Below are 72,089 nucleotides of genomic sequence, written 5' to 3' on the forward strand. Positions count from 1 at the left end.
AGGAAGGAAGGGAGGAAGGAAGGAAGAGGAAAGAAAAAAAAAAAGAAAAGAAAAGAAAAAGAAAGAAAGAAAAAAGATAGATAGATTGATCTGGGTTTGTGTGCTGGCTGTATCCTATACAGGAGCTGGGTGATCTGGTCAATTTACTTACTTCCTCTGAGCTGTGGTTTCTCTATCTGTGAGATGTGACAATACTCCCTATTCATAAATTTGTTGTGTGAATTAAATGAGATAATTTATGTAATTCTGAAAAAGAGTAAATGCTCAATAAATGACAGCAAGTATTATTAGCTAACAATATTGAAGGAAAACTAAGGTAATTTAAAAGAATCAATAGTCACCATAATGATAAAACAGTTTCTCCCAGTCTCAGAGGCTAAAGTAAGCATTATGAAGTAACAAATCTCAACCAATCCTTGACTGAATTTTTCTAGTAAATGTGGGAAATGAAGATATTTTTTGCTGATGGTTACAGGGAAAGTCATATTTTAGATACCAGCTTTATGGAGCAAATTTATTCTGCCAAGAAAGAAAAAGATCCCAACTCATATTCTACCCAGAAAGAATTTTCACTCAACTGATTAAAAGTGAAGATAAAAGAACTGCTTGTGGATATTACCAAACTCTTATCAAAAATGTCAGTAAGTACTTGATTGAGAGTCCCATATCTCATGGCACATAAAAAGAGAGCAGTAGAACACATGGCACCCTGGATTGCCAAATCAGTCAGACAAAAGCTGCAAGTGTGAGTCTGCCCTAGGGTTCTGCTGATATGTTGCAACTGCCTACAGGCACAGCTTTTTGAGTTCCATGGTTAAGGCCACCAAGACCTTTGACATCAACTACCCAGTAGGTGTGTGATTGTTTCTTAGGATGGCTTTTGCTGCAAGAAAGAGAGTAATATCAATGTCATGGAGGAATGCTCATCTTTCTGTTTTCTTTTTCTTCCTTTCTTTTTTTTTTTTTTTTTTTTAAGATTTTATTTATTGATTTGACAGAGATCTCAAGTAGGCAGAGAGGCAGGCAGAGACAGGAAGGGAAGCAGGCTCCCGGCTGAGCAGAGAGCCCGATGCCATGCTGGGCTCAATCCCAGGACTCTGGGATCATGACCTGGGGTGAAGGCAGAGGCTTTAACACACTGAGCCATCCAGGCACCCTCATCTTTCTGTTTTCTATAACAGGAAAGTATTTATTCAACTCACCTATAAATCATTACAATGAAATGGGCCTATGATATAGTTTTTATTCCTACCTGTATTCTCAGTATGATGGAATAAAGCATTATCGTGATAATAATAAAAGAATAAACGTTTCTTAGACTTGTAAACAGATTATGGAGGAAAGTTGACATTTTTCAAAACACTGATCAATCTGCAATTTAGGAGTGGGTGAGAACAGATCACGCCTTGATTCCATACCCGTATGGTTCATTAGAATAAATAGTTACATAATTTTATTTCCTATCTTGAATTTAGGACAGAAAATAAAAAATCCTATGGGGTGCCTGAGTGACTCCGTCAGTTAAGCGACTGCGTTTGGCTCAGGTCATGATCTCAGAGTCCTGGGTTTGAGCCCCATATTGGGCTTCCTGTTCAGTGGGGAGTCTCATTCTCCCTCTCCCTCTGCCCCACCCCTGCTTGTATTCTCTCTCTCAAATAAATGAATGAAATTAAAAAAAAAAAATTCTAATACCCAGGGACTTTTCTGGGGGTTTTCTTCAGATGAAAGTAGTTGATTAGATCATCAGAGCTCTGGTGTCTAATTTAGTAACCACCAGCCATAGGTGGCTATCTACATGAAAAGTAATTAAAATGAGTTAGAAATTTTTAAAAATTACAGTGTCAGTTCCTCTGCCACACTAGCCATATTTCAAGCGTTCAAGAGCTACTCTGTGTCTAGTGGCTGCCATATTGAACAGTAGAGCTATGGAATATTCCCATCATTGCAGGAAGTTTTACTGTACAGTACTGCTCTAGAATGATTAAAATTACTTGTTGTAAATTTGGGATGGTGCCTAGAACTTTACAAAATACCAAGATCATTCTACGTTGGTAGAGTTGAAAGAAGTCATTTGTCCAGCTATCAGTGGAAATGTATTCTTTTGTAATTCCTCTTGCAGATGTCATGCCACAAATGATTTTGTCCTGATGGCCGAGAATAGTTTCTCATTCCAAAATAATGCTATGTTACCGGTGTCTCTATGAAGAATAGGCTTTATTGTTTTTCAATCTATATAACACTTCTATGAGATAGGTATTGTGTTCAAAAGGCAGGTGTGAAGCTAAGAGTAATTCATTGACTTTTCCCAAATGATTTGGCTGGAAGGGGAAAATAAGAATCCAAGCCCCATGCTTAGCCACTTTAGATTCTTGAGACAGATTCTCACACTTAGTAGCTGTGTGACCTTGAGCAAACAACTTAACTTCTTCATGCTTCAGTTTCTTCATCTGGAAAGGGAGAGTGATAATAACGATAGCCAGCTCCAAGGGCTATGGAAATCGGTAGGAATATATGAAGTATTTGTCACAGTGCCTGGCTAACAATAAATGTTAGCCATTATTATCGAATGCAGTGTTTTTAAAAAAAGAGATTAAGAAAAAGCTTTTAACAGTTTGAGTTGCTAATTATTTATAATAGGTTGAAAAACTCTTTTTAATGGTATCTATTTTTCAAGCTCTCCAACAAAGAGATTGGATGGCCAGGATTTCCTTCATGTCCACCCTGAAAAGTTGGGCTGGCTTCAGCCAATATACTGAGGTATCGCAAAAATGGGACTCCTCTCTGAAAAGCTTGAGCATAATAGCAGAAAATCCTCAGAGCTCAGGAGTTTACCCAAAACCTAGACAGAGTCTATTCTCATTTAACCTTCTTTTTGGAGAATGCAAGAAAGGGACACAGGATTGGGAACTTTGGGTAGAAAGAATATTGTCAGGGGTGCCTGGGTGGCTCAGTCAGTTAAGTGTCTGCCTTTGGCTCAGGTCATGATCCCAGAGTCCTGGGATCAAGCCCCACGTCAGGCTTTCTGCTTAGCGGAGAGTCTGCTTGTCGCTCTGCCTCTCTATCTGCTTGTGCTCTCTCACTGCTTCTCTCAGAGTAACAAAATCTTGAAAAAAGAAAGAATGAGGGAAAGAAGGTTGTCAGATAAAGGGCCCCGTGAGCGCTGTGGTCAAATGCAAAGCTTACTTACGGTATTAATTTTGCAGTTCTGAATCTCAGAAGGTTCTAGAACAGCTTTTCTCATTGGCTCCTGAGGGGTAGGATTCCAAATTCATAAACATAGGGAACCTGATGGGTTTGGGTGGCAATAGTTTTCATGAACTGGGGCAGAAAAACAGAAGAGAGCTGAGCACCCCTTTACCACTCGGGGCAGGATTCTGTACCTGCCTAGAAGATCGAAACACACATACACACACAAAGGCAATAGCCATAGCCCAAGCCTCAGAGAAGAGGGAATAAATCCAGTTCCAACAGCAGGAAAACTGCCTCCCCCCAAATCCAAAACACACCCACCAAAATAAATATCTGGGCCTCCTCCTTTTCTTCTCCTTAGAAGTACTGTAGCTGTGACCTTCTGGAGTCAATTATATGGTTCAACTCTTAGAGGAATTCTAGGGGTGGGGGATGGCAGGGGGATGTCAGGCTCAGCAGAAATGGAATAGCCTCTTGCAGTAGACTGATGGAGGAGAGGGAGAATTTCACAAGTGGAACTCTTTCGGGAAATCTAAAGCAGCATTTCATTTTCAGGTAGGGCTAGTCCTCATCATGCTGTCCCTTCTGCAGACCTAGGTGTTTGCAGGCGAGAGGACAGGAAGACAGGATCAAAAGAACTGGCTGTTAGCAGAGAAACCGTTTGTTCTTAAACAGCCTCATTTAATTTAAGTCAGGATTTAGGAACACAAACCAAGTTGTATTTTCTCTTTACTGCCTTTCCAGTTTTCTCTAAAACTCCTATCATTTTTTCAAAGTGAGATTATTTCTACTTTCTCTCTAAACTGACCTGTATTTTGTTTATAAAACCGCGATAAGCTTCTAAATGCTTGCTGTGTGCCAGGCACTGTGCACACCACTTAAGCATGATTTCGTTTCATCCTCACAGTCCTTGAGCAGGATTACTAGCAAGTGGCGGCAGCAGGATTACAATCACACGGTGCTCCACTCCTTCAGCAGGTGTTGCATTGGTATACTATCCTGTGCGGTGTCTAGTGGGTAATCCTAGCAAAGAGCTCACCCGCCACCCCACCCCTGATGACTAGCCACGCTGAGGCCCTCTGCTATGAAGAATAGAGCAGTTTGCTTTTGAGGTTTTTCTTTTGAACTCTTTGTCAGCATGGAGTCACTCTCTATCATTTTCCGTTCAAACAGGACTCACACTCTCTGGGGACACACACACACACACACACACACACACACACTTCGATCTTGGTCTCCACCTAAAATTTCTTGATAGGTTACAGCTGCGTCTACACACATGCCTGCAGAAGGATGAATGGGGGGTGGGAATCCCATTTTCTATTGTCTTTATTTTTTCCTTGCATTCGATTGCAGCCTATATCATTTCAGATTTTCTTAAACTTGGGATTATTAAAAGAAATTATAGGAGTCAAGAGAAAATCATTTTAAGCTGTACGCTAAATAAAACTTTTCCCATAGTCTAGACCAGAGGTTGGAGAACTTTTTCTGTAAATGGCCATATAGTAAATAGTTTATTTAGGCTTTGAACAGTTTGGCTCTTTTGCAACAACTCAACCTTGCTGTTACAGGGAAAACAGCCATAAATATTATGCAAACAAACAGACTTGGCTGTGTTCCAATAAAACTTTTTTTTTTACAAAAATAAGGTTTGGGGGCGGTTTGGCCTGCGAGCTTAAATTTGCTCATCCCTGGTCTAGTGCAGTACCCCAAGAGAGACACAATGCAAACCACAAGTGTGATTTTAAAGTTTAGTAGTCACATTTTTAAAAAGTTAAACAGGTGCAATTGATTTTAATCATCCATTTTATTCAACCCAGTAGAGCCCAAACATTATCATTTCAATATGTAATTAGCATTCAAAAATATTAATGAAGTATTTTCAATTCTTTGTGTTGTCTTTGGACTCCGATGTGTATTTTCACGCTTACAGTGCATCTGAATTCAGCCGAGCCTCATTTTGGTGCTCAATAGCTCTGTGCAAGTAGTAGCCGCGGCACTGGGTGAGACAGCTCTAGACTCTGGAGGTATCTCTAGTTCCTCACCTGGTTTCCCTTTTCTTGGGTTTATCTATCTGCATAGTCTTAGTCTTTCTTTTTCCACACAGCCTGATGCAGCATCCTTAATCCTTTCCCCGAGTTTCACTTATCTACTAGAGAGTAGCATTCAGGCATGGCCTCGGGGCTGCCCGTGGTAACCTTTGTCACCAAGTCCCACAGAGCTGAGCGTCTGTGTGTGGGGTGGGGTTGATGTCTGTCTTATTTGGTTTGTTTAGGCTGCTACAACAAAAATACCACATACTGTGTGGCTTAAACAACAAACATTCATTTCTCTCAGTTCTGGAGACTGAGAAGTCCAAGTGAGGGTGCCACCAGATTCAGTGCCTGATAAGGACTAGCTTCCTGGTTCTTGTTTCTGTGTCCTCACGTGGCAGAGCGGGTGAAGGATTTCTCTGGAGTCTTCAGGAGGGTATTAATCTCATTCATGAGAGCTCCACCCTCATGACCTAATCACCTCCCAAAGGCCCCACCTCCAAATGCCATCGTGATAGGGGTTAGGTTTCAACACACAAATTTCACAGGGACACAAACATTCAGCCTAGAGTGGTATTCCCAGAGAGTCACCCAGCAACCCGAGTTCCGAGTTCCAAAGGACAGCCAGAATGCGTGTGCACACTCCAAATCTGTTACCTTGTGAGGTTTCCCATCAGAATAGAATTCTAGATCCTCCTCTTCACTCTTTAGCTCAGTTATCCAGATAGTAACAGATCTGGAGTCTCTCTGTCTCTCCTCTCTTCCTCTGTATCTCTCTCTTGCTCTGTCTTGTTCTTACTGTATCTCTTACTATGTCTCATCTTGTACAGAAGGCTAAGGAATTTAGTCTAGCAGGGCAGCCAGGAACCTAGAAAGGAAAGGAGAATGAATTTTAGTGGGTAAATACTAGTCTCTACCAAGGGATATTTTCCTTCCCATGCTGATTGGCCTGTGAGTGTGGGGAACATTCTTCTAATTTCAACTTCATTATCTTAATGATTTTAACAGTCCTGTGGGATCAAAAATTGTTATTTCCATCTTAAAGATGAGAGAATTAAGGCATTAGCTTACACAACTTTCATAGATTATTGTTCCTTGTTATAGTATATTCTTCCTTTTATTATGTTTATTTGGGATAGATCCCCAACTAGATCATAACATCATGTTCCCAACATTACAAAACTAGACATAGCAATTGCTTAATAAAGTTTTGCTAATTGAGTAAGTAAATTTTTTTTTAAAGATTTTATTTATTTATTTGACAGAGAGAAATTACAAGTACACTGAGAGGCAGGCAGAGAGAGAGAGAAGGAAGCAGGCTCCCTGCTGAGCAGAGAGCCTGATGCGGGACTTGATCCCAGGACCCTGAGATCATGACCTGAGCCGAAGGCAGGGGCTTAACCCACTGAGCCACCCAGGCGCCCCTTGAGTAAGTAAATTAATGGTGAGTGTATATTTATGTGCTTATGCTAGAAACTAATAGAAGTAGACTTTTTTGCTACACAGGTTAATTATTTTGATAAGAACTAATATTTTAAAATTCAGATATTCAAGAAAACTACTTAGGAGTATCAAGCATGGCTGTTAACATCCTCTACAATGCTGAGTCATGGAATCATGTTTATTTAATTATCCCATCAACCCAACATTAAAAAAAACCTACTCAAGTGAACTTTTTAATGGTTCAGATGATTTATACACATAAAAGCCAGTTGATTAAAAGGTAAAGCCTGTTGTGGTTAAGGTTGATCTTTAGAACAAGAAAAGAGGAAGAAAACTAATACTTATCGAGTAAATTTTGTGATTGGTCCTTTATATAATCTTCACAAAACCCTATTAGGTAAAAAAGATATAAGCGTTCCATATATGCAAAAGAGGAGGAAAAATTTTTGTCAGGGAGGAAAAACTTTTCCTCTGCTCTCTTGGGTTCAGCACATGGTGGCCTGTGACTTAAACTAACAAAAGACAGATTAGCAGGTGAAAATGCAGACAATTTTTATTAATATTTACATGCACAGGAGTTTATGGCACAACTCCAAGAAGCAGTTATACTTGAGAACTTCTATACCCTTCTTAACTAAGGAAAGAGAATTTGTCATTAAGGGATGACAGATTGTGGGGAAATATGTAGGAAAAATAATGGGAGATAAGGGCTATTTTAGTAAGGCCTGTTTATGCAAACTCATCTTGGTCTTGGCCCCTCATCTTTGGTGATAGGAGCCATTCTTCTCTCATTAGGTACAGGAGGGGCACCTTCCTCAAAGGGAAATTTATATCCTGGATTTTAGGTAAGGAGGGAAGGGCAGAGAACGCTTCCTGCATCTTTCAATTGGCTTTCAATTGCCTTTGGCTCAAAATAATCCTTATGTCAAAGTGCAGTATTTGGGGGTAGATTGCTCTGATGCCCTTCAAGATTCACAAAGATTAAATTACTTGTCCAGGTTTACTCAGTGTGTGGAGGACTCTGGGATTTAAATCTATATCTGCCTGCCTCTACAGCTTCTGCTTTGCAAATGTAAACATTCCAGAAAACAGTCGCTTTTCCTATTCCTATTTTTTCCTATTCTGGTTAATATTATTTCCTATTCTGCTTAATATTGTTGAAGTAATAACTTTATCCCCAGTAACTACTATATATTTTAACACAGCATGCTGCTGGTTCAAGGTATTTTTATGAGATACCTTATTTGATCCTCTAGGTTGGTAGAAAGGCAGGACTTGCTGAACTGGTTTTACAGATGAAGACTCTAAGTTTATAAAGAATGTGGTGACTTGACCATGGCCAAGCAATTAGTTGGTAACATTGTTGCAACCATATCTGAGGTCTACTAAGTCCACACTGTGCCTTTTTGGGCTATTTCCTTATTGTCTCTTCCCTAACTGCCCACTCAATGAATTTAAATGGGATTATTCCTTTTAACCACAGACCTCCAAGGCATAGCCTCCCATATGAAGATTGCTGTTCTGAAATCACAGGGTCTGGGTCTGAGTCCAGGTTTAGTCACTTGCTAGCTGTGTGAGGATAATAGGAGATGCTTTGTAGGATGAACTTGAAAGGAGGAAAGGCAGTAGGGAGTATTAACAAGTGACTTCCCTTTCTCTGGCCTCAGGCTTTAGGGTGGAAGAAGCTTCAGCAGAAAAACCTGCTTTGCTCTTTCCTCTGGATTGTTTATCCCCAGGGCAGACGGAGTGCTGTCTCTAACTAGGGAGTTTGGGAGAAAGAACTGGGTAAGCCAAGCCCTGTCCGTCCTTTGGGCTCCATTTTCTTCAGAACTTGTCCATCAAGGTCTGCATTCTGCTATGCTAAAGGTATGGGAGGGCATGTGACTGCCAAGGAGCCTGTGTTAGTCAGAGGGGAAGTGTGAGCAGAGCCAGTCTGCTGCAGATATAAAAGTGTGTTCTCCAGCCTACGTTCTCTGTAAGAAGGGAACTATTTTGATGTCTACTTGCTTGCCTCTTCCATCTCTCTCTTTCAGTTGGTTCTAACTCAGGAAGGGAAAGTGGGTTTTATTTACTGGCTCCCTGGAAACCCAACAAGTAGATAGGTTCCTTTGCTTTCCTTGTTCATAGACAAAGGGGTCCTCAATTCCTTCTAAAATTATGTCTGAGCAAAGTTATAAATAATTTGTGAGATGTGAACCAAGTTTTAACTTGTAGGTGTGAAAAATGCTTTTATATAATTGTTAAATCGAAATGGGTATTGCTTTCCCACAAAATCACGGTTTTTGTTATTGGTGGTTCTGCTGAAATTTGGTAACTATTTCAGAAGTTTCAAAATGTCTTAAGAGCATGCCAGATACAAAGAAAGAACACCCAAAGAAACAGAACCATACTTCTTATGCTAACAAAATATCACAGAAATTGGAAAAAAATGGAAGTAAAATACTTCTGTGTTTTAAATTAGAGCCATCAAAGTGGTCAGCAGTAGGAAAGTGCCGGATTGCTCCTCTAGCAGTAATTTTTGATAAAAGAGGACTTAAAAAATTATTCTTTAAGCTTAGTAATAATAGTTCTTCTTACTGAAGTGTGAGACACCTTCTACCCAAGAACATCAGTACACTGACTCTGCACAGGATGAGACTGATTCCCCTTTCTCCTTTGGCATCTCAGATACTAGTCTCCTCTGCCTTTCCTTCTATTACAGGTCTTTCTTGCTGACTCTTTATCTTCTGCCAACTTTTTAAATGCTGGAGTTCCTGGTCCTTTATTTTCTTCTTACCTTTCCCACGGCCATCCTCATCTGTACTCCTTGTGATGAAGATTTCTAAATCCATATTTGCCTCCCCCATGATTCTCCTGAACCGCCCATTCACCTAACTGCGGGAGCCGTCAGAGCTATCTCCAACACAGCATGTCAAGAACTAAACTCAGTTTATGGGCTCCTCCTGAATTGGCAGATTGCACCCGCAAGTCAGTTTCTCTGGACACACGGGAAAATCTGATAAGACCGAAGCCGTGTGGCAGCAACGGACTGGAGGTCAGGAGTGGCTGCCTGCTTTGCTGAGGCCTCTGGGCTCCTGTTGCACACAGTCCCTTGCAGTCCTTGCTGTCCTACACCCCGCTGACTTCACACCATCCATCCCTGGCCTGGCAACAGTGGAGGTTCGGGTTTGTGACCACTGATCGGTCATACTAGACCATTTGTTGAGTTAAGAAATGAATTCAAGAACCATATAGCTTCGCTCTTTTTATGCAGGCTGGAATTACCTTACTGTTGAATCCTGGCTCCACTGGTTACCAGACTGATTGCAACTTTGTGTTAAATTACTTAATCTCTCTGTACCTCAGTGATCTCATCTACAGAATAGTGATAATAAGTAGCTACCTTATAGGTAGCTTATAGGGCTGTTGTGGGAGGTAAATGAGCTAAAACATGAAGGAAAGTGAGAACAATACCCAACACATACAAAACCATACTGTTTGCTGCCCCAGTCCCGATTATTTGTTACTGTCTCTTGGATTTTTGTGACCTGTTTTTCAAAAGTGCTTTTTAAAAGAAATTGTTTTATAAGATTTTGGAAAATAGATTTAATCTGGTTCATGACCTATAAGGAGTACAAACTTGATGGTGTGAAACTATGTAAAGGCTCCTTCATTACTATGAAGTTTCGTTTCTGGAGTTAAATAGAGGTTCAGTTTGATACCCGAAGTATGTGAGAGCGATAGGCCCAAATTGAATTGACAAATACTTGGTACCAACCCATTACATGACTTGGCTAGACTTTTTCTGTTTATGAAATCCGTGCTCAAAGGTGGAAGTCATTGTTTGAGTGCTTTTGTATTCCATACTGTATTTCTCACATGACCTTGAACAACTAGACCAAAACTTCTTCGATATGGCCATTCTATTGCCAGAAATACTGTCCTGCTCTTATCACACAGCAAATTCCTACCTCCCCTTCAAGGTTCGGTTTCAGAGGTCACTTCTGTGACATCTTTTCTGATACTTGCTTCTCTCTTACTAGCACTTACAGTTGAATTATAGATGCTTGGTTACATGTCTGTTTCTTTCAGAGTGAATTCCTTGAATTCTGGGACATCTTATGTATTTAACCAGAAAAGAGATAATTACAGGCTTGGGCTCTGGTGCCAGGCTCTGCAGATGTAAATCAAGGCCCTGCCACTTATGGGCTGTGTGGCCTAGTGACAGATCCTGGATGTCTCTGGACCTGAAGTTCCTCATCTGGAACGTAAGGATAAACATAAGAGTATCTCATAGTGTTGTTGTGAGGATTAAATGAACTAATAGTTGTAAAACTTTATAAGGCAGTGTCTGGCACATTGAAGACATTTAGTTATTGTTACTGTTGACTTGATTTTTCCTTAATTTACTTCTGTATTTTATCTCTAGTGTCCTGCAATTATTCAAATTTACTCTGTTACAACTGATGACAAATATAATTTTACTACTCTTTGCTTCTTCCAGCTTCAAGAACTAACTTTTCAAAATATGAATCACAAGTTGATTCTTCAGAGAGAGAATAGTGAGAAATGAGAGAGATTGAATGTCTAGTATTGGCAAAAGATACACAGCCACAATCTACTTCTTTTTTTTTTTTGTCCTTTTTTTTCTTTTCTTTTCTTTTCTTTTTTTTTTTTTTTTAAAGATTTATGTATTTATTTGACAGACAGAGATCACAAGTAGGAGGAGAGGCAGACAGAGAGAGAGAGGAGGAAGCAGACTCCATGCCAAGCAGAGAGCCTGATGTGGGACTTGATCCTAGGACTCTGAGAACATGACCTGAGCCGAAGGCAGAGGCTTAACCCACTGAGCCACCCAGTGCTCTTTTTTTTATTTTTTAAAACTTATCTTGTAATTCCTCCTAACTCCCAGATAAGACCTTTCTAGGTCAATAAATTGATTTCCTTTTACTTTCATACTTCATTTTATTCCCTTCTACCCCCCCCCCCATTACCATGTGTTTAATATTTATCTGTTTAATACTAATTCCTGCTTCATTCTATCAGGGAGTACTTGATATTAACACCACTTATAACTGATGATATTAACCTCGATCATTTTAGTTAAAGCCACCCAATAGTTTTTATGTCATTATGGACTCATGGATATTTATTTTATTCTTTGAGTTATAATCCAATATTATCATTATTTTGTTACTGAATTTTTCGAGCTTTGGCTATTGGGGGCCATTAGGAGCTCTTTCAGATTGACTTCTGTGTCCTTGTGATATGTCCCCATCAATTTTATTTTATTTTTATTCGAACTTATAGTAACATAAAGATATTCCAGACTTATCTTGTATTTTCCCTCCCTTAGTCCTAGAATCAGCTGTATCTCCTTCTCTTGGAAAAATGGTAATTAGAAATAAAAATCTGGGTGGTGGGCATGCTTATTGCTACTAGAATGTCACTACTTCTAGGCCCTCTCAGTGGACAGAGCTAGGAAATAAATGTATATATACTAAACCTATGTATATACATATCTATCTATCTACCTATCTATAAACATGAATTCATACTGATATTTCTAGCCCAATCCAGTACCACAGGGCTCATTTTAGCCTTCTCTCCTTGCTTATTTGTGATTTTTTTTCTCTGATATTGAGGGACCTGGCTCCCATTATCTACAATTATTTACTTGTTTGTTTGACCCTGGTACTGCAGGTTGAATTGTGTCCTCCCAAAGTCCATATGTTGAATTCCTAGCCCCTAGTACCTCCTAATGTGACCTTACTTGGAGATAGTCTTTACAGAGATAAGAGGAAAACAAGGTAAAATGAGGTTATTAGAATGCGCCCTCATCCAATGCGACTGGTGTCCTTATAAAAAAGGGGAACTTGGACATGAACACATTCACAGAAGGACAACAATATGAAGATCCTGGTAGAAGAAGGCCATCTACAAGCCAAAGAGAAAGGCCTGGAACAGATCCTTTCTTCATAGCACTCAGAAGGGACCAACTATACCAAAACCTTGATTACAAACTTCTATTCTCTCAAACTTTGAGACAGTAAATTTCTTTTTTTTTTTCTTTAAGATTTTATTTATTTATTTGACAGAGGGAGAGAGATCACAAGTAGACAGAGAGGCAGGCAGAGAGGGGGAAGCAGACTCCTTGCCAAGCAGAGAGCCTGATGCGGGGCTCAATCCCAGGCCCTGAGACCATGAGCTGAGCCAAAGCCAGAGGCTTAACCCACTGAGCCACCCAGGTGCCCAAGACAGTAAAATTTCTGTTGCTTAAGCTCCCCGGTTTGGTTCTTTGTTAGGGCAGCCCTGGCAAGTGAAAATAAATACCTAGTGTACAGTTAGATTAGTTTTAGAAGTTCTAATACTTACCTCTATGAGAAACAAATTTACCAAATAGAATACAAGGTTTATGTATGGCTGTTTTTGCCTTTAGCCTTACAGTATTTAGTCAAAATACTGTTTTCTAAAGTAAGTTCCTTTTTACCTATACCACTAATGGGGTTGTATTTTATATTTATAATACAGTTAGATTAACTTATCAGACTGAATTCCATCGTAAGATCCCTTAGCATCCTGGCCGACTTTTAAAAATGTGAGTACAGTAAATGATTTTGAGAAATGCATAAAGTCTGTATGCATTCACTGCTGATAGAGTATTGAACAGTTCTATTACCCTAAAAAATCTTTTCCTCTGCAGCACCTTTGGGGTCAACTCTTCACCCTGTTGAACCCCTGGAAAGCACTGGCATGTCTTCTGTCCCTTTAATGTTGCCTCTCCTCATGTGTCGTATAAGCGAAATTATATAATATATAGCCTTTTCATTATGATCTCTTTCACTTGGCAAAGTGTATTTGAGATTAATCCATGTTGTTGGGTATATTGATAGCTTGTTCCTTCTTATTTCTGAGTAGTATTCCATTGTACATTTTATTTATCTATTCATCTGTGAACAGTATCTTCATTGCTTCCATTTTTTGGCAATTAGGAATAAGTTGTCATAAATGGTCTCCTCCAGGTGTGTGTGTGTGTGTGAACATAAGTTTCCAGTTCACCTGGGCAAATAGCCAGGAGTGAGACTACTGGGTCATATGGTAAGTGTATATTTAACTTTCTAAGGAATTGGCAAACTCTCTTCCAAAATGGCTGTACCATTTTGTATTCATTCTAACAATAAATGAGAATTCTTGCTGTTCTACATCTTTACTAGTAGTTCATACCATCAGCCAGGTGTTTTGTTTGTTTTAATTTGAGCCATTCTAATAGGTGTGTAATCATATCTAATTGTGGTTTTATTTTGTAAGCACTGCATTTTACAGATCTATCCCTGTTGCCATATGACATTAGACATGCTGCTGCATAATATTCCATGATATGCATCCACCACATTTCACTATTCTCCCAACTTCTACCAACAATGGACACTGCAGTTGTCTCCAAATAATACCATAAAATTTATATTCTTTATTTCTTATGATCTCAGATTTCAATATTTATTTTTACCGACAAATTGCTTCATAGATGAGGAAAAATAATATCTAAACAAATATCCAAACAATATTTAAACTTTATCCAAAAATCTTGAAGAGTAGATTGTCAAATTTTCTCATATAGACAAATATAGAATTGATGCAATTGTCTTCAAAAAGGATCACTTAATAAAGTATTATGACTTCTAGTTTGTTTTCAATGACTTTTTTCTTTCCTTTCTCCTTCCCTTACTAGCTTTCTTCTTTGCTTCTTTACTTTCACTTCATTCTGTCAAACATATATTTATTGAATGCCTTTGCCCTGCTAGTCATTATCCAAGACAGGAGTATACAAAAACAAGGACACTGCCCTGTAGTAACTAATAATCTAATGTAGTGTGTGTTCGGGGAGAAGGAAACATGGGAACACACATGTATACATAAAAAGTTGTTGGAAAACAGACAAGAGTTTGCAACCAGATCTGCCTTGGTGAGTTAGGGAAGATTCCCCAGGAAAGATAAAAACTTGGGCTTGATTTCTAAAGAGAAGTTGAAGGGGGAAACAGATGATATAAGAATACTTGGTGTATTGAGGGTCTGGTGAGTAGTTCAAAGTCATAATGTATGGGGTTCATGACAGTGGATAGTGGGAGGTATGGCTAGAAAAATAGAATGGATTCAGATTAAGATGGACTTTGTAGGCATTGTTTTTGTCATGTGACATTAAAGAGTCATTGCAGGTTTTATGACAAAGCAGATTTGATCGTTATTTATTTATTTATAAAATATTTTATTTATCTATTTGTCAGAGAGAGAGAGAGAGAGAGAGAGCGTAAGCAGGGGGAGAGGCAGGCAGAGGGAGAAACAGGCTCCTTGCAAAGCAAGGGGACTCAATCCCAGGATCCTAGGATCATGGCTTGAGCTGAAGGCAGACACTTAACCAACTGAGCCACCCAGGCATCCCTGGACTTGTATTTAGAACCATAACTTTGGCAATACAGATCAGAGGAATAAGAAGTCATTATTAGGGAGAACAACTGCAAAGTTATTATTGCAAATAGTTAAGGTAAGAACTATTGAAGACCCACACAAAGGAATGGCCTATTTTCTGCCTAAGTATTTGTGAAGCAGGAAAAAAAGAGTAAAATCTGGGAAGGAAGACACATTTTTTTATGCAAATTAGAAAATAAATACTATCATCAAAGAGCAACATAAAAGGGGCGCCTGTGTATTTTGCCTGTGGTGACAGATACAAATGCACATATGGTAACATTGTATAGAATTAAACACAAACACACGCCAGTGGGTCCAAGTGAAACTGGGGGAATTTGAATTAAGATTGTGAATTGTTGTTACTATTGTGGTAAACTGGGTAAAATTTACACAGATCTTTCTGTGTTATTTTGTATAGCTGTATGACTTTATGATCATTTTAATATAAATTTCAATTAAAAATGATAGAATAAAGATATTTTCAAATGAAAATCTATTAATCTGTCTTTGGATGTAGAGAGAGAAATTTAAGGCAACTTGGCCAGAATTTCCCACTAGAATTTTGATTTTATGTTGCATTTATATAATTTTGGGGAAAAAGGAAAAAATAAAACTATCTAGAATCAAAACTAAGATAACGGTTACTTAAATGTATCTTGTGCAATTTTTATGTGATAATTATTATTGGTACCATTAGACTTTTTTACATGCTGATTAATTGAGATGGGTGAAAATAAATAAATAAATAAATAAATAAATAAATAAATGTTTATTTATTTATTTATTTATTTATTATTAAGTGTTGATCATTGCTCTGGGGACTGGACTGACATATATTTCTCTTTTCCATGCTAATGAAGAGGCTGATTTTATTAGAATTATTAATGCATTTTACAGATGGAGAATCATAAGGGTCGAAGTGTGTAAGTACTTTTGCAAGGTCACAGAATGTTGGGATGAAACTATGCTTCTCTGACTTTCAAGCCTATGGGCTTTTCCACTGCTTAAGGGTTGAAATACAGACGTAGCATATTTAAGAAATCATTTCTGTCATCGATTTGTCTGGTTGATTTCTATAATGTCTGTATCCAATATTTAGAAATGTGGAATATACTTTTGTGGTAATTGCTGTGGATTATTTCAGCTCAGGAAAAATGATTTAAAATTTGTGACAGATAGTTTTTGATAAAATATTTCACAAAAATAGTGTCAGATGCTAATAGAAGACTTCAGGGGAATTCCCTCAATCTTTAAATAAAACAAAAACAAAACAAAACCTCAGTAAGAAGTTTATAATGTTTAACTTTTATTTGGTGTTAATTCTCCATCAGCTATCATGTTAAGCAACTTACACATTGTTTAAGCTTTCACAACAAAATTGGGATGAAAATTGGGATGCTTGATTCCAAAGCTGCACTTCTTAACCACTAGGCTACAATGCCTTAAAAATCAACCAAACAAAAATAATGGGGGATGAAGAAAAAAAGGAAGTTTAACTCAAAGTTCAGCATTGTTCATGATCAGTGACCAGGGCTACCATTTACTGTAATTAAGTTAGATGAGTTAACTGCATTATGCGTTTAGAGGGTCTAAGAGGAGTCAATGTGAAAAACTCAATGGTATCTTCAGGTTAGTTACTTTCTACCCCTATGTCTCATTTCTTTTCTTCAGAGCCTTTACTCATTTATATCTAAAATTATTTCAGGGGCATCTGGGTGGCTCAGTCAGGTATCTGACTCCTGGTTTCAGCTCAGGTCAGGTCATGATCTCAGGGTTGTGAGATCCAGCCTTACATAGGGTCTGGGCTCAGTACAGAATCTGCTTGAGATCCTCTTCCTCTCCCTCTGTGCCACCCGCCTCCCACCTCTGGTTCTCTCTCTAAAATAAATAAATCTTAAAAAAATAAAATTATTTCATTACTGTCTGTCACATGCCTTACCTCACTAAATCATAAGTTCAGTAATACCAAGAAACTTGTCTTTCTTAATGTTATATTGCCAGTGTCTTACCTTGTTCCCAACATACATTTGGGACTATCCCAAAGGAATGTATAAATGATTGACCTTCCCTTGATTTAAATGGTAGAATTTTAGATTTACAAACTATGGTTTAAACGATTATATTAAAAGACATGTATTATTAGCAATTTGCTAGGGTTTCATTTCTTAGATTGGCTAAGGTACACTGGAAGAAGGGGAGTAGCAGCAGGCAGAGGGAGAGGGAAAAGCAGGCTTCCCATTGGCAGGGAGCCAGATGTGGGGCTGGATCAGAGGACCCTGGGATCATGACCTGAGCCAAAGGCAGATCCTTAAGGCCTGAGTCACCCAGGCACCCAAGGCAACTAATTTTAATGAGATTGGAGATGACAAAAGAAAATCTATGTGCTTTAAAATAGAATATAGTTGTTAAACATGAGCATTACAATAGATGACTTCAGGCAGTTTGAAATGTAAAGGAATGAGCATGTAGAGAAGAAATTCTTGAACTTTTTGGTTTCAAGATCCCTTTACACTCTAAAACTTGGGGATGCCAGAAAACTATCCGGTGCATTCTAGATACTGATATGTATCATATCAGATACAGAAATTTAATTTAAAAGTATTCATTATTTCACCTAAAAACAATAAATCAATTAAATATTAACATAAAAGAATCTTATATAAGAAAAGTAACTATTTTCCAAAACAAAATAATTGAGTGGCACTGTCTTACGTTTTTGCAAATCTCCTTAATGTCTGGTTTAACTGCAGATGACTGGATTTTATTATCTGCTTCCTTTTTCAATATTTCCATATCACATGTTATGTAGTCTCCGGAAAACTCCACTGAACACTTGTGAGAGAATGAGAATGCAAAAGGCAGATAATGTTTTAGTATTATTATGGAAAGACTTCCAACTTCTCCGACTTCTTTTACCGCGTCTGGGGGCCACACTTTGTGGACCACTGTTTTAAGAGTTAACATTAGTCAATCCATCATCAGTTGAAAAATAGCCATGTTTCACAGGCCTGAGGATTTACATAAAATTTATTTATTCAGCAAGATGAAACAACAGTGTCCTCATTATAAAGCATCCAGAGAATAAACAAACATTGCCATTTTCATCCATCAAAAAAACTGAAGTAGAAATGAGGGACTGCACGTAAGGTAAAAGGATGGAAGATTGGGGATGAGGAGGCAGCCCGGAAGCCACTAAGACCCACCGAGTTAGGAGACGCAAAACCGGCAGAAGACAACGCCAAAGTGGTCAGGAGGAAAGAACTGTTGTTCTTAGGGGAAAGTACGGGCGAGGAAGGAAAATGGTTACCCGGCACCACCGAGTTGAAAGAATTAGGCCGGGATAGGAACGGGCGGCAGCTGCCCCACCCCGCCTTCATGCCTCCATGCACCAGGCAGAGGAGAACGGGGTGGGCCAGGGGCAAGGCGAGCGAGTCAGGGGCCTTCCCGGGTTCCTAAGGAGTTGTGATTTCTTTTCTTGTGCAGCGGGGAGAAAAGAGATGGCGCGGCGCGTAGCAGGGGGCCGAGGCGGGAACCCGAGGACCCCCAAGCACCTCGCAGACGGCGTGGAGGTCGTCCAGGAAGAAGGACAGTTCTGTTGCTAGGCAACCCGTCGTGGGCCCGCCTCCCGCTCGCGTTGCTAGGAGACGGCGAGGCCTGGGGGGGCAGCGGAGCGGGCCCTACGTGCTGACGCTAATTGTATATGAGCGCGAGCGGCGGGCTCTCGGGTCTTTTTTAGCGCCATCTGCTCGCGGCGCCGCCTCCTGCTCCTCCCGCCGCCGCCCTGAGTCACTGCCTGCGCAGCTCCGACCGCCTGGCTCCCCGTGCTCGCCACCGGTAACGGATGGGGGTCTGAAAGGGAAAGGGGAACGTAGGATCGGTCAGGCGGCCTGCGCGGAGGGAAGGGGCAGGGGAATGAGAGTGAGGGCCTCTGGCCTCCGGGGCCTCCCGGGTCGTCCAGTGAGGCCGGAGCCTGAGCCGTCCGCGGAGTTTCGTCCCCGTAGCCTGAGAGGGCCTCGGGGATTGGCTGGCGCTTTACTCGGGAACGGCTGAGGAGACGCGGGGGGTCGGCGGGGCCTGCGAGGCCTGGGGGCCCTGCTGGTGTGCGCCGAGGTTCCTTGAGCCCCACCGGCTTCTCCGCGCGGACGGGGAGCGAGGCCGCGGTTTCGCCTCCCGGTCCCGAGCGGTACGGCCGCTGTCTCTTCAAGGCTGCCGGGGTGCGGGCCGGGTTCGAGTGCGTAGCCCACCGCTTCCTCGACGCCCCCGCTTCCTCAAAAATAATCCCGGGAGGGAGGCCGCTGGGGGATGGAGAGAACGGCGGAGGCTGCGAATTCCGATGGGAGGGAGGGGATGTGAAGGGACGCGGCCCGGAGGGGGCGGGGAGGCTTCGAGGCTCCTGGGCTCTCCGCCCACTGGAGGCGGCGACGGTGCTGGGAGGGGAAACCCCGGAGGCTTCCCTAGACACGTGGCCGTCGCCTGGGCTTGATTGGAGACGGGGTCTGGGTTGTCCTCACTTGACTGTGAGTTGTAGGGGTGGTGGGATGTGAAAATTAAGAGTAAACAAGTCTAGCTTTTGGCTTTCAAACTCCTACCTGCTTCTCTTTGGTCTTATTTTATTGACCTTTTATTGGTAACAGAGGAAAGTATGAGTGTTGGATGGGTGATGAAGCATGGCCTCTACTGCCAGGATTTTAAAGAATTAACGCTTGTGAAGGGGTCGTGTTAGCTGTTGTTAACACGGGATTTTTTTAGTGTACCTCCAGTACAGTTAGAATTTAGATAGGTGTCTTGACCGGGATTTCATTACCTGGGGAGAAGTGATCCTAATTAATCTAATCCTGTAAACGGTTCTAAGAAGAAAACGATTTTTTGTTTTTAATGTCTTAAATTCTATTAGGACTTCTTTCACATTCTTACAAATTAGTTCCTTCATTGAAGTTCCCAGAAGTGGCTACTTAACTAGTTTTTAAAATGAATGGGGGCGCTGGGCGTAGGAAGTATGGGTGGAAATAGGCGTTAATGTAAACTTAGTGGGCCAGGTTTGTAGCCTGCTGTCTTGTCAGTGCTCCTAGTACACATAAAAGGAGGCAGTGAAGGGAGCCGGGAATGCGGTCTTATTTGGGAGGGCTAGGCTTTGAGAGAACAGAAAGAACGAATCTGGCACGTAATGTCCTCAAGGAGCCCCTATTTTAGATCATCACTGATAAATGATTAGTAACTAGTTGTGTAAGGATTGCACTTTTAAGTCTCTGAACATTGCCTTGTTTCAGAAGAGCTGTAGAACGGAATTTGCTGTTTCTGAAGATAGGTAGCATCAACGTATCTTTTAAAAGTAATATTTAGGGGCGCCTGGGAGGCTCAGTGGGTTAAGCCGCTGCCTTCAGCTCAGGTCATGATCTCAGGGTCCTGGGATCCGAGTCCCGCATCGGGCTCTCTGCTCAGCGGGGAGCCTGCTTCCCTTTCTCTCTCTCTCTGCCTGCCTCTCCATCTACTTGTGATTTCTCTCTGTCAAATAAATAAATAAAATCTTAAAAAAAAAGTAATATTTAATTAAGTCCTATTTTCTTGTCAACCTACGTTAACACTTCTGTACTTAAAATGCACATTACCTTTGGATAGGGGAAAAACTTACATATAGAATAACTTGTTTAAATTGTTGAGGTAAATAAATGGTTTACAGTGATCTTCTGGGCCTAAGTCTTGTGTTTGTTGGAAGTTCAAATTAAATACAAATTTTAAAAAATTAAGTTCAGTTAATGGTCCAAATCTAAAATGTGCAATTTACTTCTAAGAAGACTGGTCCTGGGGCCCCTGGGTGGCCCAGTGGGTTAAAGTACTCTGCCTTCTGCTCAGGTCTTGATCCCAGGGTTTTGGGCTCTTTGCTCAGCGGGGAGCCTGCTTCCCCACTCTCTCTCTCTGCCTGCCTCTTTGCCTACTTGTCATCTCTGTCTGTCAAATAAATAAATAAATAAAATCTTTAAAAAGAAAAAAAGAAGTCTGGTCCTTTGGAAGATAGATGGAATCAAACATTGGTTCTGAAACCTTGACTTCATAGATTATCAGGTCAATATTATGTTAATTTGATAAATACAACTTCAAAAAATTCATCATACCAGTTTGAAAAACCTGTAAATTTTATCTATTGCAAAGTACCTATTTTTGATACTGGGCCTGTTGACAAAATACTAAGCCAGTGCTAAATGTGGCACATGACTGATCTTGTTCGCTGGAGATTTAAACGACAACCAAAAACCCAACACTTGTACCAGAATTAATTTAGTCCAAAATGCTGTTGCTCATTTTATTACTTACCCAACTTGTCCATATTGTCTCCAGGTGACTGAATTCTAACCCCCCAAATTATATTTTAAAAAGCCCTTTTGTGGGAAAAGGGGCTAAAAGAGGCAGAATCTATTGGGCTTAAAGAATGAAGAAGATACCAAAATCAAATACTACATCTTTGCTCATTTTTTGATTAGTTGTAAATTTGAAATGTTAATGAAAATAAGATGAGAGAGGATGAGTCCTGATCACCGGTTTTGAAAACTGATGATCAGCCTATTCAGGTTACAAGTCTAATCAAACCTGTCATTATTTGTGTTTTTATTTGATTCTTTGAGTATTTTAGCATCTATTAGGACAAAATGTCTTTAAAAACAGCAAAAAAGCATTGGTTAGCTAGATATAAAATGTTAAGTTGTAGTGAATGCTGTTAAAAAAAAAAAGTGGGGGACAGAGTAGTATTTAACACTCTTTACATCAAGGACCCATTTAATGGTGATTTTAAGTGCCAATTCTTACTAATTTCATCTGAATAAGAAGTTCCCCTTTTTGGGCAGAGTAGGTTTTAGAAGGTGAACATTGTTGCTTTCACCCATCCTTGTAAGTTGTTCTGTACATTGATACCAGAGTACCAGATCACATTGCTGCACTTGCCATCCAAAGTGGCCTCTGTACTTTTGGTTACCAACCCTGCCTTTTACACTACATGGTTTGATACATTTTTATTTGTTCAGAAATTTTGTACATTTTAATTTTTATTGGGAAAGGGGGTTGTAATTTTGAAGAACCTATTACATTTAATTAACTTAGATTTAATTAATTATACTTAATTTTCTAAGGTAAAGAGGGTACAGAAGAACACAACAGGGGAAAATAATGTAAGAGCACAAATTACTTCGTATTACTAGCTAATTTAATGCTCCTAGAAGTAGGTAGTGTCCGCATTTTATGTGAACCGGAGGTACAGAGCAGTTAAAGGACTTCTTCAAAGTTATATAACTGAGCAATGATGACTTACATGAGGCTTTTGTATTGGTTTTTAAAGGGGGTTCCCTTGATTTAAACTGTTACACTATACATCAGCTTGGAATTCATAAGCACACTTCTTTGGATTCCACTGTGCTCCAAGGAAAGGCAACAGTATTTATTTATGGTCAGGGGGTCTTCAGCATTGAATTTGTTTAAATATGGTAGTTGAGTGATGGTCCCTAAGCTTTTTGTCTGGGGTGTGTGTGTGTGTATGTATGTATGTGTAATTCTCCCCTCATGTGAATAAATTAGTTTTGTTTGTTATCGCTTGGTGAATATTCACCAGATTTTCAGTTCAATCCAGGTATGTTTCTGTGCTGTGGGATCAGATGATAATCTAGAAAATTGAGCTCCCTTGGACTAGAAGTTCCGTAGTGTTCTCAAATAGGAGTCCATTTGGTGAGCCTAAAGAATAGGATATTCTAACTATGAGGTTGTGCTGGAGCCAAATCAAGTATTAAGCCCTTGGACCACTGAAAACGTTATTTATAGAAGAACAGTGTCTAAAATATAGATTTGCTTAAAAGTGAATTTGGAGGGAGATGTGAGGTCTCAGGTAAGCGGAATCTTATTATTGGTTCCCTTGAACTCTTTAAAACATTTGTAATTTTTCATGATTGGTTGTTTCCCTATGAAGTATGTCATTTTATGTAAAGGAACATCAGCTATTTTATTACAGTATAATCTACGTAACAGTAGGCTGATAGAGCAGGTGCTTTGGTTTTTTGGATGATATGACATCATATGGGTTTTGAAAGTCAGATTTTTAATTACTAGGTTCTTACCTTTTGTGTGTTGCTGAGCAGGTTGCTTAGTATTTTATCTGTAGATAGGAGGAAAGCCTAGAATAGTCCCTTACTGAGTAGGCTTCATAAATGTTCGCTTTCTTTACTTCTCATTGAAAGTCAGGAGAACTTACTCAGAGTCAGGTTTTCTGGAATGGTGAGAAGTTATTTGGTAACACACGTCTGGACATCCAACTACTACAAGAGCACAAAATATAACCAGTTTGTGGTTTAATTCAGTGACTTGTTTCCCCTCTTCAGTGGAAGATTTTTTGTGTGTTCAAGTTCTCAGGTTAAGATTTGCCTTCAGTCACATTGTAATGAACAGCATCTTTGAATTGAGATCTGCACATTACATATACTAGGTAGTGAATAACACTATTTTACTGTAGAGTGACCTTTTTATTTCTAGTATTGCTTTTCCTTAAACTTGATTTTTAGATGTTAATAACAGTTATACCTGCTTTCTTTGGGTTAGGATTATATTTTACTGGAAGACTATATCCTTATGTTATAGAGAGGTTTCTTATAAATGGAATGTAGTTGGATTTTCTTAAATCCAGCCTGACGCTTTTTAATGGGAACCTTTAGTTGATTTATCTTCACCACTGACTTAATGTTGTGGTAGTTTTTTTAACACTACACAACGGTGATACTTAAAAATGTTTATTTAGATACATGAAGTTATCCTTTTTGCCCCTCATTTCTTCTTGGAAATTAGTTCTTCCATTTGGGATCACTTGCCTTCTGCCTGAAGAATATACTTAATAGAATATATGAGAGAGCTGGAGGCGTATTTTCCAGAAAATACCTGTTTCACGTTCCTTCTTAGAAGGTGTTTTAGTTATAATATTCTAAGATCTTTGGCTATTTTTAGCACATTGAGGACTCTGTTGTCTTTTGTGTCTTTTGAAGAGAAGGTAGCTGTGTGTCTTTTATGGCTTTAAGCTGAGTATTTTCTCTGTGTTTTTGAGGTGACTTGTCTTTAATGTCTTGCCTTTTCACTGATACTTCTAAGTGTAGGTTTCTTTTTGATTTATCATGATTGGGATTTGTAGGGCTAACCCCATCAGTTCTGGTGGAATTTGTAGGGCTATCTTCCATCAGTTCTGGAAAATTCTTGGGTTTTATTTTTTTTTTTTTTAAAGATTTTATTTATTTATTTGACAGAGACATAGAGAGCACAAGCAGGCAGAGAGGCAGGCAGAGGGAGAAGGAGAAGCAGGCTCCCCACCAAGCAGGGAGCCCGATGCCCTACTCCATCCTAGGAACGACCCTGGGATTATAACCGGAGCCAAAGGCAGCTGCTGAACTGACTAAGCCACCCAGGCGCCCTCTTAGCTTTTCATTTTTTTCAAGTATTTTGTGCATTCTTTCCTTAACTCCTAGAACTTGTATTAAATCTTCATTAGACTCTATTGTATACTGAAATATCTTTTAACATTAGTTAAAACCCATAAAACGTGCCATTTTCTAGCCTTTATAGTCTCTGCCATATTTTGGAAGATTTCTTCTAAGCTTGCATTCCTCAATTATCTTTCCATCTGTGTTTAGTCTACTGATAAACCTGCCCATTTGGCCTGATTTCCATTATTTTATTTCTCAAAGTTCTCTCATTCTTTGCTGGATTTGCTTTATCACCTTTAATAGATGGCTGTTCTTTGCAGACACTGCATTTTCAAACTCAGTAAGCATGGTTGTCATTTGTCTATGTTTATAAGTTTATTTATAGTCCTTTTGACAGTATTTAAATCTTTGGGGCAGGTTTCTATTGTATTCTTTCTATTGCCTTTACTGCTCTTGAAAACTACTTGTATAAATTATTTGAGGTCTAGAATGAAGGTGCCTTTCTCATTCGGTTGTATAGATACTTAGGAACATGATGAGGCAGACCATTTAAAGCTCAGGGCTTGAGGTTTTGGGACAACACTGATAAGTGATTCTAGTTTATTTGTCCAAGAGAACTGGTTTATCATCCCTGATAATACAGCATTTTGCTTAAGTGGAGGGTTGCTATAAAGATTTCCTACCTTGGATAGGTCTGGGGCTTTTGATTTTACCTCTCAGTAGTTAAAACATTGCTTTTAAGATTTCAGCAAATTTTTATTCTGGACTTGGAATTATTTTATGCAGAGTTGGTCTGCATAATTTAGCTTGTCACTACCAGAAATGGAAATTCTTCTGAATGAACTCTTAGAAAGTAATTTCATGTCTGATAAATAAAATTTTCATTGATTTAATGTTGAGTGCAGTTAAAAAAAAAAAAACCCACAAAACCCGACAAAACTGATGGAGGTATTAGCGGAAACTTGTGTTTTTTTTCAATGTGATCTGATTGTCTTAAGAATCACCTACGTCAGGGGCTGGGGTTTCTTGTTTAGAATGGAGATTTTTGGGTCCGTTCTCTGACCTCTTCGTTCAGAATCTGGGCATGGGGATTAATCTCTTTCTCTTTTAAAGAACTTAGTTGTAGTTTTAGATTTACAGAAAAGTTGTAGAGCTACTCTGTAGAGAGTTCCCAAATGCCCCTTACCCAGTTTTCCTTAATGTTAACATCTTAACATTACCATGGTACATTTATTGGTTACTCTGTACATTTTAACGATCATCTCAGCTAATTATTTTGCAGAAATATTGACCCTGTGCTGAGATAATTAAAAATGGACAGAACTGAAAAGCTTACATTTATTGAATGTTCAGTAGTTATCAAACGCAGGTTAAGTCTTATAAATTTGCATCTTAATAAGAGTAGTCCAATAAAGGAATAGATTTTTTCATATTTTTGTAGGTGGTGAATAAGACCAGAAGTCATTTGCCTGAGCTAGATCTTTACAAAGCTGGTATCAACCCAAATGATTTGACTACAAAATTAGGTCTGCTTTAAAAAACAGAAGTGTGTATAACCAAGAAGTCTAACTCAGAGTGGGCAGGGCATAGTGGAGAAAGTATCTCTGAAGAAGTAAATGCCATCCTGTCTGTCTTGAATCATCTTTAATAAAGAATCAAAGAGTTTCATTTAAAGAGTTTGAATTCTAAATGTGACCCCATGAAATGGACAGGGAAGGTAGCAGTGTAGCCATTCTTTTGAGTACATTTTAAAATGTTACAAAAATCTGAATTTAGAAGTTTGGGGGGGTTGTTTTATATTTTTGATAATTGCTGATCTTAACGAGACTTCAACCCAGCAAATTCCAAAATGTTAACAAAATGTATTTGAATATGGAAAAACCAAATATAAGTTCTCATTTTCTCCCAGCCTTTTCTTAAAGGTGAGTATTACTAGGTTTCTGGTATATCTGTTCAGAAATGTTTTATTCATAAAGTATGTGCATGAGTATGCATGTTCATGTGTATATACACAGACACACACAGGTATACACACACACGCACACATATGCATATATATATATATTCCTGTCCAGATTGAATTTTGCCATAAGCCCTGTGCTCTTTCTGTATCTGCTTCATTGGCTGCAAAGCATTTCATTGTATGCACATTCCATGCTAATACTGTTTATTTTTGATGAGATAAATAATTGTACCTGCTCTGTCCATAAGCTTTATATATTATTACTCTGAAGGATGCAGTGCAGCGACTGGCAGAAGCACATATAATCCCTGTAATATGAGTCTTGTGCTCTGGTTAGTGGGGAAAGATAGATCTTAGTCAAATAATCACACTAATTTGTAATTACAAACTTGAGACATCTTATGATGGAAAGAAGTAGGGCTTTCTAGGAGTGTGTACAACCAAGAAGTCTTATTTAGCCAGAATATACAGGTTGGAGAAGCCTCTCTGAAAAAGTAAAACTTGGAGCCAAGAGCCAAAGATTATGTTAACTGAATTTTAGAAGAGTGTTCTAGGCAAACATGATAAAGCATAGACCTTGAGATTGATAATTTTTTTTTTATATTAGAATCTCACAAATGAATAACTAAAGCTGGAGACAAACATATTTAAGGTTTTTTATATTACTATTCCAAAATTACTCTCCAGAAAGAACATAAGCCATATTTAAGACTGCATGTTCACCACCATTTTCCCTGCATTAAAAGAGGAGTCTTGCTGATTTGATAGACAAACTGGAATCCTACTTGTATTTCTTTGATGATTAAGATTCAATATTTCTCTTATTTTTGAGTTAATATTTCTTAATAATTGCTAAATAGATTGTTAATGTTGGCTAATTACCCAGCATCACTAGAGAAGTTTATCAGTGCTATTAGAAATTTAAAACAAAAATACTTAAAGTAGAATAGGATACATTATTAGGAAGAAATATTTTCTTCACATTGTTCAAAGGATGGATGTTGGCTCACTAATAATACTCCACATATTAGCTCTTGACTGCTGAAATCAGTAACTCTTTTTAACTCATAGAAAACATATTGATATGAGGAATCACACCTTGTAGCTTTCTGAGAGTTAAAAGTCTGTGGTTTTAAATTACTAAAAGATAAAAACTTGATTTTAATGTGGGATCCTAAGCTTCATTTAGATATTTTTTTTTTTTTTGGTAGTCTGTGCATTCATTATGTGTGGCATTAGCCATTTTCCTGCTTGAATATAACATGTTTTACCTTCAGTTTTCTTCTAAAAGAAGTATTTTCTAAGTTAATACTAATCTATAGCGGGGAAAGAATTTAGGATATTCGCCGGTTGTGTTCTAACAGTATTGCTGTAAGGTAACCAAGAATTTGTTGACAATGTGCCAGCATATCCAGGGTAGCATGGTGGGGGGTGTGTGTGTGGTCCTTATCAGTGATAAGACAGGAAGTACTGAAGAGATGGGGAAGGTTTACTTGAAAAAGATTGGGACTCAGAGCTTTTAAACTGTCATTAAGTTGTTTAAAGGACTAACTTTTTTTTTTTTTTTTAAAGATTTAATTTATTTGACAGAGAGGGAACGCAGGCAGGGGAGTGGGAGAGGGATAAGCAGGCTTCCCGCTGAGCAGGGAGCCCCATGCAGGGACTCCATCCTAGGACCCAGGGATCAGTGACCTGAGCGGAAGGCAGCTGCTTAATGAGTAAGCCATTCAGGTGCCCCAGGACTGACTTCTGATGCAAAGATTATTAAACTTTTTAGGAAGATTTCTGGGGGCATAATGGTGGCAGATTTTGGCTTTTTAACAGGAATTTGATAAGAATACAAAAATGAAGTGGGTTCTGTGAGGTACTAAGTCTAACAAAAATTGACCATTTGTATGTTAAAGGAGTTTGATTAAAGACCTCTTGTATTGTTCTTTTCTGTGATACTAGCATATGTCAGATTCTTTACCAGCAGTACTATTATGAAATGTCCTTACATGGTAGAGTCTAAAAGCCTAGTAATAACTTCATTATTTTTAGCAGTATCCTCTGAAAAATTACTTTGGGGGCTACTATGAAAGTCCATGTATATGTGCCATGATTTTTCTTCTTAACACTGATTTTTTTTTTTACAAGATTTTATTTATTTGAAAGAGAATGAGAGAGAAAGAGAGCAAGTGTTAGAGCATGGGGGGAGGGGCAGAAGGAAAAGCAGACTCCCCGCTGAGCAGGGAGGCCCAGGCTGTGCGGGATCATCCTATAGGACTCCAGGATCATGACCTGAGCCAAAGGCAGTTGCTCAACCAACTGAGCCACCCAGGCACCCCACAGTGATGTGTTTTTAATGGGAGTATACGTTCCTTCTTGGGTTAGTTCTCAGTGTGGTACTGATTTAAAGGGTTTGGGCATCAAATGTTTTTAATGGTTTTGAATACATTATATATAAATGTATATATAATTTTTGTTAACATTGGCATTTCTCTCCATAGATATTTGGAGTTCTTAACAACATGGCAGACATTGACAAGTAAGTGCCAGATAGTTGGTTTTTTGTTTGTTTTTTAACTTGTCCCACAGATTGGGCTTCACTTTGTACTGTGATGTAATTAATAGCAGTAATAATAACATTATAAAAATGTATGGTAAAGACTGATGCTTAATACCTGCCTATATAATAGATGGGTACAGTGTATCCAAAACAAAATGTAGTATATATAATCATTGTCTTAAATAAACCATTCGCCAGTGGTTCTTAGGAATGTGCTGAGCACAGAAATGAGTAAGAAATACTTGGAAAATCCATTTTTACCATATGTGTATTTCCCAAAGACTTTACTACTTCCATATTAGTGTATCATACAAAAAAGATAAAAAAGAGTGTATGAAATGTATATGTAGGGTTTACTCTAGGATACTTATATTTGAGTTTTTAAAAGTAAAACATTAGTATTAGAAGCCCAATGTCCCTCTTCTCAGTTGCATCCTCCACCTTCTCCAGACCTGTAAGCACTGTCTTGGCATTTGTCTAAATCATTTGTTTTGTTTTGTTTTGTTTTGTTTTGTTTTGTCTTTTTAGAGTTTTAACACCTATACATTGTTAATCAATGTTTAATTTTGAAAATTTGAATAGCAGTCTCAAACTTATCTGTGTTTAAAAAGAAAAGCGGTATTACCACTATCAGTTGAAGTCTCCAAGGTAGGAAAATAAACAAAAAGATTATCTGGGTCATAATCTAGCATCAGCTTTCCTGAAGAATTTATTGGGCAAGGTCATGTACTCTAGAAACATCAGTTTTATGAAGTTGGCTTCTAGCAGAGTTCTAGTGTGGATGGATGTCTTGCAGAAAAACGGTAAGGGAGAGTAAGTGAGCTGCATTATTTGTTGCTTACGATTTCACATAGCTTGGGAGTAGGTTAAACAACACTTGGATTTGGATGGGGGTATGATACACACAAGTTGTAGGCAGCAGAGCTTTGAGGTGGGAAGGCAGGAAAATTTACACAAGGGCATCACATTCAAGTACATGTAAGAATCTGGCCTATCCTTCCTCGTTTAAAAAAGAATGGCAGCAGGTATTTTAGTGATAACGGCTTTCAAAGTGATTGCCTTCTGCATTATACTGCTCCAATCTGGATTGTTTAACCTTGGTTATATAGCCATCATTGTGGATCTAATTTTTTATCTTCTGGGGTTTCATTTTGTTTTTTCTCTTGGGTTTGCTATTTGCAAATTTGTATCCCATATTATTTTCTTTTTTGGTTCTTTAATACTTTCTTGGAAGAGTACGAGGGAAATAAATTATTTTGAGATAAATGACTGGAAAGGACAGTTCTATCCTTATGTTGGATAGTTTGAGTGTAGAATTCTCCTTTGGGAATGCTCTTTCTTCAGAATTTTGAAGGCATTGCTCTGTTATCAGTTGGCTTCCAGTATTGCTGTGTTGAAGTTCAAAGTCATTATAATTCTTGATCATTGTATGTGACACTTTTTGTTTTAAACATACATATTTCTGGAAGCACTCTGGCTTCAGAGTTCTGAAATTTTCACATTGTTATATGTATTTTTAAAAATTTGTTGTAGTAGGCATTCAGTGGTGGGCCCTTTCAGTCTGGCAACCTGATGATGGCTTTCAGTTCTGGGGAATATTCTTGATTTATTTTGTTGATTGTCTTATTTCCGTTTTCTCTTTCTGGACCTCCTATTATGTTAAATGTTGAACTTGTTCTAATTATCTTTTGTCTTGTTTTCCATCTTTATCTCTGCTCTTCTTTCTAGGCAAAGTTGAAGAAATTTTTACTTTTCAGCATGTGAAGTGTCTAAATTTCTGTTGTGTAGTTTTCGGGAGTGTCTTTATTCTCTGTTCCTGTTTTTTATAGCATCTTGTTCCTACTTCATTGACTGTAATATCTTTTTACTGGATTGTGGTATCTTTTTTGTGGATGTTTTTTCCCTGTGTAGTTTGTTTGCTCTTAAATTTTTCTTTCCTGTATTTGTTTTTGTCTCCATATAAAAGCATTTTCTCAAATAGGACGTAAAACTTGGTTGCCTACTCACTAAGATCTGGGTGGGGGGAGAATATGCAGTTTAAAAAAAAGTTGATTAGAAAATTTGTTGTGGGGTGGAGGGAGGCTTTTAATTTAGATTGTAGTGAAAGGTCATCAGGGTGGTTGTTTATTGTGAGAATCCCCATTGTCAGAATGATGTGTGTTTTTTTTTTTTTTTTTTTTTGCTCTATGTCAGATACCTTAAGGAAGAGTGTCTGGGTGAGGATCTGGCTTTCAGTTACAGAGTCCAAATTGGGAAAAGGTGACTAGAGTACGTTCTCTACATCCAACATTCTAGCGGGATACAGTCCTATATCTGAGACTGTTAGCTCTATCTGTGGTCTTCTAGTCTGAGCTCTTAGTTTAACCCTTTCCAAAGAAGAAGCTGCTGTGCTTCTGCTAGATTGAGGGAGAGAATCTGGAGATTAAACTGCTTTATCAGTTTTTGTTTAGTCCTCCCTGTTTTCTCCAATTTCATCTCTCCAGCCCTAGTTCCAAAAGTGTCCTTTTTGATTTTGTGTTAGGTCTAGTTTTCAGATTTTCCCACTGTTAAGTTAGATTTCAGTTCTCCGTGAACTTGCTGCTGCTGCTGCTTTCTTCTCTTTCTGTCCTTCAGTGTTCGTCTGTTTAAAAAACCCTTTTATCCTAATTTTAGTAGAGATTTTGGAAGGATTAAGATCAGAGGAGTATGTGCAATCTGCCATCTTAACCTTGCAACCTCATTTTGTTTCGAACTTAAGAAAAAAAAAAGAATAAATTGGTTTTGACAGCTCAATTCCCCACATCACCTTATTTAATTTTAGATGGCTGTGAGCACTAGGAGGGTGGAAGGAAGGGAGGATTCTTGTTTTTTAAAGCAGGAGTTAGCAAGCTTAAATGACCTCATTATAAATATTTTAGGCATTTTGGGCCGTATGGTCTCTGTTGCAGTTACTCAGCTTTGCTGTTGTAGTGTAAAAGCAGCCATAGACTCTATGTAAACAAACTTACATGGCCGTATTCCAATAAAGTTTTATTTGCAAAAATAGTGGGCTATATTTGACCATGTAACATAGTCTGTGGACCCCTGTTTTAAGGCCTTAAAATGTAGGTGTTCAGTAAATGACTAAAATCACACTGGAGGAGTAGCTGTGCTATGTGATCTTTATTTAATGGCCCTTAAATCTATGTACGTTTAGGTTTATACTAAATCAAAGACAGTTTCAGAAATAATCTATTGTTTCTGATGGGAAGGCTGAATTTTTTCTTAGTTTACAGGGACATAAATTTTGCTGGCAGAATACAGTTGACTTTTTTCTGTATTTGTTCTTATATGAAAATTAGGTGGTATTTGTCTGTGTATGAAAGTTAATACTTGAAGTGATGTTGTTCCTAAACGTGAATGTGACCAAATACTAAAATGTAAAATCACACAAGGAATTATATGAAGACCTATATGTTGATTTAGATAACCTTATTTCCCTTTTTAATTCTCATTGTAATTTCATATTCAAAAGCTAGATTTTTAAGGTGAAAGGGGGTGAATGTTATCTTACTACTTTTTTCCTTTTCTTTCAATGGTGCCATCTCCTGGCTTTAAGTACAAAGTAGACTCAGGTTTTCTTAACTTTTTGCCCATCTCCACTATGAAGTAAAGAAAAAGGGAATTCCTAAGATAGTGAGTACAGGCTGATGTGATTGCCCTGTAGCCATCAGGGATCCAGGATCCTTGTTCTTTCAAACTCCTTCATTCTGTTGGCTTTCATTCTCTAGGATGCCTCATGGTCCCAGCATGGTTGTTAGAACTCTATAATTTGTATCCCTATTCTACGAAGGGCATAAGATCAAAAAGGCCTCCCAGTTGTCTGTTCTCCTATTAAGGAGGCATACTGAAAATTCTGTACATTTTGCTTTTTAAACTCACTGCCCAGAATTACATAACCACACCTAGCTAAAAGATAGGCTGGGAAATGCAGATTTTTAAAAGCTTGGTGTATTTGCCATCTCATGTAAAATCAGGGTGCTTTTAAAGAAGAGTGAAGTCAGCAGATACTGGGTAGAGAACATAAACTTCTTGACCTCATGTTCCTGGAACCAACCCTATCGAACCACATTTTTAAAGCTAAGAGTAGAGGGGCCTCTGCTGGCTCAGTCGGTGGAGCATGCAACTCTTGATCTCCAGGTTGTTAGCTTGAGCACCACATTGGGTGCAGAGATTGCTTAAAAATAAAATCTTGGGGGAAAAAAAAACCTTAAAATATAAATTTTATATTTGACCATGTGCTTTTAAATGAAATTTTACGTACTTCCAGTTTATTCTGTTTATTTATGAAGTTAGAAAGAAAACTGAATTACCTTTTGAATTTCCTATTCATATTTTTGAAAGAGGCATATTAACCTAGAAAATGAGTTGAAGTTTTTTATAATTTTTTATTTATTTTTTGGTAATTGGTACATTTGAACCTTGGTGTGATACTATGATATTGTAGCAAAGAACAGTCTGAACTTGATCAAGATTTGGATGATGTTGAAGAAGTAGAAGAAGAAGAAACTGGTGAAGAAACAAAAATCAAAGGTATTATTTTAAATTACTTCAGGAGCCAGTGATTGCTGGCACATGTCTTCTAGAGGGTAGTAACAAATATTGTTCCCTTTTGGATCCTTGTCTGCTTTACCCATGTGTCCTATACGTCTAGTTCAGGAACAGTTTGTATGTGTATGTTTGGGGTGGGGGGAAGAAAGCAGGGGAAGAGGGAGATGGATATAGAGTGGTAATAAGGGAGGAAGGTATGAATATAGTTAGTGACCCATCAAAAGTTACTTGGTGTACCCTCTACTGCTGGAGTGACATGGCATAGCTGGGTCAAACAGCTGCCTGTGAGTTTTGTCTGAATTTAGAAATGTTATAGGTCTTGGTGGGAGTTGTTTCTGGTGGTAGTTGTAAACAAACAACACTAGCTTAGAGTTACTGGAAATGTTCAGTATTTCATATATAGAAAATATATAGTTGTAAATTTCAAGCTTTTTAAAAATTCTTTCCAACCAAATGACAAAAAAGACATTTATTAAATGTAAACAAAAATCTTAAAGTTTTTTTCAGCAAATAATTATAAAGGGAGAAGTAGCGATGGTGGTGGGGAATTGTGCTGCTTTAGGTTATGCCCTGTAGGTATGGGCTAAGAATTAATACTAGATGATTCAGATTTTCATTGTTGAGCCAGATGGAGGTTAATTGTGAAAAGACAGCTGAACTTCAGCTTCAGCTTTCATCTTGTAGCATTGTCTTAAAAGATATGTAGCTCAGTATCCTTAGTGGCCAACATTGACATTTCTAAAGTCATGTTGGTTATCATAACTGTACACCATCCAGTAATCAAATTAATACCAGGAATCGACAGAAACATAACTGGGCAAATTCATGTCAATTTTGTGTAATGTCTATTGACGAGATAATAATAGCAAAATAATTTGTTTTGCCTAAATCTAGTTTATTTTTGGATTTAGTATAATTTTTAGACAAATTAACAACCACATTTTGTTTGGCTTTAGTTACAACCTTGGTTGTCTCAGCTATTAACTTTCTCTGTTCTGATACACAGAAGCACACTAGACTGTACGTATCAAACAAGCAGTTAGGTTACTTCACAGTCTTTCTCCCAGGGTCAAAAGTGTCAGTACACTTGAAGTTTTCTGATAATGTGTTGTCTACTATCAAAGCATTATAATGGAGTCATAGGTAGGCATCTGGATGAAGCTTTGAGCTTCTTAAAAACGTAAAGTAGATGAAACACAAGGTAGTAGGAAGAGAAGGGATATTTATAGTTAATAGTAGTTGTGGCAATGGCCATGAGAAATGGTTAGGTCATTAAGAATCTGAACATCAGGTTTTTCTAGAGTGGATTTTCCTCAGCTTGCTCCCCATCTCTACTCAGACCAATGAATTACGGGCTAGTCAGGAAAACTTCATTATTGGATTGTCCTATTAAAATAGCATAATACATTTTCATAAAATCCTTCTTCCGATGCCTTTTTTTTTTTTTTTTTTTTTTTTTTTTAAAGCGCGTCAGCTGACTGTTCAGATGATGCAAAATCCTCAGATTCTTGCAGCCCTTCAAGAAAGACTTGATGGTCTGGTAGAAACACCAACAGGATACATTGAAAGGTACAAGTTCTTCTTTTCTGTAGTCTTTATTTATCCTTCTATAATCAGCATTGCAGGTGTATCTTTTTAAGGCCATCTAGGACTCATATACTTAATAGTGGAAAGCTAATGTCTGTTAGTATCTAGCATAGGATTTTGGGGAGTTTAAAATTCGCTGAGCACCACCAATTTAGACTTGGTCTTTTAAAGTTTGACTCCTCTCCATAGGAAGTACACTGATCTTAACCATTTCTGAGCTTTGTTCAGAGGTTTACTAGAATTACACAGAATTAGAAGAAATGCGTATCTCTTATTTCACTGGTTCTGTAAATCATTAATAGTAGCCTGTATATCTTATTCTACTTAAAATTCTTTTTTTACTTGGCTTTATGAGTTTAAGCCCCATCCATGTTGCTCTCCGTGTGTAATCTCTGGTCAGTAGTTTCTGGCTTCTGAATGTTATCATTTATGGTGATTTGTGTCCACCATGTTTTATTACATGCTTTTTCTTTGATGGATATCTTGATTGCCTCTGAGCTTCATCAGCACAGATTCCATTGTAGTGGTCCTCTTTTTGCATGTCTTCTTAAAGAACTGTGTAAGAATTTTGGGGGGGATACATACAGTGGTATTGTTAGTTACAGGGTATGCAGGCTTTTAAGTACTTCCCAGCTTGCTTTCTAGAATGAATCTATCCAGTGCATGAAGGCAACCTACATCCTTGTCTCTGCCAGTAGTTGTGGCATCATTCAGCTTTATGGATTTTTTGCTTTTACCAGTCTAATTTTATTTGTACTTTTTGTTGTCTAATGAGCTTTTTATTCATGAGTGTGAACCTTTTAGGTTGTTCTCATTGTCCATTTTCCTATTGGGGTTTACTATCTTGTTTTGCGGGAGTTTTTTGTATATTCAAGGTGTTAATCTCTTGTTAGTTTTAGACTTTGTAAATAATCTGTTGTCATTTTTATTAACTTTATCCATATCATTCTCCATAAAACAGAAGTCCTTAATATTTTAAGTTCTGGGTTTTTTGACCTGTGGCTTATTCAAGTTAAGAAGTACTTAACTAGTTCCTTCTGCATTTCCTGTTGACTAGTTTTACCTTTCATCTTTAGGTCTTTAATAAACCCTCTTTGTATTTAGCTGTGCATCAGGGTTTTTTGTTTTTTTGTTTTTGCCTTATTTACTGAGCTTGTTTCTATAATACTTCACTAAACAGTTCATTATTTACTCATTTATTTGTGATATGACCTTTATTGCGTATCAGTTTCTTATAAACACCTGTGTTTGTCTTTGAGCAGCACTCTTCCTTTAATTTGGCTTTTTAGTATGTAAATGGTATCTGGCAGGGTGATAATTCTATTAATTTGTTTCTTCCTGTAATATCTTGCTTGCTTTTACCCTCCCTCCTTTCCTCATCCCCTGTGGAATACACTCTTAAGATTGGCCTAATCATATGTAGACCTTTATCCAACATATGGTTGATAGTAAGTTTATTGGGGTTTTCACAGAACAAAACAGTCCCCCCCCCCTAAAATTTTGATAGGAGTTGCATTGAATCTATAGATTAAGACGGGTAGGGAATTCTTCTAATGTAAAATTGTCTCATCCATATCCTTGTATTTATTGAAATCATACTCTCTTTTATTACAAAGTATTTCTCATTGTCTGTTCTTGGTTAATTTCTATATACTTTAGTTGTGTTGGTATTGTGGATAACATCTTTGTGTCATATTTCTGGGTTGAATGTATTCTGGTTGAATGTATTGTATTTCTGGGTTGAATGTAGAGAAGAGTGCTATTGATTTATTTTTATTTTTTATTTCTTTGTTGTTGATCTAGCATCCAGAAATCTTGCTACACTTACTATAGTAATTTGTTCTTTTCTCCCAGAGGCAAAAGATCTTGTCTGCAAATAATGGCAGTTTTAGCTCTAATCTTCTACATTACAGCACACCAGGTTTATTTTTATTTCATTATAACATTGGCCAGGACTTTTCAGTACTGTGTTAGCATTAAATGTGCATCTTTATCTTATTTCTAGTCTTAACCAGGAATGGATATAAAATCTCTCCATTAAACTTTGTGTCCACTTTGATTTTTTATGACCCTTTTTCTGTATGTATTCAGATGGTCTTTTGACTTTTTCTTTGAATCTGTTAAGTACACATTGAATATATTTTTGGAAACATGTATTTCCAATACTAAACCAGCCTTGCATTCCTGGAATAAATTTAATCATGTATTAATATTGTACTGTTGAGTCAAGTAGTCAATATTTTATTCAAGGTCCTTACTCGTTAGTGAAATGTCCTTGAATATGTGTGTGTGTTTGGATATACATGTGTGATGTATATATATGTATATTTACAATACAGAAACTTTAACAGGATGGTAATTCCATGCCCTGTTATTAGAGTCAAGATTTCAGCTGCTTAATGAAATAAACAGGGTTGCTGTTAAAAGCAGCTTGTATAAGATAGGAATTAACTGTTCCCTAGTGGTGGGTAGAATGCTTCTAAAAATGGACTTTGGCCTTTGGTTTGAGAACCCTTATTTGGATTTGCTCCATTCCCCTTTCCAGTTTCTTGAGTTGAGGGCTTGGTTTATTTGATTTTTATTAAAAAATTATCTTCTGTGGCCTTAATATTTGTTTTTCTAAATGTTCTGTGAAAGTTAAGTGTGAAACTATATGCTGAAATTAGTAGCCTAGACATTAATTGTGTTGTTCAGGTTCTCTTATTTCTGCTTACTGATTGATAGCTTGCTCTGACAGTTTCTGGGAAGAATGTGTTAAATTCTGCTTAATCTGTTTCTCTCTGTAATTCTATTAGTTATAGATTAATATATTTTGAAGCTGTATTATTAACTATATGTTTGTGATGTGTAGATCTTGTCCTTTTGTTCCAGTTTACCAAATGTCCTCTGTCGTATTTGGTGGTGGTGGTGGTGTTATAAATTGTTTTGTCTGATACTAAGATAGCTATTCTAACTTTCTTTTGGTTTTTATTTACATTGCATGGATTTTTCCATCCTTTTATCTCTAGTATGAAGTTTGCTTCTTTATTAGTAATTTTATTTATTTACTTATTTATTTATTTTAAAGATTTTATTTATTTATTTGACAGCGAGATCACAAGTAGGCAGAGAGAGAGAGAGAGGAGGAAGCAGGCTCTCCGCTCAGCAGAGCCTGATGCGGGGCTGGATCCTGGGATCATGACCTGAGCCAAAGGCAGAGACTTTAACCCACTGAGCCACCCAGGCGCTCCCTTTATTAGTAATTTTAAACTCCATTTCTTGAAAGCGGTATTTTTTTTTTTTTTGGACTTAATTGCTATTATTTTATAATTTATTGTGCTTTGTTTTTTCTTTTTCTTTTTCTTTTTTTTTTTTTAAAGATTTTATTTATTTGACAGAGAGAAATCACAAGTAGATGGAGAGGCAGGCAGAGAGAGAGGGAAGCAGGCTCCCTGCTGAGCAGAGCCCGATACGGAACTCGATCCCAGGACCCTGAGATCATGACCTGAGCCAAAGGCAGCGGCTTAACCCACTGAGCCACCCAGGCGCCCCTGTTTTTTCTTTTTTTTGCTTTCCATTAAATCAGGTGGTCTTCTGTTAAAGTTCCTGCATTCTGTTGTTTGTTATTATGGTAAAGGGGCTCATAACTTTTTTTTTTTTTTTTTTTGGTAAAGAGATTTTATTTATTTATTTAACAGAGATCATAAGTAGGCAGAGAAGCGGGCAGAGGGGATGGGATGGGACGGGGTGGGGAGAGCAGGCTCCCTGCTGAGCAGAAAGCCAGGTGTACGGGGGCAGGGGGTGGGGCTCTATCCCAGGACCCTGAGATTTTGACCTCTGAGAGCATGAGCCGAAGGCAGAGGCTTAATCCACTAAGCCACCCAGGCACCCCAAGGGGCTTATAACTTTTTAAGTTTATTTACCCCTACTGATTTCATAAATTTACTAATGTCTGTATTATTTATAAATATACATTCTCTAGTCTTTTTTTTCTATCAAGGCAACAGTAAGATTTACCAAGATATTTGGCCACCCATACTTACATAGTAATTTCTTAATTTTTTTAAACTTCCTCAGAAATTATTTTTAATGAATGTAATGAGTATATCTGGCATATTTCCTAAAGCCTATATGCCTCATGCAATTTTTATTTTGTCTTTATATTTGAATCATAGTTTGGCTTATAAAATTATAAGTTCAGATTTCTTAAATAAAAGTTCATTTCTTCTTGTATATGCTATTTCCTTTTGAAGCTGATGTCAGATTCCTCCTGTGTAGGTTATTTGCCTTTTGTTGAACACATTCAGAATTTTCTTTGGTCTTTGATATTCATGAATCTCATAAACTGTCTAGGGGTTTAGAGTAAGGATTTCCATATTACTTTAACTCTGAGAAATTTATTTTTCACTTATCAGATAGTCACCTCTTCTGTCTTTCAGCTGTTACTAATTTTGTCATCCACGTCATAATTTTTGTTTTTCCAGAGAACTTTTCAATTTTAATGGACTTCCTTAAGTTGAAGTTTATTTCTGTTTATCCTATTTATTGGTTATTTATTTTAGCCACTGTATTTTTCATACTTAATATTTCTGTTTTGTTTTAGATTTCTTGGTCTCGTTTCTTCCCTATCTCTTTAAATATATTTACATTGTTTAATAATATGGCTTCAGATAATAAATACTTCATTCTTTCATTAAAAATTACACTTCTTAAGGGTTTAGTTAACTTTGGCTGTAGAGCTCAGGCTCACTGGTTGATAAGTTGCTCCCCAGTAATGATTATTGAGGGGAGGAATAAAGATCAGGCTCTGGTTTGTGACAGTCCCATGGAATTTAAGAAAAGGGATTGGAATGAACCTAAGGAGAGTTCCGATTACTTTGGACTCAGAAGTTTGCTGTCAGTTCCAGGTGATTTGTTTTTGGCTGCTTGGGGAAGAGGCGTTCTCCTCTGGTTGTAATCCATTTTACCTGGATTGGAGGGGTGGAAGAAGAATGCTTGTAGGCTCTCAGCCAGCCAGTTCAGCTTTCATCAGCTACTAAAAATGCTGGCACTAGGCTCTGCAAAGGGTGAAGGAATTATAGAGACTGTTGTAAGGCAAGTGCAGAATTTCAAAAGCTTTCTTCGAGCCTCTCCTCACTGCTGCCCATTCTGCCCATTCCCTCCCTTTTCCAGGTTGCAGTTCACTCTGTACAGTTGTTACTCTTACCCTGAAGTTGCTCGTAGTATGTGTGTGGTTGCGTGTGTGAGTCCCTGATTAGTTGTTTTCTTCTTGGTTCTGAAATTTCTAGAGTTGAATTCTTTTTGTTTTTCTGAGACACAGTGTGGGGGTGGGGCAGCACCCCATGCTGTTTCATCACCTTGACAAAACATTAGACTTTTTACTTTCAGTTGTGAGAAATAAAAAATTGGTATATGTAGGTAATTTTTTATTTCTCATTATCTTAACTTAAAGTAGTAGTTAAGTAAGAGAATTACTTGATTTACAGCAATCTGCCTAAGGCAGGAAATTCTAACCTGGATTCTATCTGTTGTATAGAGTCCCTGAATTTCAGTAAATGTTGAGCAAACATTTTTTGAGCTGTAGGGAGATTCATAAGTTTAATCATACTTCAGGGGGCTTATACCCCCATAGTAAATTGTATGATTTATGAATTATATCTCAAACCTGTTACTAAAAGTCTCGTAATGAAATATGCATTTTTAAAAATGTAAGTTTAAATTCTAAATAGAGACTAAAATAGGAAATAATGGTGTAGAATACCCTCCTTTTTTCTAATATCCTTTTTCCTAAAAATAGCTGGTATGAGTGAGATATGCATACTTTTTTTAAAGCAAGGTATTGTCCTTATTCTCATGGTTAGTCCATGACTTTCTAACTTCCTAAGAGATAGACTATTTTACAGCTTAAATGCCAGCACAGACCAGTCTAATCCTGAACTTGATTATAATGAAAGATTTAGGTTTGATATGATTTACATTTTTTTAATCACAACTTACTGTATTTGCTTTAAATGTTCACTCTTGAAATATTTTATAGTCAAGTTCATGTATTTATGTTTCTGGAATTTTAATTACTTTGAATAAGTATTGCTTTTGCTTCAAATAGGACACCTATCATTCACTAACTTCTTTGCTTTACTTTTCAATATAAGTGTGACTTATGTTTTACTGTGATGCTGTGTAACTGGTGTGTACCAACCTTTCAGTTTGCCTAGGGTAGTTAAAAGACGAGTGAATGCTCTCAAAAATCTTCAAGTTAAATGTGCACAGATAGAAGCCAAATTCTATGAGGAAGTTCATGATCTTGAAAGAAAGTATGCTGTTCTCTATCAGCCTCTGTTTGATAAGGTAATATTTCTACTACTTTATTTTCTTGATCTAAAATTTGAGATTACAATAAAGCTCTGGAAATACAAACACACTTGCGGGTGGTTAGTCTTTAGACCTCTCACCAAAATGGTTATTAGAGGTATTTAGGAAAACTATGGATAATAGCAATTCAAGTTGTGGTGTGCATCTTTAATGAAAAACAGCTACTAGCTGGATGTCAGTGTTTTTATGCAAGCTTTTCTTTTTTGTTTTTTTAACTCATTTTAGCGATTTGAGATCATTAATGCAATTTATGAACCTACAGAAGAAGAATGTGAATGGAAACCAGATGAGGAGGATGAAATTTCGGTTGGTACCAACTGTAATTTAGTGTTTTTTTATACCTTGGAAATATTTTATTGTAAGATTGATGGTGAGTTAATGATAATCAGAACAGATGAGCCACTCTTAGCCCTGGTGCCGTCTGTACCCAAATACATCATTACCTTGCATTTTTTTAGATTTAAATTTTAATAGATTATATAAACTTTCCCTTTGAACCTCATCATGACATATAAAAGATTGTTACTGTTTTTCACGTGATGAAATGGAGGCTTCTATTGACTTGCCTACCATTAATAAGTGGCAGGGTTGTGACATAAATACAGTTTTCTGTTACATGACTCTGTTTCCCCAGCATTGCTATTTTAATGTTGGTTGATAAGAAGAACAGAATGTTTTGATAAGAACAAGGGGTGAGGAATTGGGCAATGTTTATTTATTATTCTTTTTTTTTTTTCTGAAGCTTTACAATTTTTCTCTAAAACTGTTTCCATATATTTCATAGGTTCTCTCTTAGTGGTTCTCTTTTGGAGGGGTCTGGTAGTAGTAATATTTCTAGAAGTAAAGTTTGGTATGGGTAACAGCAGTGTTTACACAATTAGACTAGAACTTAACTGATTAAAAATTGCAGTTGGTGATTGAGGATTTGTTGGTTTCTGTACTCACTGCTGGTTGTAAGTTAAGGGGATAGGTAAGATTTTATCAAATAGTCTGATTTAGGAATTTAGTAACTTAATGCTGTCATTTATCAAGGAGGAGCTGAAAGAAAAAGCCAAGATTGAAGATGAGAAAAAAGATGAAGAAAAAGAAGACCCCAAGGGAATTCCTGAATTCTGGTTAACTGTTTTTAAGAATGTTGACTTGCTCAGTGATATGGTTCAGGTAATTTTATTCATAAAAACATCTGACTACCTCAAAGGATAAAAACCTTTGAAATTTAAATGGCTGTGATGACTAGTCTCTCCATTGTGGACCTTTATAGAATGATTGCTGTCTTTTGAAACCTCTGTTACCTGTAGAAGGAAAATGACATTTTTGATTAATATAATAAATAAATTATAATTCATTTTCAGAAATTAGATAATGAAGTGGTCCCTTTGACAGCTGTTTATCATTGAGCTATGTTTTGTCATAGTCTTTTGTCTTATTTGTTTAGTTGCTTAGTATTGGAGATTGGAGGGAGGAAACTTAAAATTTCTTTTTATCTGACCCAAAAAGACTTTTACAGTCTGAAACAAATATTCCAAGGAACATTTACCTTTTAAAAGAATAATATAAAGCTCTTTAGCTCTTTTACAGTTCTCACTTTTTCTGGGAGTACAACACAGATGTCACCTTCTCTGGGAAACTTTTCCTGTCCTAATTAGAAGCATTTCTTGAGGGGTGCCTGAGTGGCTCAGTTGGTTAAGCATCTGCCTTTGGCTCAGTTCATGATCCCAGAGTCCTGGGAAGGAGTCCCTCATCGGGCTCCCTGCTTCGTGGGGAACCTGCTTCTCCCTCTCCCTCTGCCTGCTGATCTGCCTGCTGCTCTGCCTGCTTGAATTCTGTCAAATAAATAAATACAATCTAAAAAAAAAAAAAATAGAAGAAGCAGCATTTCTTGAGCCACTACTCTGTGTATTATAGTACTTGTTGCCTTATAGTGTAATTGTTGAAAGTTAAAGTCAAGGAAAAGAAATCTCATAACAATGACTGCTTATTATTGCATTTCTCCTTTGGAAAAGTAGAAAAGGACCTAGCAGAGTGAAAGGAACAAGAAGCAGCTGGAAAAGGAAATGTTTTTAAAACCAACATGCCTGAGTTAGACTTGATTTTTTTTTTTTTTAGTCTTCAGCCCATTCAGTCTGATGATGATGTAATTGTGTTAAGTCACTTTTTTTCTACTATTGCCAGTAGAAGTAAGTAGAGTTTATATATAAACTAGCTTTAGTACAAGCCATAATCTGGAGAATAGGTCTTATGGTTCATAATTGTTACATAAAGCCTCACTAAAAATATCTCAGTCAGCTAAATGTTTATTGTCCAGTAATAGCACGCTAATCCTAAAATGCCATGTTAGATATGCATTTCCATATTTTCTTAATTTGCAGGAACATGATGAACCTATTTTGAAGCACTTGAAAGATATTAAAGTGAAGTTCTCAGATGCTGGCCAGCCCATGGTAAAAGAACTTTAAAGTATTTTCAGTTTTTTAACATTTGACGTTTTTAGATAGACATATGGAACTTTCTAAAAAGAGGTGATACTCTAAGCCTAGAGATGGGTCAGAAAGAAGTTAAAGCTCATACTTGGTACTGTTGTTGGTAGGATGTTAATAATTGTGGTTTAAATGTTGGTAATTGTGATGCAGAATTTATTTCTTTTCCTCCCTCTGGACATAAAACTTTTTGAAATATAGGAACTCCTTGATCCTAGATTAAAAATAAATAAAAAATAGTAGCATTATAAATACTTAACTCTGTCTCAAAAGGCATGTGTCTGGGAAATAAACAGAGTATGTTAGAGGGCTACCACTTTTCATGATGAAAGATCAGTTACTAGCTTCTCCCAAAAACCATCAGTAGTATGTGAGGAATGGGGAAAACTACTACAGGCTATAGTTCTATCGTGTGTAGTATAGTTGGGCTGTTCCTGTCAAATTTGGATAAGAAGTTGATTAAAAGTCCTCTTTGTGGGTATGGAAGGAGGAAGGAGTACTTGGTCAGCTTATTACTGAATAAAACTATTTTATAAACATGTTAATAAATAGAAATTATAAGCTAAGCTAAGTTTTATTTTGTGTCTTGTCCTGTTTTTTTTTTTTTAACATAATTTGGGGTTTATCTGACCCTTTCCCAGAATAGGAAAGGCATTATCACCTAAGCGTTTATGTGTTTATAAAAATAAACAGATTGAATTTTACTTACTAATGGATTAGCACTTGTGATGTAGGAATTTCATTAATTTTTTTTTTTTTAAGAGTTTCGTCTTAGAATTTCACTTTGAACCCAATGAATATTTCACAAATGAAGTGTTGACAAAGACATATAGGATGAGGTCAGAACCAGATGATTCTGATCCCTTTTCTTTCGATGGACCAGAAATTATGGGTTGTACAGGGTGAGTTTAATTTTACTACTTCCACAGAATATTCTGTCTTTTTGTTTTATTTGTGATTTGTATTATTTAGTAAATCCTGTGTGTCCTTGATGCATAGTTTATCTCTAAATATTTCAGAAGTGTTTTCTTAGATGAACACACTTATTTTCCTAGAATTCTCCTTGGCTTATAGTGTTAGAGACATTTCTTCAAAGGAGAACATCCTTAAATTTATTATATTATGAATTTGTGTTAATTGTCTCTTTATTGCAAAAATGTTTTTAGAATTAAAAATTTCTCTTTATATTGCTATTGAAAACATTTGAGCCAATTTTTCTTTCTAAAATCTGTAATTAAAACAGTAACATTTGGGGTACTTGGGTGGCTCAGTCAGTTAAGCTTCCACTCTTGGTTTCAGCTCAGGTCATGATCCCAGGGTTGTGAGATTGAGCTCTGTGTCTCAGCCCAGAGTCTGCTTGTGATTTATTCCCCCTTACTCACCTGCATGTGCTCTCACTCTTCTCTCTCTCACTTCTTTCTATAAAATAATACAATCTTTTAAAAAAATTAATATTTAATTAGATAAATCTTGGTTCTTCCAGCGGTGAGGTATAATATGGTAATTCTGATAGATTCTTCCTTTGTTTTGCAAGGTGCCAGATAGATTGGAAAAAAGGAAAGAATGTCACTTTGAAAACCATTAAGAAGAAGCAGAAACACAAGGGACGTGGGACAGTTCGTACTGTGACCAAAACAGTTTCCAATGACTCTTTCTTTAATTTTTTTGCCCCTCCTGAAGGTAAATAGTAGTTTTAGTTTGGGTATTGATGGTTGTTCTGTTAAAGCTTTCTTTAGTTTTGTACTCATTTGAATTTCTTTTCTCAATTTTGCAGTTCCTGAGAGCGGAGATCTGGTAAGTTAAATTATTATTAATTTGTTGAAATATTCACTATGAAATTAAAGAACTGGTTCTCAGAAGTGGGAAGTTGGATAGCTGCTACTATGATTTTACATTCTGAGGCTTGCAATGCATGGAGAAGACTTTTATGCATCTGAAATTATTTTATTCAGAATACCTGTAGTGTTTCCATTGAGAAATGCTGAAAGGCTAAAGACTTTTCTTTTGAGGCTTGGAAGTATTGGGGGGATTCAAGTTCTTAAGATGATATTTTTCTTATTGAAACTAGAAGTATTAGGTAAATCAGTTCTACTATCTATTTATTAAAACTCCTAACCACATTCTGGTTAGAACTCTTTCTATATTTGTTACTCCAGTGGAAACATGGTTTCATATTGTGGCCATGTATTATGAGCATATAGCCAAGAGCTGCCGTAGTGCCTGTGTACAGCCTGGAAGGAGGAACAACCTCAGAGAGGTCTGTGCAGGCAGGGTGTAAGCTACGTATGTTTTGAATCTGCTCTTCTGTTGGCCAGATTTTTTAACTTTAACTCAGATAGTTGAGTAGTTTTATACATATGGAATTAGAAAGTATGTGTATTTTGAATACTTTCTGAGTTGGAATAGTGTTGGTTAAGGCTAAGAACAGATCTGTAAAAGGCAAGTATTTCTGCTTGTAAAGAGTGGTAAGTGGCTTTGTTCAAAATGTCTGTCTTTGTGGGACAAAAGGGGGGACTATAAAGCAGCACCTGAATTTTAGGTAGAACTACTTAATGAACATGGTAGAGTTTTGTGCTATTTTCATGTCAGTGAGTGGGTTGGGAGTTTGTGTTGAAGTTTTTTTTTTGTTTGTTTGTTTTTTTAATTCTGTTGTCATATTTATGGCACTAGAACAGCCTTGAGTAGTTACAACTAGAACACCTTTACCTGTGATTAGAAGTCTTTCTGTCAAAGTGCACTGCTCCCTTTTGTGTTTTTTTTTTTCACTGTTTATTATAGTGGATTATGTTGATGAGTCAAAATAAACATCCATGGAATATTTACTCATTATTCGGTATCATGGAACTTAAATGACATTATTTGAATTTTGAGTAATGTCTGTACCATTTCTGTGTTGTGGTTTGTCATTAAATAGAAATCCTAGATTGACTTAGTATTTATTAAGTAGGATTCTGTCTCCTAATTTGGCTTGTGTACTCTCTTTAAGGAAGTGTGAGTGATCCTCCATGTTCTTCCATTATGTGCCATATACCTAATGTTATTTAAATCCCAAGATTCTTTCTTAGTATTATTCCATTTGGTGTTTTCAATAGTGCATATTTATAAGGAAAATTAGTCATGTAACAAAGTTGCTTTTATTTTAACATTTTAAGTAAAAAAATAAGCAATAACTGGTTCTAATTCTTATTTTCTCAAAATTTCTCTGGGTATGTACACTTACGTGGGAACTTTGTTTTATTAAAACCCTATGAACCCAGGGTATATATAGATGATCATTTAACCTCACACATAAGCTAATTTTAAAATGACAGATAGTTAAAAGTGAAGATCAGTGTTGTTTCATAGAGTTTAAACCCAAGAAAGAGTTTTTGCATGTGCCTAATTAAATAAAAGTTACTAATTTTGTGCCTTTTTTTTCCTTAAAAAAAATACAAAACAAAACAACAGGATGATGATGCTGAAGCTATCCTTGCTGCAGACTTTGAAATTGGTCACTTTTTACGTGAGCGTATAATCCCAAGATCAGTGTTATACTTTACTGGAGAAGCTATTGAAGATGATGATGATGATGTGAGTGAATCTGAATCCTGCGCTGAGATCATTTGGTGAGGGTATGATGGTCACAGTTGGTGAGCAGTTCAATGAATAGATGTAAGATGTAATTTTTTAAAAAACATAATAATTCAAAGGCTAATTACTGCTATCTTACAGATAACTTTCTTGTGTTTTAAATATGTCCTCTTAGGGTCTTGGTAGCTTTTATTTTCCTGCTAACAGGAAGACTGCTTTGACTTAGTGCAACTTTACTAGTGTTTGGTCACTGTTGTAGATATATTACACTCTTTGACCAGAACATACCTAAGATGCTTTTTATTACTTAAAAATACTAGAAGCATAGAATTTTTATTTAAAGGAGTATTAAGCAATGATTAAGGTAAAATTAGGCTGCCCTCACATATTTTGGCTATCTTTATTGCTAAGTGTCAGTCTTTCCAATAGATTCTAGGGCCTTTTTTGTGCTGTATGTTCACATAAATACAGGCAAGTAATATTCATAGTAATAGTTGCCTGATCACACTTAATGCACAGTCATACTGTGTTCTTTATTTTAACTTTTTAAATTGTCACATTTAGATAATGGCACTGAATTGAGTGATTCCTGCAGCCATTTAATTTATAATTAATTGCCTTGGGTTAAGTATTTTCCTCTTTGGATATTAGTGGATATAAGATGGCTATAGCTATGCTATTCTCAAATGTTTGTTAGCTTCATTCAAACTTCATCCTTTTTTCCCTTTTTAGTATGATGAAGAAGGTGAAGAAGCAGATGAGGTAATGTTTACCAAATGAGCAAATAATTCTCTGTTTAACACATTGAGAAGCAAATTGAGTGACTTATGTATTCCTTTGCTATAATCATTATTCTGTGATATGGGATATAAACCTTTTGGAAAAAAAATATGGTTTTAGAATTCTACAGCCAAACAATGTATGTATGAGGTTTCAATAAATAAATTGCAAAACTCAGAACATTTTTTTTATTTCAAATAATTCTGTTCTACTGCAGGGTTATCAGCTCTTTGAAGAAGTCAAAAGCTGCAGTAAACTTTTTCAACGTTGGCTGCAGTAAATCTTTTCAATAAAAGCTCTCTGGATGTCTCAAGTTGTGTTGGGAAATTTTTCATATTAGAAGCTTTCAATTAAATTGCATTGTCACCATACTCTGTAATCATGAAAATCTTTTGACCTATAGAGTAACTTGTATTAAAATTTCTCCGTACATTATGAGCCATTTCTTCCTACTGTGTACCTACTTCATGGATGCATTTTGAACTTTAATATAGGAAGGGGAAGAAGAAGGAGATGAGGAAAATGATCCAGACTATGACTCAAAGGTGAGCAAAATTAGTGCTGCTTTCTATTTAATTCAAGCAGGTTAAATAAGAGTTGATATCTCTGAATAGATAATCTCTTAATTTTTGTCCATTGAACTCTTTAATAAATCCTGTTGACTGGAGATAATGTATAGTCCACCTTAATCCCCACTGGCATTTCAATAATACGTGAAATTTGAATGCACATTTCCTAAGAAATTTTATTTTTGGTTCTGACTTTGTATTTTTTTTAGTCTTAGGCTAAATAAACCCTAAGATTCTTTTTTAAATATACATTATCTTGGGTTTTTTTTTAGATTGTATTTGAGAGAGAGAAAGCATGCATGAGATGGGGGGTGGGGCAGAGCTAGAGGGAGAAGCAGTCCCTGCTGAGCAAGGAGTCGATGCCTGCCTCTAACTCTGGAATCCGGGATCATGACCTGAGCCAAAGGCAGATGCTTAACAGACTGAGCCATCCAGGCACCCTGGGCTTTTTTTTTTTTTTTTAACTTCTTTAAGAAGCATTTTATTTTTTAAAGATTTATTTAGTTATTTTAGAGAGAGGGCAAGTGGGGTTTGGGAGAGGCAGAGGAAAAGGGACAGAGGGAGAAAAGCCAGCAAGAATCCTCAAGCAGATTCCTGGCCTGAGAGCACAGAGCTAGACCTGACGTGCAGGGATACGGGTCTTGATCCCAGAACCCTGAGATCATGACCTGAGCTAAAATTAAGAGTCAGCATTCAACTGACTGAGTCATACGAAGAATTTGAAATTACTTACAGCATTTGTTGTTAGGTTTTCCCTCCAAAGGATAGCTTTATAAACAAAGGTTTTTAAATAATCTGGGTGCTTGGGAATAGGGAAGCAGTACTGTTTGTTAGGTTTTCTACGCCACTTCTGTTCTCTGAGACTCCCAACCAATTGGTTGTTCTTGAGTATTTGTCATATCAGGGTTAGTAAAGCCCTTTATTTCCCCAGAATACATAGTACATTATCAGGATTCATTTGAAACTTTGGTTTCTGATAAGTGCATTCATTCATTTGCTAAATACTATAAAAGATCTAGAAGATACTTTAATGTAGTGAGCAGGTAAGAGAGGGGTAGTTAATAATCAAATCAAATACTCTTAAGGGTATGAGTGTTAGTATGTTTGAATAATTGATCTATAAAAAGGCAAAAATAATTGGTAATATGACTAACATAAATTGCTTGGTTGTTTTTGAGGATTATGGTTTAGTTTGTTATTTTATGGAGTTCATTCCAGAGTAAAATACGGGCCTTATTTTAAGCATTTTTGTGACTTGCTAATATTTGAATAAATAATTTGCCATCCTTGCATACCTTTTCTTTAATTTGGCAAAAATTTTGGTACAACAATGAGGTGATATAATTACAATAACTAGTGTTGAAAATTAACCGAAGCAGGTAGAAAAAGATAGATTGACTTGTTGTTTTCCTTTAACAGAAGGATCAAAACCCAGCAGAGTGCAAGCAGCAGTGAAGCAGGATGTATGTGGCCTTGAGGATAACCTGCACTGTAATAGCCTAAACACAACTATTATTTACTTACAGCCTTATGTTTTTGTATTTTCTTGGTAGACTCAGTAATTTTTTTTAAAGGAAAGGAACTGATAATTTTAAAGACCAGTTTGTTCTACTTAGCATTTTAACTCTAGTTTTTCTGCCAGATCTGTTGATTTCACAAATTCTTTTCATGCATGTTCATTCGTTACTACGTGGTTTGGTTCTTCTGGAATAATTTTTATCATGTAACAAAGATTTAGATTACAGCTATGAAAGTAAACAGAACTGTTAAAAGAAACTTTTTATTTTTTGCTTTGCTAATTTTTTTCCTGAAGAACCAAAGTATTTTTTTTCAGCTGGTAGTTGAATTGGGTTTACATTTGCTTGCACTAGCTGTGCTTTTCATTACTTTGTTATAGAAATACAGTGACTTAGACAATTCCTCATTTAAAAAACAAACAAAACTTATTGAGACAAATAATATGGTTAAGAATTTCCAGTAAGATAACAACTGATAACTTGGATTATTAATGGTTTTTTATTTTTGGTGACATAGTTAGAAACCTGGTAAGGAAACCGGAGTAAAGAAACCTAACTCACAGTGTGGTTATTGGTTACTGTAGGCAGGTGAATAAAACCTATTTTCAGAAGTTAAGCCTCATTATTTTAATTGTGTTTTTAAATTTAACTTCCATTAACTAAGCGTCTTTTCTTTATGGTAGGGTCTACCTTCTGCTTCCCTGGAAAGGATGAATTTACATCATTTGACAAGCCTATTTCAAGTTTTTTGTTATTGTTTGTTTGCTTGTTTTTGTTTTTGCAGCCTAAAATAAAAATGTCAAATATAATTTTAGTTCTCACAAGATAATGTCTTAATTTTGTACTAATTCAGGTAGAAGCTGAGGCCTAGCTTGAATTAAGCATTGTACCCAGTTTACCATATTATGGAAGAGAAGTGTGTCAGCGTTGGGAGAGGTACTACATCGGCTAATTAAGAAAGTATAAAAAAGAAAGGCAAAATCTTAAGTGATGTAATGTTTTTTTAAGAGAAAGAATAAAAGGTTAATCTTTTATTTCCTTTGATTAGAGCTAGAGAGAAGGCCCCAAGCCTCTATGGTTAATTCTGATTCTTACTGCTTTTAAAGTAGGAGTATGTCATTTACCCATGCTTCTGTTTACTATGTATTAAAATGGGTAGTACTGTTTACCTAACTACCTCACGGATATGTTAAGGCATATTAAGTTAAATTTTATGAAATGTTTCTTGATCTCATTAAAAGCTCAAAAATTTGGACCTATTTGTATCACAAGTATGATAGCCAGCATTTTATTCATACCAGAGCTTGATAGTTCAACTGGAAAACAAAGGTTTAAGTACCTCTATTCTGGATCTGGTCAGACAACACTCTTGCAGATCTTTGTGTGGCTCCTATCTTAATAGAAGCTGATAGATGAGCAACTTTTTGTAAAGGTCCAAGGATTGTTTTTAGGTGTTTTAGTTATGACCATATTGTAGTATAAACTACAGAGATCATGGGACTAACATAGGAAGAAGACCATTTTTAGTGGGGGGAAATGCCATTAAATTTGAGACTGTAGAGCCACATTTAAAATACCTCAGGCTAATTACTGTTAATTTTTTGTGATGAGCTTAAAAGCTTTGACTTGGTGAGGGTAGACTAAATGGATTATAATTAGAAGACGGCCTAGAGTTCCTGCTCTTAATAAAATTACATTAAGTTTGTTCTTAGAAGTGATAGAGCTTCCTTTTTGAAAATTTAGTATTAAGATCTTGGAATGTGAACACATCTTGTTATTTGTATAGTACTATTCATTCCTCTCCTGAGATTTCAATTAACTACTGGAAATCCTTAACCAGTTACGGTAGTGTGTAGGAAAAAAATGCCATGAAAACACCTTATGTTTTTCCTCTTATTTTCAAAATGCTTTTGTTTGCTTTGATTAGATATTCTTTGCTGATTCTTGTTTTTGTACCCATAGCTCATTTGATCACAGCCTTTTCTGAACTCGAAAATTTTAAAGATAGAATCCCATTTTTAATGAACTTAAGCAGCAGAACCACTATTTTTTTTTTCCATTCCTTTAGGTAATAGCTATTGCCAAAGTGAAGGGACAGATACTATTTCATCTTGTTACATAAAGGGGATGTGGTTTGCAGAGGAATTGTTTTCTTAATAAATTTGGCATTGCAGTGTTCATCTATGCCATCTCTCCAGTTCCAAAATGGTTCTATTCCATTTTAGAAATTTGAAATATGTAATTTGAAATCCTTAATAAAATTTGCATTTAATTTTATAAAATGTACTGGTGATATTTTGGGTGGTTTTTTTAAAAAAAAATGTGGATATATTTCTATATTTTTTTTTTGAAGAGCAGAGAGTAGAGATGTTTATTAGAGTAGGCTATTCTATGATTAGGCTAGGATGGCCTGTAAATTTGTAAATTTTAAAAGCGACCTCCCAAACCCTGCTAAATGGAGTTTGTTATTGGAAGACTAGAAAGGTTTTTACTCTGAGTTAAATATAGACATTTTTGAGATACTTTGAATTTTGTTTTTACATTTTCAGTTTATAGTTTCCCCTAACTCAGGCACCAGATTACCAAGAAGTTCTATTTTTTCTCTCAAGAAATGGCAGAATCTCATATAATCACCTTTGTAAGCTAATACTTTGAAAAATTTTTTCTGTCATTTTGTGGTCATTCAAATATGGTAAGTAAACAACAATAGTTTCATAAATCACTTAGTTCTTTAGTGATTAAAGATTCACAGATGTCTGAAAGTTTATGAAAATTTTCGGAGTTTTTATCTAGTTCACTGAAGCAGTATTAATATTTCTGTGACATAAAAATATCTTAATTGTGTGGAACTGTGTTCCGGAATAATACTTAGAAAAATGGGATTCTACCTCTGTTTCCTTTTTAGCTCATGTAGTAAAAACAAACCTGAAAGGGATGAGCTTTGATAGAAGTGTCTTCATTATAATGTGAATAGGTTATTATTATATACTCGTCAGTATATAATAAGGCCCCTAAGATAACTGAATTAACTGTTCATATTACTGCTGTTTGTAAGACAGTATGAGTTTGTGGGTTTTTCTGAGTTGTAGGCCATTACCATTATTAAAAATAAAAATAAAACTTAAAATTATTGTTTGTGAAAACCTTATACAATACAGAAATACTAAACTAATATTCAGATATTTTTTGAATGCTTGGTTTCAAGGCTTGATTTAGAATTTGAGTCCATTTTTATGGGTTAGTCTTAAAAAAAACTTTAGCCTTTATATTTTTTGACTAAGTCAAGCCAAATGTTATTTTAAATGTACAGAATAAATGGGTAGTTTAGAAGAAATGTATGTTCTTAATAGGAACCTTAGGAAAGAGAAATCTTAGCTACTTTAGGTTTTTTTTTTTTTTAATCTGCACTGTATATATACAATTGGTAATCGTGAACTGGATTTTGTTTTGAAAATGTGTATTCATAATTTAGGTAATTTGTGACTTAAAGGACTAAGTCTAATAGCTGAAAAGTAAATGTAAATGATAATGGTGAGATTAGCTAACTCATAGTGGTAACTTGGTATACTGGTTTAAATATCTAGGTATCAGAATATAACTTAGATTAAAAAAACAAGTTCTTGGAATAATTAGGGATCACTTATGTGACTTCCGAGAAATGGAGACATCTTTGTTGGGGTGCGAAATTACTTAAAAGATGAGCGTTTATCCATGAGAAAATTTTAATTGATGTATTAGTTATATTTTCAAAAAATACAGTATACTTTGTATCTTGTGTTTCTTCCATTTGACATCATGTACTTTTAGGTTTTTCAGTTAAAAAAATTAAGGCATTGACTAATTTTCTTAAGTGTAAAATGAGCAATGAAGCATAACAATTTAGAAATAATAAACTGCCAGCAGGAAATAAATCATTAATCCAGTTGCTTAATTTTCATATTGGAAATTAAGAGTTTGTAGCTTTTGTAGATCTCTTAATTACTTGTTTTGAGTTCTGTTATTTTGAAACTCAGGAGAAAATGTTGCTTAAGATAAAAGTAGTTTTTAGTTCCTTGTGTGGTTTAAACTTAAAAACCAAGAAGGAATTTGGGGATTAGTGATGAAAAATGCCAGAAGTTGACAGACCTTACATCAAGAGTTAATGCTATTCATAGTCATAATTTTGATATTTGTAATGAAGTTAGACTGTTGTGGCTCTGATAAATTTTTCATGGAGTGGTGAAGTAGTTTCTACCAGAAGACTCAAAACTTACATGACCGCTTTTATCTGGAATTTCAAGGAAGAGTAGGAATTTGTGTACTGAAAGTTGGATCCTTTGAGCAGAGAGCAAGCAGTTCAGTTGAAGGTAGTAGAGGAAACACACTGAAAGTCCTAAAGTAGGACAGTCTGGGGTACATTCAAGTTGTTGAAAGACTGGTTGGAGATAGAAAGGGCCAAGCCATGGAAGACTAAGTCATAGAAGTCCTTTTAAAGGGTTTAAAATGCTAAAAACCACCTATTGAGAGTATTTCAAGTGAGGATGACCCTTCCTTGAAGGCAGTTTTAAAACTAGGACATGAAAGATAGTATAATTCTGAAAATATAGTTGAAAGAATTCTTGTGTGTTCTTCTGTCAACATTTATTGATTTTGCTACATAGCCCTATATTCTTTAGCATACACACATTTTTTCTAAATGACAGTTGTAGACATCATACCCTTTTACCCTCTAAATGCTGTTTTATGAAGACATTCTTACAGAATCACAGTACAAGTAATGTTAAATGTGCAAGCAGATTTGTTTTGACCAGTGAAAATGGATTAAAAACTGAATACACACTGCATGCTTCAGAGTTAATCCAACACAGGATTTTTTTCCTAGCCATTCTCCAGTCTGTATTTGTGACTACTTTCATCAAATAGGTGGACTAAGGAATGAGAATTGTGGGTGAGGTTGCTGTATAGGAATAAAAAATATAAATAAAAATGGAAAAGATCTAATTTTAGATTAAGGCTGTATAGCCCCTAAACAAAGGATGAACTATCATTTTTTAAATTAATGTGGGAGTAAAATAGTTAATATATTCGGTGGTGGAGGTAGAATGGTTAAATATAGGCTTTGGGGGTTCATCTATCACTGTTAATTCAGCCTCATAGTTTTGTGACGATTGTGGTAAACATTAATGAGAATACATTAATGCGTCTAGGACTTAGAACCATATGAGCATTTAGTAAATGTGCTTCCCAAACATAAGAAAATCTAGAACTTGTAGTTGGAATCACATTTTAAATTGATTTTGGCAGTTAATTTTAGAACTAATTGGGGTTTTGTTGTGTTTCTGAAGGCAAAATGGCTGTTGGCTAAGAGGTGCTCTACTTGGCATACAAAAGAACAGACGAATACTGGATGAGAAATATAAACCTGTTCCCCCATTTTGAAAATTTTTTATGTAAAATAGAAAATAATCCTCTAAAGTCCGCTAGTTTCAAAAAAAAACCACCTATTTTCATACATGTTTTCATATGCTAATTTTTTGGCCTTCGCTCACATCCAGAAATAATCTAGAGTAAAATTAAGTCTGATAGTATTTGGATATTAATGCTCCAGAACACCCAAGTTATCAGCCTATCTTCTCCATCCCTAACATCTACCTGGAGCTCTGGACATTGTGACAGGTAATCTAGAGGTGGACAATGAGATACATGTCTGAAACAAGAATACTATTTTATTTTATTTTTAAGGATTTTATCTATTTGTCAGAGATCACAAGCAGAGAGGCAGGCAGGGCGCAGGGGAGCAGGCTCCCTGCGAGCGAAGAGCCCAGTCCGCGGGGCTCCATCTCAAGACCCTGAGACCATGACCTGAGCTGAAGGTAGAGGCTCAACCCACTGAGCCGCCCAGGCACCCCTAAGATGCTGTTTTAGACTTGGATTAGGCAAGTTGATGTGAGTTTCACAACTAGAAGCTGGATCTGATCTCTGTTCAGTTGGCTTGGTGAGAGGGCCTACAACCTTTAGAGCAACCCATGTCAACAATGCAGCCTGTTTAACCTGCATTTGCAGTTTCAGCTCTGCTTGGCTGCTTTTTCTTTTCAACTTTTTCCTCCCTCTAGCCTTCTGTGCATGTCTTACTCAACATAGCGTCTCTCTTTAATACCTACCCTTCAGTTTCATTTAATACCTATACCTTCAGTTCTGAACTGGTTCTACCGGTTTAAGAGGTAGTTGAAGGATGCATGCTCACTGTTGGATTTCCTATCTTACACTGGGCCTGGAAGATGGTAGTTGTACAGCAAACTTACATATGTGTAGATCAAATAGGATTTATCTGGACTCTGCATTGTATCATCCCCTTCTTACAAAGTCTTGTAGTGAGGTAAATGATGGATTCTCATTAGTTCAATCTCAGTCAACCAGGATAGCCTAAGGTCCTTCGTAGTTGTCAAATACTACATACTGCTTGGCTTATATTGAGAAAAATGGTAAAATAATGCTAGGTTTGTGTATATTCTGTAAATTCGTGGTTCTGTGAGATGGAAGGTATCAGCAGTTGCAGTTACCTAGTGCTGGATAAAACCACTCTCAACACTGACAAGATTTATATTGTTGACTCTGCTTGGTTCATTTCTGCTGTACTGAGCATTGTTCGGGGTAGCTTTTCAAGGGCAGGGACTGGAATTATCTGAAGGCTTTTCATGCACCGGTGGTTGATGTTGGATGATACGTTAGGTAGGATATAGCCAGATTTCTACCTAGATACTGCCTTACAGTAGCATTGCTGGGTTCCAAGAGGTAAAAGTTGTATCCCTTTCATGATGTAATCTGGGAAGTCCTAGCCTACTGTATTGATTATAGTCAGTCAAAAGCCCACCCAGGTTTAAATAGAAGGGGACTACATCTTCCTAGAGGTACAATAAGATTTTGAATGAGAGAAACTGAAATCTTATAATGGCCACAATTTCTTTATCTTTATGAAAATAGTTGGTTACAATAGTTTTTCAAAATGACCAGAAAAATAGAAAGTTGTAAATTGTGTATTGTATGCCTATTAATGGAGAAAGAAAAGAATGATTTACTCTATCGTGTTAGAATCTTTCATCATTTGTCTTCTGGACAATTGAGACTCCTAAATGTACACATAATTAGCTCACTTTTAATCATAAAAATGTCAAGATTGATTAGTAAAAGAACCTTAAATGATAAGTATAAGGTGACCATTAAGTACAGATTTGGTTTTATTTTTAATTTTTTTAAAGATTTTATTTCTGCATTTGACAGAGAGAGATCACAAGTAGGCACAGAGGCAGAGAGAGAGGGGGAAGCAGGCTGCCTGCTGAGCAGAGAGCCCCACACATGGCTCAATCCCAGGACCCTGAGATCATGACCTGAGCCGAAGGCAGAGGCTTAACCCACTGAGCCAGTCAGGCGCCCCTAGATTTGGTTTTAAAAGTTAGGTATATTTTGAGGAGTTCAGGGAAATACATTATTTCTGTTTTAAACTAGGTGCGATTCTGCTTTTATAGCATTATAGATCTTAATCATTTTTGAAAGATCCAAATGTGTACTCATTTAAGATAGTAGAAATAATGCTTTATTTAATCTTTATATTTGAGGATGGTAATTACTCTCTCTATATACATAAAATAGAAGTTGAGCAACTAACACATCCTCACCATTGGTCTGTGTTGTAGCTGGTGTGATGTCCACTTGTTTGGCCTTAGCCTTTGTTCCTACCCACTCTAAGAGAAGTCTTCACTGGCTTCTTAGAGATATTTCTGTGTGCACTAGTGGTTAAATAGGCACTTTCATAAAGCTGGGGATTTCAGAATATCAAATACTTTAGAGTACATAAGAGTTTATCTGGATAAACTCTGGATCAGTTTTAAACATATGCTGTCCCCTCCGCTGTGCCTAGTTTGCATACACATGTTGGCCAAACAAACCAAATGTAATGTGGGTTGAAAGGCATTTTCTTCTAGGTGTAAATTAGACTCTGGGGCTGATTTGGGAGCTTCATAGTTCTCAAAGGCTTTTGCTTTGCTGTCCATGGCATATGGATGGCTTCCATCTCTCCTCTCCTCTCTCTCTTCGTTTCCCCTCCCCCTTTCCTTTTCCTAGTTCTTATTTTATTTTTTAAATTGCTTTAGTGGCTGAAATGGCTGCTGCAGCTCTTACCCATCATGTCCAGGTTTTTTTTTTTTTTTAAAGATTTTATTTATTTATTTATTTATTTATTTATTTATTTATTTATTTATTTGTTGAGAAAGAGCACGAGCATGGGCAGACAGAGTAGGAGGCAGAGGGAGAAGCAGGCTCTCCGCTGAGCAAGGAGCCCAATGCGGGACTCGATCCCGGGACGCTGGGATCATGACCTGAGCCGAAGGCAGCCACTTAACCGACTGAGCCACCCAGGCGTCCCTCATGTCCAGGTTTTTAGGCAGCAGTGGGACTGAAGGAGGCAAAAGATTCTTGGCATCCAGTCCTCCTGTTGAAAGAAGAGGTTGTGATTCCTGGTAACAAGACCAAAGGGAGACTGGTGAATAGGGCAGACCTGGACATCTAGAGCTGAAGCTGAGTTTGGGAGGAGGGAGGCTAAGATGACTGTCACATTGGTCAAATATGCTGAGGATCCTTAGGTATAGAAAAGATGGTTTGATGAAGGATATCCTGGAACATAAGAGGCAAATAACTACATTTCAGTAATAGGTAAACAGGCCCCAGTAAGATTTAGGAATATAGCCCAAAGAATTGCATGCTGACCAGAGTCCTTTACTTCATCTGAGGCTTTTCACTTCATTGTGCATAATGGTTTCCTTGGAAACTGTGAGTACACAGATGAGGTTGAAACAATGACTGAAAATGTAAATGGGATCTTATTAGAAGCAACAACTGCTGAATGTCCTGGTTTCTGACCTGTGCAGAGATAGTCATTGTTACTCACTTGGTTTACTTGAGTCATGTAGTTTGTAGTTAGGAGTTGTGTGGCAAATTTGTTCCCTTTAATGTGAGATTTGATTTTCCTAGTAAGTTTACTGGCAATTGTTGAAGCTTGCCATAAAAAGATTTCCTGGGTTCTATCTTTGGTAAAAGTATCTCTCCACCTTTTTGGGCCTGGCTACCCCATAGAGTTCTTTCATTTTCTCCCTTTCACTCTTCTGTCTTGCATCCATTAAGCTGTCAGTTCTGTCTTCTGGGACACAACCTCTGCCCTCCAGTTGTTGGCCTACAGCCTGAATTCCTCTTATAAAGTAACCTTGCCATTTACAGTACTCAAGCAAGTTTTTATCATTCGATCTGTTTTCCTTCATCCTTGTATTTTTGGAAAGAATTATCTATACTGCTTCTGCTTTCCTCTAATGCCTAGCAAAGGCCTTTGCTCATTTGCTGAATTTTTTTTTTTTTAAGCAAATAACAACAAATTGAAGTCTGTATCCTCTCAAGACTACGTGCTATGTTGTGATAGAAGACTGAAAGGGAGACTCTATCCTTGGAATCTAGTCCCTTAAATGAAGAGATTGCCCAAGTGGCTATGGCTATCACATTTGTATTGTGAACAACTGGAGCATTTACCTAGTTTGAGAAGGGGACTCAGGATCTTAAGTGCTCGTGGGCTTTTAAAGGGGGGCAGAGGATGTTCTTCAGCTAGGGCAACACTCAAATTTCAAATAGGTTCAGGTGTTTTCCCCCTGTAGTCACTGGAGTACCTGATGCTTCCCTACTGCCACCCCAAAGGCTTCTAGAGTATCAATACTTTGAAATAGTAGCAGTTTCATGAGACTTTTTACAGCACCCAAGCAAGTTTCTCATACCCTCTTAAACTACCTTCATGGGGCTACTTTCCTCTGCTCTAATGTATCTCCTGCATTCTGGATTTAGGATGAAAAGAAGAGAACTAGACCCCAGGGCTCCATTTCATCCACTCATATTTTAATTTGTCACTTCATAGCTAATATTACCTTAATGCTCCTGAACTCAGTTACTTACTTATCTTCAGTAAAGTGTCTTCAACCTGCCTTCTCTATGTTGAATAGTAAATTTTCAACCAGAGCATTTAGACTTCTTAAGTGCTGTCAGCACCATCACCAACCTCTAGCATGATCCACTATGCTACTAAGTATGATAAAAACATTCATCTAAGATGTTAACTAGTGATCACATTAGTAGTGGGATATGATCAGGAAGAAATTCGCTCAGCCAAAAGAAAGCTAAGCTGTGGTATTTGAATAGGACTTTGAATAGGACTTTGGAGAACAAACGTTTTGATAAGGTAGGAAAAGACTAAAGAAAAGTGAAGTGCACAAGTAAGTGACTGGAGATCATGGAAGGTTGAGTGAAAGGAGAGTAAATTGTAAAGGCCGGTCGGTGGTACTTATTCTGAGGAGGGTTTTGCATGCCAGGATAAGAAGTTGGAATGTTCTATACAGTGAGAGGTAATAAAGTTTTGTATCCTAGAAATAGAATTGGCAGCAGTGTAATGTATGGAATGGTATAGATTCAAGTGGTTAGCCTATTAGAAGAGTAGGTGAGGAAAAAAACAACCTGAATTTGGCTATTGGCAGAAAGGACAAAGATAGATGATTGGCAGTGCTTGAACCACAAATGGGTTATAATAGTTTTAACCCATGAATTGAGTATAGAGAGTAGCAAACAGCCCATGTACTATTCTGACTTGCTCTAAGCTGTATTATACAAGTTGATCACTAGGAGGCATCACTTCATCACCTAGTGAAGTGAAAAAGGCAGTTAGGCAGATGAACCTAAGAAGTCTGGATAGTTCTGTATCTGAGTTAGTACTTAAGCTTTTCAGCTAGGCATTTAGGAGATTAAAATTTTCATAAGGTTTTTCTGCGGAATATTTTAAAATGAACTGAATGGCTAAAAAGTCTAAGTTGCAGACTACTCTCCTGCTGGTGAGAGTGACCAAACATTTCATAGGTCACTGGGATTTTAGCTATTTTTTGAAATATATTTGAACCTTGCTGTATCCCAGTCCTTATATTCCTGTGAGCGTCTGCTTATTGCAGATTCAGAAGTTCATAGATTGTGGATAAGCTTGTAGTCATATTGTAATTTAAACAGTTCAGTTACCAAGTCCTGTTAAGACAAATGTCTTTAAGCCAGCATTGATTATTGAACTTTTTAAACAAGTCTTTGCATATTTGCCAAGTAGAAGAAACTGCTGTCAGCTCTGTTCCATTATTGTTTCTCCATTCCTTTGATTACTCTGAACTAGAAACCAGTAGGATGACAGTTTGTATAAATGCCTCTCAATATTACAAGGTGATTGGGACCCATAAAAACAATGGTCCTTGCCCTTCCTCTTGAAGATGAACGAAAATTACAGGCATAATAAATTATTCAGTAGATGTTAGGAGATAATACTATGGGGAAAGTTAAAGGGAAGGGGGTGGTTGTAATTTTAGAGTGATTAGGATAGGCCTCATTGAGATGACATTTGAGCAGACTTGGAGAAAGGGGAAGATCCTGACTGCTGTATTGAAAATAGATTACAAAACTAGGGTAGAATTAGGCAAGGTAGGAAAGAGTCCATTGCAATAATCAAGGGAGAGATGATGGTAATTTATATCTGCGTGGTAATGAAAGAAGAGGAAAGAAATAGAATATGTAGTTTGAAGACATAACTGATGGGATTTCCTCAATTTGTGGATTGAGTATCAAGAGAAAGGAGTAAAGGATATACTGCAAGGCAGGTATGCTTCTAAGTATTTGCAGTCCCGGGGCAAGAATGCAGTGGAGACACAAATGTTAAATATTCAAAAGCTTTGCTAAATAGAAATATGTTCAGTGTACCTGTCTTGCTAAATGCACCTGAAAAGCCAGATTTAAAGTCCAGTACCAGAACATGTGAGGAGAGCTGATACTCAGCCTGCCCTTCTCTTCTTATCCCTGTCTCTGAATTGTATGGGAAGGGGGGGCCTCCTGCCCCCCATCTGTATGGATATCCCAGCTTGCATGTTCAAAATCTGTCCACCGCCTTTATACACTAGTGCATAAACTGATGATGTAATCCATATTTTTGAACAGTTGGGCCCATTTAGGCAGGGTATTTGGAATCCTGAGTACCTGGAGTTGGTCTAGAATGAGTATGAACTCAGATAGGCATGTCCTTTTACTCTTCAAAAGCTCAAGGCTCTGGATAAGGGCCTCTTGTTTTAAGGCAATACTGCTCCAAGGTTTTTGGCCTGAGCAACTGTGCAGGTGGAATTGCCATCAACTGAAAAGGGGGTGCAGGTAGAGCAGATCAAGGTGAAGAGATACTTGGGAGCCTGTACTATTTAAGTTCTTTATTAGATACCCAAATAGTACCATAGAGAAGAGTAAAAAAATTTTCAACTTAAAGTAAACTTGGCCTGAAAATAACAAAACTGAAGGCTGTTAAAACAAAAAAAAATACTGAAAACAAACAAAAAAGCAAAAAACGTGGCTTTAACTGCAGATCCTTATTGAACAAGTTCTATCCAGGAACTCCCATCCTATCCAGAGCAGTATTTTTAAATTTTTTATTAGCAAAAGCTCTAGAAACCCTGTTTTCCACAGCCTAAGATTCCCTTAGACTCTTCCCTCTAGTGAACTACTCTGGATATCTTAACCAGTATGTGTTCTCTTGCCTGGCATGTTAATACAGCCTTTCTTTCATTCTTTGTCAACAAGCAGTTGGATATAAATTGGGGACTCTCTGGCCCATTCCTAAAAAGGAGAGTGGATGAGACCCAACAAATGAGTATAGATAAAGAGGAGAACTGAGGACTGCGCTCTGGGGCATTCTGATACTAAAAGGGGAAGAGGAGAAAACTGCAGAGGACACTGAGCATGATTGGGGTGGTAGAAGGAAAATTAAGAGCTGTGTCCTTGAAGCCAAGTGAAGAACTGTATCCAAGAGAGGAAGCTAATCAACTGTCAGATGCTGCTGATACACAACATGATATAGACAGGTGTTATATGCAATTTAAGTCTGCATTTTCAAACTGGTTTACTAAAGCAGTGATCTCATTAGTTTGCTTTTGAAACGTTAGTAACTTGAAAGTGATCTTGTGTAGGGTTGTGATATTTTGGGCAGAACAGTTATTTTCTGTAATTTTTTTGTGAGTTTATTTCATTGTCTTTTAAAAACATGGCTAACATGGCCATTTTTTGTGAATTGGATGTGACTGTTGAAGTAAGAGCAAAGTTGTCCCTCAGCTACAAGGTTCCTACACACCTGAGATCTCCAATAATCGATGGACTGTGGTCAAGGAAGGCACACTGTAGACTGACTTCTGAGCTGCTCACAAAGTCACTAAATCATAGTGAAATATCCAGCTGGAAACGGAGTGGTAAAGTATCTAGTTACAAAGTAAGTGCTTTTGAAAATCGTGCTGGTTTTCAGACATTTTGAAGTAATTTAGAATGAATCTGCTGCATCTTGATTAACTGCAGCATAACACCAAACATATTTTCTCTTAAGAAGATGGCTTGCATTTTTTTAAAATATTTTATTTATTTATTTGACAGAGAGAGATCACAAGTAGGCAGAGAGGCAGGCAGAGAGAGAGAGAGAGGAGGAAGCAGGCTCCCTGCTGAGCAGAGAGCCCGATGCGGGGCTCGATCCCAGGACCCTGAGATCACGACCTGAGCCGAAGGCAGCGGCTTAACCCACTGAGCCACCCAGGCGCCCAGATGGCTTGCATTTTAAGATTACATCTTAGTTTTTTACCCAGTCAAGTTTGTATTGTATCATTTTTCGACATGGAATGTCTTTATCAACTACACCTGCCCTCAGATTCTGAGTTGCACACTCCTTTCTACATGAGCTGAAGAATGGCATTCTGTTAAAAAGATGAACAGCTGGTCATGTAGAAATTCTCTGGAATGCTCACTTGTCCCATGAAGGCAGGGAAAGAACTGATGTTAGGTGCAGTGTTGTTACTGGTATACAGAATTGTTCATTTAAAAAAATATAATTTACTAGAAATTTTTATAAGATTTTAATAGTTGCCTTTCTCCATAAAAGACTGCTAATCCATTAAGAATTGAAGGCTCTGAGAATCTGCCAAGTGCAATTCAGGCGGACTCAGGACTGTGCTGGAATTGGATTATTTGCTAAGATGTTTCTTATACTGACATGTCTTATACTGACATGTGTAAAAGTTCTCCTGTGTTTTCGGTTACCTTGAATTTTTCAGCATGACACATAGGATATGACTCTTGCTCCCCAACCTCATCGCTCATTTCTTCACTTGAATTCTTTGTTTCAGCCATAGGAAGTCCTCCCTCCTTTCTTGGGCACAAGAAGCAGTCTGTCTTCTTTGGCCAGCTCTGATTTATTTCTTCTTAGTGTGTTTCTTCATATCCTCAGGGTCGGTACACCCTCGGGGGTCTCTCTACTTAATGGATGAATTTCTCCACCAACAGGTTTGGTTTCGATTAGTACTCTTTATTCCCTCTTGTTTGCTAGAATACAGATTTTTTTTAAGATGCCAGAGTAGCAGGAGGGAGCTAAGGGCGAGTACAGCTTACCTTCCCCGGGTCACAGACGCAAGAGATTACAAAACCGATCTGGCCCGTTAGGCGCTTCCAAAGAGAGAGACCCGCGGAGCCCAGTCGACTGTTTGGAGAGCTAAGCTGTTCCTTCAAGTGTTGAGGTGTCTCACTGGACATTCCTGGGGTCTGTAAGTGCAGTTGATTTGCTGTTGCAGTCTATGCGGATGGGTCACCCTTCTCTGCTAGCCCTTTCAGATGGGACAGACGGTAGCCCTATTGCCCTGATTTAACAATTGCTCTCCGCTCCAAGAAGAGCTAATGCCTGGAAGCAAACCTGAGTGTAAAGACCCCGCATCCTCTCGGCCTTTGTGCCCTGGGATGTTTACATAGGGTCTCGGAGCTCATCGCGAATCCCCGGGGCTGCTTCCCGAGGGCAGCGAGATAGCTTGGCTTTCCAGGTACTTCCTGGCCGTCCCCCGTCCTCGTCTTCTGAAGCAGTTCTAGAACCCCACTGGCCGGGGACAGGCGGGACGACAGGATGGCCTCTCGGCGCCCTCTGGACGTCGGCATTTGTCGCCGGGCAGCTGGGGCGCCCTCGGCTGTCGCCCCAGGCAGAGAGGGGTTTCCGGGGCTCGGATCCCTGCAGCCAGCGCCTGGAAGGAGCGCGGAAGCGAGTGGGCGGCGAGAGGCGGAGCAAGGGATGCGGGGGGGCGTGGACGCGCCGGGCTTTGGAAAGGCCCCAAGTTAATGAGGCGTGCGCCGGCGGCAGAGCGCCTTTCCGAGCTGGGCTTTCCCCCGCGGTGCAAGCGCCAAGAGCCGCCTTTTCCGCTGGGTGTCACTCGGGGGTGGGGGGGGTGGCCCATTCAAAAGCGCCGTGAGGGGGCCCGGCCAGTGCCCTTCGGTGAGCGCTCGCAAGAGGACGGCAGAGGCCCGGAGGTTCGCAGCTCCGGGACCTTGTGGCGCATCAGGACGCGGCTGCCGGCTTCCCGGGACCCTGAGCCGCTGCCTCCGCCTCCGCCGCTCTGCTTTCTGCGTGTTAGCCTCCTCTGCGCGCTCCGGGCGGGCGGCCGCGGGAGCCGCTGGGGCGAGGACGGCGCGCGGCTGCTGCTGCTGCCCCCGGCTCGGGCGGCTGGAAGTGGAGAGGCCGAGCCGAGCGGCGCTCCTCCCTATGCCGGGAGGATGTTGGAGAGCAGTGGCTGCAAAGCGCTGAAGGAGGGTGTGTTGGAGAAGCGCAGCGACGGGTTGCTGCAGCTCTGGAAGAAAAAGTGCTGCATCCTCACTGAGGAGGGGCTGCTGCTTATCCCGCCCAAGCAGCTGCAACACCAGCAGCAGCAGCAACAGCCTGGGCAGGGGCCGGCCGAACCGTCCCAATCGGGAGGGCCGTCCGTGGCCAGCCTCGAGCCGCCAGTCAAGCTCAAGGAATTGCACTTTTCCAACATGAAGACCGTGGACTGCGTGGAGCGCAAGGGCAAGTATATGTACTTCACTGTGGTGATGGCCGAGGGCAAGGAGATCGACTTTCGGTGCCCGCAGGACCAGGGCTGGAACGCCGAGATCACGCTGCAGATGGTGCAGTACAAGAACCGTCAGGCTATCCTGGCGGTCAAGTCCACGCGGCAGAAGCAGCAGCACCTGGTTCAGCAGCAGCCCCCGCAGCCGCAGCTTCAACCCCAACCCCAGCCTCAGCCCCAGTCACAGTCTCAGCCGCAGCCCCATCCCAAGCCCCAGCCCCAGCCCCAGCCTCAGCCCCAGCCCCAGCCTCAGCCCCAGCGTCAGCCCCAGCCTCAGCAGCTCCACCCGTGTCCGCATCCGCATCCGCACCCACACGCGCACCCGCACCCACAACAACTACCGCACTCGCACCAACCGCCGCTCTCGCAGCCGCACGGCCACCGGCTTCTCCGCAGCACCTCCAACTCTGCCTGAAGGGGGCAGCACCCGGGCCAGACAAGGTAAGGTCCCGGCAACTCGGGCTACTAAGGGCTCTTCCGAGGAGAAGGTCTCAGGAGTAGATCTCGCGGAAAGGAGGAGGAGTAGGAAGCCTAATTCACGGATGTGGTGCTTGGAGGGGAAAATGAGAAGTTATTACAAGTTTCTGGAGATGTAGAAAGAAGGGTAGCAAGCTGGAGTTAGGAGAGGCCGGGCATAGAGTGGAGGATGGGGGAACTCGGGTTAGGCTGAGAGGCCTCTCGGACCGTCTCCCGCCCACCCTGGTTGGGTCCAGTTGTGCACTTCCCAGCGACGCCACTGGCTCTGTCAGTGTCACCGGCGCCGCTCGAGTGTGTCTGGACACTCGAGGGAACGACCCCGGTGTCTTTTCTGAGCTCGCTTTGTCCGCCGGACTGGCCCGAAGAGAGCTGGGTTTTGGAGGATTCTGAGCCAATGACTTAATTGCCTGTCATTTCTTTCCAGGTTTTGAGGACTTGAAGTGGGACGAGCACCTTTCTATTGTCTTCACTTGAATCGAAAACAAAAGTCTCCCCGCCCCGCGCCAGATCAAGTAGTTTGGACATCACCCTGCTGATAACTTGAGATTCCTCTCCTCTTAGTTTTCTGCATACCCTTCATCACGATGCAGGAAACGGCTTCAGTCCAGAAGGCTTTATTTATGAACCTTTGAAAGGATCTTCCAGTATGGTGGACCTTCTAGGAGCAATGATGTACTGTAATTTTATTTTAATGTATTTGATTTATGATTATTTATTAGTTTTTTTAAATGCTTGTTTTAAGACATTTCTGAATGTAGGCCATTTTCCAAAAAAGAAAGTTTATTTTTAAAAACTTATTCCCTAGTAAATTCTAATCTTGGAAAAGAAAAAAATGTAGAAGGGCGGTGGAGGGGAAAACATTAAGAATTCATTCATTATTCCTAGGGCATTTTCAGAAGGTCTGACACTTTCATTGTTATGCCAGGTGGTTCAAATTAAACTCTGTGATGTTACTTTTTTTTTTTTTTTGAGATTTTTTTTTCCTTAGGCATATATTTTCTGTAGAATAGAAGTTTAAAAAAACTTAATGTTCAGAGTTATATAACTACGAAAATCTAATTGCTTTTCTAAAAGGAAGTTCATAGTAATGACATCTAATCCCAAATATTTAATACGTAACCCATCTGATGGCAAGATGAGCATATCATGAATATATATACGGTAGGGCTGGTGTAATGCGGGAAAAGCCTTGCTTATATCATCTGTTTGAAGGGACTAATAAGGAGATGCCTGTGATTTCTGAATATGAATGCATTAGGCTTTTCAAAAAACACAGTGGGGGGATAAAGAGAACCCATTCAGCTTGTTTGAGAACATTTGTGCTCTTATCCACACTAGAGATTACCCTTCTCCAAGAGCTTTGCACAGTCTACTTGAACCACATTTTCTGACCCTTTTACTGCATTCTAGAAATATACTCTAGAACCTCATACTTTAATATATAGTTTGTAAATATTTTGGAGGACTAGGAGTCATAATTTTTTTTTTTTGTATTCATACTGAAAATATTGTTGATTAGAGAAACCAACTGTTTGGCTTTTTATTGCTCTTTGAGAAATTTGAGGGTTCTATGTTTTGTAGTTAGGTTAACTAAACTCAAATTGAAAAAGGAAGGGCTGGATAAACACTGGATTTTCAGTGAGAAAACAACCCAGTCTTGTTTTAGCAGTTCAGGAGTCTGAGGAGTGGGGTGGAGGGGGAAGGATGTGCTTTTAAAGGTGGAACAAACCCTCTTCTGTGTCAAATCAAAAGGATGGTCAAAATCCACAAGGGCAGATGCTACTTAAGCTTAAAAAGAGCCATAGTTGATACCAAATCCTCTTGGGGCTGAAAATCACTTCCTATCTGCACGGCTTTCCTGACGATCTCTGTTTTCCATTATCTTTTCAACAACGTCTTGATCAGTATTTTTCCAGCATCCAAATTGGAATGGTCAGTATTAGGCTGTTGCTAAGTTAGGTAGTACAGAAACGAAAATAGAATTTCATGCTAGAGATGTCTTTATTCTTCCACCTAAAAGAGTTTAGATCAAATTACTTTTTAGTGCAATATTTAAATGATGAAATTTTGAGATCACAATTCTAGTCTGAAAAGTTGTGGGCGAAAAAGAACACTGAGGCAAATAACAAGCAAAACTTAATAGACTCCCACTTCTAGTGGCTAAGCCACAGTTATGAAAATATGCTACAAATGTTAGAAACACACACACACACACATATATGGATATATATGATGGGCAGTTCCTACAGCAAACCTGAAGAGTTCTTAAGTCAAGTGTGGTTTGGCTTCTCTGGAACCACAGATGTGCTTCTTAGATAATGCTCATTGTACTGTTGTTTTAATATATGCAGATCATATAACTTCCAATTAAACCATAGTTTTTCTTCCATGTTTTTACGCTATTAAAAAAAAAAGTAAAATCCATACCAAATATTTTAAAAATTAAGATTCATGTGGGCTTTTAAAAGGCATTTGTATGTTGTTAGCTGACATAGGCTAGGTAGTGTTGTTGAAAAAAATATGCCCAGGTTCCCTTGTGGCTATTGGAATTTTTTTTCTGTGCCCTCTTGCCCCCCATGACTGTGGTGGTTATTGGGGCCACCAGAATCATGGTTCCTTATCTTGTCTTTCCACAGCCCATATTCCTTGGCCAGCTGTGATTTGTGATTGATTTGACCCTCTTAGTGGCTCTCTAGTCTGAACTCCTCTTAGCATTTATTTACCTGTGAAACCTCGGAAATTAGAAAGGAGAGGAATAGGATGTTTTTTGTTGTTTCACACTTTGAAATGATTATGGCCGAATCTTTTTTTTTTTTTTCCCCAGAACAACAACAAAAAAAGCATGCTTACTAAAACTCAACAAAACAAAATATAAATGCAAATCACTTAATGATTTAAATGAATCATTATGAATTAAATCACTTAATTCTACCATTTTCTGTAAGAAAATGATACAAACTACCTAAGGTATTTTGAGGCCTAAAAAATTACTTTCATGGACAAAGGTAAAAACAATTCTTTCAATCCAAGAAAAGGAAAAAAAAGAAAGGGCAGGTCCAATAGAAAATGTACCCCTTAAATAAACACAATGCAAAGAGGTGGAAAAGGACATGAAAAGGAATGTTCCCATCTGGAAACGGAACTTTTGTTCTTGAACTTGTGTTGACTCCAAGCCTTGGACACAGTGAGCTCAATCACTATTTGTTGAAACAAATGAATGAAAGAAGGAAAAAAATATGTAGCTTCCAGTATCCAGGAGGTGGTTTCTCTTGCGTCACACAGTGCTTCCTTCACTGGCTTTCATGTCGTTCCCAAGAACAAGTACTACGGGGCAGGCTAAGTAAGCCTCATGACGGAGCTCCTTAGACAGACTTAGCAGAAACGCACACAGATCTGCGTGTGCCCTAAGGGAGGGCTGAGGTCAGAGAGTAAATGAGTATAAAGGGCCCTTTCAAAGTGAGCATTTCTGTCATAGAGGAAGCTGGGATTCTCTCATGTAGAAAACCAACCTGACTTTATAATTTCATTTCACATGTTTTTTCTGATGGAGGTTAAAAACAAAAACCAAAAAGCAACTCATTGCTTAAAGGAGCTCCCTATGGAGAGGAAGTCTGGCGGTCTCCTTTAACTCTTTCCTGCTCTCATCCATCAATACTCGGTTTCTCTTAAAGACCCCTCACTTAAAATCTGATACTACATGAGTTTGTTGCCAGTGTGTGAGTTCAAGACATTGCTTGTTTTCTATCCCTAGGGAAGGTAATGTGGTTTTTGTTGGGCTCCAGTTGTTTGCAGTGTCTTGGGTAGTGGCAGGCTGAGAAGAGGCTCTGAGACTTGAGTGAGACCAGAACAATCCCATGGAGCTCAGAGCTTTGTAGGAGAAAAGGGGCCTGGGAGCATTCCTCCTTCTCTTGTAAATGTCAAGCTAATTTGCTTTTGCTTTACCAATAAACTGCCCTCAGCTGCTGCCTAAAATTTAAACTTGGGAATTAATAGAGCTTGATATGGAGTATATCAGCAATTCTTTCAAGAGAAATAATACATGTTTACCTAAAGCAACCTAAGATGTGTTAATTGTGGAATTCTGTTGAATGGGTTTTAAAGATCTGTTTTCTAAATTCTTGACATAATTCAAAGGGTGACTTTTTGATCTGCAGTGTTGAACAGCTAATCTAGATTTAAAGAAGATTGGATGACAGAGGGGTCTGTGACTTGGTTGGCAGGACATTTGCTGAATGGAGGATAGAATCCAACAGGGTTTTCCTAACAGGGTACGATGGTCCACTGACGGTAGCAGAAGGACTCTGGAAGCATCTGCATAAAAGCATAAAAGCCAGTGATCAGTTAGGCCTTGGGGAAGGTTTAATAATAGGTGGTCCTTCTGGATCACTGTATTTATTTTGAGAAGAAAGATAAAACTATCATCCGCTACATTGTACCATCAGTCTTCTGCTTAGTTTTAGAATATGCAGATGTTGACTTCTGAAAACCAAGCATCACCAGGTACTAAATGCTTTAGAAAATGTCGTATTTGTGAACTTAATAGTGTGGTCATAATTTGTGTAAATATGTCTCAAATGATTTTGGAGAGATGTGATTTATTTTTCATATTTTCAAAATGCATTCCATTTCAAATAAAGTATCCACTGTGTTGATCAACCTGTGCCCTTTTGGAGGCCTTGTTCACGTAGCATGTACAATATATGTTCCAGGGGCAGGAAGGTTCTAAAGGGCTTGGTTGTTACAAAGGCCATGGCCATTCTGGAAAGAAAAGGGCCATTTTTGAGGTTGGGAACTTTTTAAAGACATTTATTTATTTATTTTAGCGGGGGAGTGTTTGCAGGGAAGGGGCAGAGGGAGAGAATCTCAAGCAGACACTGAGCTGAGCATGGAACCCTATGTGGGGCTTGATCTCACAGCCCTAAGATCACAACCTGAGCCGAAATCAAGAGTCAGGGACTTAACCCGAGCCACCCAGGTGCCCCTACCTGGGAATTTTTAATAAAGAATATAAAAATTCATTAAGATCTTTTGATGAAATAATTAGTTTTCAGAATGCTAATGAATTTAAGCTGAATTTTCCATAGCACCCCAGAGGATGAGAAATGGTCCCTAGCTTGATGACCTTGAAGGCCGTTCCCTCGGAGTTCCTGACAGATTCGA

General features: G+C 38.0%; 2 protein-coding genes across 7 annotated transcripts; both read left to right on the plus strand.

The window, feature by feature from the left end:
• Positions 1–18,814: 18,814 nt before the first annotated feature.
• On the plus strand, positions 18,815–52,758 carry NAP1L1 (nucleosome assembly protein 1 like 1). 6 transcript variants are annotated; one of them, XM_032346952.1, is made up of 16 exons: positions 18,815–18,944; positions 29,003–29,040; positions 33,527–33,612; positions 35,097–35,199; positions 41,403–41,544; positions 41,794–41,874; positions 42,601–42,729; positions 43,938–44,009; positions 44,808–44,947; positions 45,580–45,725; positions 45,820–45,839; positions 47,493–47,615; positions 48,348–48,377; positions 48,890–48,940; positions 50,384–50,455; positions 51,165–52,758. In XM_032346952.1, the coding sequence occupies exons 2-15, from the start codon at positions 29,024–29,026 to the stop codon at positions 50,417–50,419; spliced, it is 1,176 nt and encodes a 391-aa protein (XP_032202843.1). In that variant the 5' UTR covers positions 18,815–18,944; positions 29,003–29,023; the 3' UTR covers positions 50,420–50,455; positions 51,165–52,758. The 6 variants fall into 6 exon arrangements, with proteins under 6 accessions (XP_032202843.1, XP_032202844.1, XP_032202842.1 ...); XM_032346953.1 differs by having other exon boundaries at positions 50,384–50,427; XM_032346951.1 differs by having other exon boundaries at positions 50,384–52,758.
• A 12,180-nt stretch (positions 52,759–64,938) lies between these two features.
• Positions 64,939–70,773, plus strand: PHLDA1 (pleckstrin homology like domain family A member 1). Its single transcript, XM_032346957.1, has 2 exons — positions 64,939–66,893; positions 67,354–70,773. Exon 1 carries the CDS (start codon positions 65,689–65,691, stop codon positions 66,865–66,867), a length of 1,179 nt encoding a protein of 392 aa, XP_032202848.1. The 5' UTR covers positions 64,939–65,688; the 3' UTR covers positions 66,868–66,893; positions 67,354–70,773.
• The last annotated feature ends 1,316 nt before the right edge of the window (positions 70,774–72,089 follow it).

This window comes from Mustela erminea, chromosome 6 (genome assembly GCF_009829155.1).
Source record: "Mustela erminea isolate mMusErm1 chromosome 6, mMusErm1.Pri, whole genome shotgun sequence".
Classification (NCBI taxonomy): domain Eukaryota; kingdom Metazoa; phylum Chordata; class Mammalia; order Carnivora; family Mustelidae; genus Mustela; species Mustela erminea.

Bases quoted from the DNA above. Each gene is read 5' to 3' on its own strand.
- NAP1L1 (XM_032346951.1), top strand. The intron at 33,613-35,096 runs GTATTATTTTAA...TTTTTTTTAAAG, and splicing joins TGAAGAAACAAAAATCAAAG to CGCGTCAGCTGACTGTTCAG. The intron at 41,545-41,793 runs GTAATATTTCTA...AACTCATTTTAG, and splicing joins ATCAGCCTCTGTTTGATAAG to CGATTTGAGATCATTAATGC.
- PHLDA1 (XM_032346957.1), top strand. From the start codon at position 65,689: ATGAGGCGTGCGCCGGCGGCAGAGCGCCTTTCCGAGCTGGGCTTTCCC.